This window comes from Thamnophis elegans, chromosome Z, assembly GCF_009769535.1.
Source record: "Thamnophis elegans isolate rThaEle1 chromosome Z, rThaEle1.pri, whole genome shotgun sequence".
In the NCBI taxonomy this organism is placed as follows: Eukaryota; Metazoa; Chordata; class Lepidosauria; order Squamata; family Colubridae; genus Thamnophis; species Thamnophis elegans.
Genome location: NC_045558.1, coordinates 132,605,041 through 132,664,057, shown reverse-complemented (window position 1 = coordinate 132,664,057; position 59,017 = coordinate 132,605,041). Strand labels below are relative to the sequence as shown.

At 43.6% G+C, this 59,017-nt stretch overlaps 2 protein-coding genes across 5 annotated transcripts; both read left to right on the top strand.

Moving 5' to 3' along the window:
• Window positions 1-6,558: 6,558 nt before the first annotated feature.
• ZNHIT1 (zinc finger HIT-type containing 1) lies at window positions 6,559-18,276 on the top strand. 4 transcript variants are annotated; one of them, XM_032237904.1, is made up of 6 exons: window positions 6,559-6,839; window positions 10,311-10,408; window positions 10,756-10,926; window positions 12,188-12,267; window positions 14,216-14,385; window positions 18,099-18,276. In XM_032237904.1, the coding sequence occupies exons 2-6, from the start codon at window positions 10,381-10,383 to the stop codon at window positions 18,118-18,120; spliced, it is 471 nt and encodes a 156-aa protein (XP_032093795.1). In that variant the 5' UTR covers window positions 6,559-6,839; window positions 10,311-10,380; the 3' UTR covers window positions 18,121-18,276. The 4 variants fall into 4 exon arrangements, with proteins under 4 accessions (XP_032093795.1, XP_032093794.1, XP_032093797.1 ...); XM_032237903.1 differs by having other exon boundaries at window positions 14,213-14,385; XM_032237906.1 differs by lacking the exon at window positions 10,311-10,408.
• A 12,167-nt stretch (window positions 18,277-30,443) lies between these two features.
• Window positions 30,444-47,253, top strand: LOC116521846 (alpha-2,8-sialyltransferase 8F-like). Its single transcript, XM_032236496.1, has 6 exons — window positions 30,444-30,460; window positions 35,004-35,129; window positions 38,057-38,201; window positions 40,453-40,565; window positions 43,205-43,291; window positions 46,791-47,253. The coding sequence occupies exons 1-6, from the start codon at window positions 30,444-30,446 to the stop codon at window positions 47,251-47,253; spliced, it is 951 nt and encodes a 316-aa protein (XP_032092387.1).
• The last annotated feature ends 11,764 nt before the right edge of the window (window positions 47,254-59,017 follow it).

Here is a 59,017-nt window from a genome sequence, read left to right as displayed (position 1 = left end):
GGTTGACATTCCCATATCGCTTCTTTTGACAGGAAGGCTGTCTTAATACATGGGCCTGATGGGCACTTGCCATGGGCCCCACGGGCATGGGGGCCCTGTAGGAAATTAGCACCCACCCCTCTCCTAGAAAAATGAAATATCCTGGGAACTATTGAAAAGGCCGAATATTATATTTCCCTGGATCACAAAAGGAAACACATGTTTTTAGGCAGGAAACAGACTCAGTCTTAATAGCCCCCACCTTTCTCAATGAGTCATTAGGGGCCCTAAGCTACTTTACATAACAAAGATAGGATTAGCCTTCTACGGAAACTCACCACATGGCATCTGGGAACTCAACCAAACTTGGACTCAAAACATAGCGTAGAGAGTTGTCCCTGCATGGCCCCATGGGAGTCTGATAACCAATCAGAATACATTTCTTACCCAAGAACAGGAAACGGAGAGGTGGGGTAAAACAGAGAGTATAAAGCTTGGAACTTTCAGCATCTCGCTCTCTTTTTCTTCATCACCCAACATCTGGAAGCATGTGATCCCCCTTCTCTGTTCAGGAGCTCAAGCCATGTGATCCTGTCCACCATTAAACCATCTTTCCAAGCAGCCTCCATGTTTCCAGTATCTTTTTCCCAGTGGTGGGTTTCAAAAATTGTTGGAACCTACTCTGTGGGTGTGGCTTCCTTTGTGGGAGTGGCTTGCCGGCCATGTGACCGGATATGAAATTATGAATTAGTACTTAGGTCGGTCCAAGTAGCTATTCAGAAGTTAGTGGTTAGAAGCAATCGTAAAGCAAGATATGGAATTAAAACCAGAAATATTTTGTTGGCTATTTGAAAGGGATTATAATATATATTTAATTTTGCACATGTTAGCAGCTGCTGGAATTGTGTTTGCACAACAGTGGAAAAACAGAGATATGTAAATGAAGAAATATTACAATGTGCAGGAATAAATAAATTGACAATTAAAATCAAGAAGGCTTTGAATACTTTTTCACGTGGGATTGGTTTTAGCAATTGCCAACTAACGGAAACAGAAATTAGAAATCCAAAAGTATGAAAGAAAACACCAATTATGTAAGAAAAGGTCCCTAAAATGTATAAGGAAATATTACTAGATCATTATTAATGCGTAGATAACTGCGGGACATTACACACCCACCAGTGGTGGGTTTCAAAATTTTTTGGAACCTCTTCTGTAGGTGTGGCCTGCTTTCCGGGTCCACTGGTGGAACCTCTTCTAACTGGTTCAGTAGATTTGACGAATCGGTTCTACCGAATAGGTGCGAACTGGTAGGAACCCACCTCTGCTTTTTCCCCACTTGGAACTGAACCCAGATGGATGTTTCTTCCAACAGCCTCATACTAATCGGCGTATGTTAACCCTTCAATGCACCTTGTATCATATAAATACAGCAACATATTTATTACATTTTACTGCACTTTTAATTACATTAATAAAAATTGCATTAATAAAAATTAACACTGATTTTTTTTTTGTAGAGGATGAGAGGAGCCAATGTTGGAAGTGCCAATAAAATAAATATATGTTTAATTTTATCGTCCATTTACATTTTTATTCCTGTGAATGGTTATCGTAGAGCCCCCAGTACGCTGCTTTGTCCATAATGCTATTAAGATGGCCCTGTCTAGGTGGCCTGTCCCTGGCTGAAAATCCAAATATTTACTGTGATTTGGGGAGGGGATGAGATAAGGGTTTGCAGGAAATTATTTGGTGATTGCTCTCCTTGCAAAACAATTTGTTATTTTTACTGTAATTGGCTGAGTTGGTAAATTATTTACACTAATTCAGTGCAAATTTGGGAATTTGATCTAGAGGGGGAAAGGCAAGTTTTAAAGAAATGCATTTGAAACTGAAACCCCCTGGTACTGTAGTCCGAGCAGAATGCGATGGAATGGAATAGAAAATAATAGAAAATAAAATAGAAAATAGAGAATGGGATGGGAAGGAATGGAACAGAACAACAGGGTTGTAAGGGACCTTTGAGGTCTTCTAGTCCAACCCCCTGTTTAAGCAGGAAACCCTACCTACACCATTTCAGACAAGTGGCTGTCCAATCTCTTAAAAATTGTCTTCCATTGAGGACCTGTATACTGCAAGAGTCAAAAAGAGGGCTGAGAAATATCTACAGACCCTTCACATCCTGAACATAAATTGTTTCAATTTCTATCCTCTGTTCTGTTCTGCTCTGTTCTGCTCTGCTGTATTCCCTATTGTATTCCATTCCATTTTATTCTATTCACTTTATTATTCTATTCTATTCTATTCCCTTTTTTCTTCTGCTCTATTCTATTCCCGTTCTTATTCTATTCTATTCTATTCGCATTCTTATTCTGTTCTATTCCCGTTCTTATTCTATTCTATTCCTGTTCTTCTTCTGTTCTGTTCTATTCTATTCCCGTTCTTCTTTTCTTTTCTATTTCTTTTTCTTCTGCTTTATTCTATTCTATTCTATTCCCGTTCTTGTTCTATTCTATTCCATTCTATTCTATTCCCGTTCTTCTTCTGTTCTATTCTATTCTTGTTCTTCTTCTATTCTATTCCATTCTATTCTATTCCCGTTCTTCTTCTGTTCTATTCTATTCCCATTCTTCTTCTATTCTATTCCATTCTATTCTATTCCCGTTCTTCTTCTGTTCCATTCTATTCCCGTTCTTCTTCTGTTCTATTCAATTCCCGTTCTTCTTCTGTTCTATTCTATTCTATTCCCGTTCTTCTGTTCTGTTCTGTTCTATTCTATTCCCCTTTTTCTTCTGCTCTATTCTATTCTATTCCTGTTCTTCTTCTATTCTATTCCATTCCATTCTATTCCCGTTCTTCTTCTGTTCTATTCTATTCTATTCCCGTTCTTCTGTTCTGTTCTGTTCTATTCTATTCCCCTTTTTCTTCTGCTCTATTCTATTCTATTCCTGTTCTTCTTCTATTCTATTCCATTCCATTCTATTCCCGTTCTTCTTCTGTTCTATTCTGTTCTATTCCCGTTCTTCTTCTGTTCTATTCTATTCCCGTTCTTCTTCTATTCTATTCCCGTTCTTCTTCTATTCTATTCCATTCTATTCTATTCCCGTTCTTCTTCTGTCCTATTCTATTCCCGTTCTTCTTCTGTCCTATTCTATTCCCATTCTTCTTTTCTGTTCTGTTCTATTCTTTTCCCCTTTTTCTTCTGCTCTATTCTATTCTATTCCATTCCCATTCTTTTTCTGTTCTATTCTATTCCATTCTATTCTATTCCCGTTCTTCTTCTGTTCTATTCTATTCTTGTTCTTCTTCTATTCTATTCCATTCTATTCTATTCCCGTTCTTCTTCTGTTCTATTCTATTCCCATTCTTCTTCTATTCTATTCCATTCTATTCTATTCCCGTTCTTCTTCTGTTCCATTCTATTCCCGTTCTTCTTCTGTTCTATTCAATTCCCGTTCTTCTTCTGTTCTATTCTATTCTATTCCCGTTCTTCTGTTCTGTTCTGTTCTATTCTATTCCCCTTTTTTCTTCTGCTCTATTCTATTCTATTCCTGTTCTTCTTCTATTCTATTCCATTCCATTCTATTCCCGTTCTTCTTCTGTTCTATTCTATTCTATTCCCGTTCTTCTGTTCTGTTCTGTTCTATTCTATTCCCCTTTTTCTTCTGCTCTATTCTATTCTATTCCTGTTCTTCTTCTATTCTATTCCATTCCATTCTATTCCCGTTCTTCTTCTGTTCTATTCTATTCTATTCCCGTTCTTCTTCTGTTCTATTCTATTCCCGTTCTTCTTCTATTCTATTCCCGTTCTTCTTCTATTCTATTCCATTCTATTCTATTCCCGTTCTTCTTCTGTCCTATTCTATTCCCGTTCTTCTTCTGTCCTATTCTATTCCCATTCTTCTTTTCTGTTCTGTTCTATTCTTTTCCCCTTTTTCTTCTGCTCTATTCTATTCTATTCCATTCCCATTCTTTTTCTGTTCTATTCTATTCCATTCTATTCTATTCCTGTTCTTATTCTGTTCTATTCTATTCCCATTCTTATTCTATTCTATTTTGTATTCTATTCTATTCCCATTCTTATTCTATTCTATTCTTATTCTGTTCTATTCTATTTACGTTCTTATTCTATTCTATTCCCATTCTTTTTCCGTTCTATTCTATTCCATTCTATTCTATTCTATTCTTATTCTGTTCTAATCTATTCTATTCCCGTTCTTATTCTATTCTATTCTATTCCCATTTTTATTCTATTCTATTTTCTATTCTAGTCTATTCCTGTTCTTCTTTTCTGTTCTGTTCTATTCTATTCCCCTTTTTCTTCTGCTCTATTCTATTCCCATTCTTCTTCTATTCTATTCCATTCTATTCTATTCCCGTTCTTCTTCTGTTCTATTCTATTTTATTCCTGTTCTTCTTCTATTCTATTCCATTCTATTCTATTCCCATTCTTCTTCTGTTCTATTCTATTCTATTCCCGTTCTTCTTCTATTCTATTCTATTCTATTCCTGTTCTTCTTCTGTTCTATTCTATTCCCGTTCTTCTTCTGTTCTATTCTATTCCCGTTCTTCTTTTCTGTTCTGTTCTATTCTATTCCCCTTTTTCTTCTGCTCTATTCTATTCTATTCCCGTTCTTTTTCTGTTCTATTCTATTCCATTCTATTCCTGTTCTTCTTCTTCTCTATTCTATTCCCATTCTTATTCTATTCTATTCCCATTCTTTTTCCGTTCTATTCTATTCCATTCCATTCTATTCTTATTCTTATTCTTAATCCGTTCTAGTCTATTCTATTCCCGTTCTTCTTCTATTCTATTCTATTCTATTCCTGTTCTTCTTCTGTTCTATTCTATTCCCGTTCTTCTTCTGTTCTATTCTATTCCCGTTCTTCTGTTCTGTTCTGTTCTATTCTATTCCCCTTTTTCTTCTGCTCTATTCTATTCTATTCCTGTTCTTCTTCTATTCTATTCCATTCCATTCTATTCCCGTTCTTCTTCTGTTCTATTCTATTCTATTCCCGTTCTTCTGTTCTGTTCTGTTCTATTCTATTCCCCTTTTTCTTCTGCTCTATTCTATTCTATTCCTGTTCTTCTTCTATTCTATTCCATTCCATTCTATTCCCGTTCTTCTTCTGTTCTATTCTATTCTATTCCCGTTCTTCTTCTGTTCTATTCTATTCCCGTTCTTCTTCTATTCTATTCCCGTTCTTCTTCTATTCTATTCCATTCTATTCTATTCCCGTTCTTCTTCTGTCCTATTCTATTCCCGTTCTTCTTCTGTCCTATTCTATTCCCATTCTTCTTTTCTGTTCTGTTCTATTCTTTTCCCCTTTTTCTTCTGCTCTATTCTATTCTATTCCATTCCCATTCTTTTTCTGTTCTATTCTATTCCATTCTATTCTATTCCTGTTCTTATTCTGTTCTATTCTATTCCCATTCTTATTCTATTCTATTTTGTATTCTATTCTATTCCCATTCTTATTCTATTCTATTCTTATTCTGTTCTATTCTATTTACGTTCTTATTCTATTCTATTCCCATTCTTTTTCCGTTCTATTCTATTCCATTCTATTCTATTCCCATTCTTATTCTGTTCTAATCTATTCTATTCCCGTTCTTATTCTATTCTATTCTATTCCCATTTTTATTCTATTCTATTTTCTATTCTAGTCTATTCCTGTTCTTCTTTTCTGTTCTGTTCTATTCTATTCCCCTTTTTCTTCTGCTCTATTCTATTCCCATTCTTCTTCTATTCTATTCCATTCTATTCTATTCCCGTTCTTCTTCTGTTCTATTCTATTTTATTCCTGTTCTTCTTCTATTCTATTCCATTCTATTCTATTCCCGTTCTTCTTCTGTTCTATTCTATTCTATTCCCGTTCTTCTTCTATTCTATTCTATTCTATTCCTGTTCTTCTTCTGTTCTATTCTATTCCCGTTCTTCTTCTGTTCTATTCTATTCCCGTTCTTCTTTTCTGTTCTGTTCTATTCTATTCCCCTTTTTCTTCTGCTCTATTCTATTCTATTCCCGTTCTTTTTCTGTTCTATTCTATTCCATTCTATTCCTGTTCTTCTTCTTCTCTATTCTATTCCCATTCTTATTCTATTCTATTCCCATTCTTTTTCCGTTCTATTCTATTCCATTCCATTCTATTCTTATTCTTATTCTTAATCCGTTCTAGTCTATTCTATTCCCGTTCTTATTCTATTCTATTCCCATTCTTATTCTATTTTCTATTCTATTCTATTCCTGTTCTTTTCTGTTCTGTTCTATTCTATTCCCCTTTTTTTCTGCTCTATTCTATTCTATTCCATTCCATTCCCATTCTTTTTCTGTTCTATTCTATTCCATTCTATTCCCGTTCTTATTCTATTCTATTTTCTATTCTATTCTATTCCCGTTCTTATTCTATTCTATTCCCGTTCTTATTCTATTCTATTCTAATCTATTCGACGCGGATTAGCCGTCATTTATTTCGAACTCGGCGGAGTGTAGGACCCAGGGGAGCCCAATCCCGCCTCTGCTTAAAACCAAACATTCTCAGCTAGGACCGACAGCGTGACGCGTCTCCGTAGGCGTGTCCAGGCAAGCAGAGGCGGAAGTCCCTATGCCTCCAAGTAACATGGCGTAAGTTTGCCGATCACAAGTAGACCGGGAGCCCTTAGATGGGCAGTGAATGTATACACTGCATCGAGAGCGCCCAAGCCTGATTAGGTTTCCTCCGTACCTCGTCACCTCTCGCTGTGCAAAGGTTTTCGCAGCTTGGAAAGCCGGAGTGGCGAGAAAGGAGGCGAATTGATCCCAGAAACATCAGGAAAAACTCCCACCTGGCTGGCAGAATGGTGGAAAAGAAAATTTCAGGTATTTTGGCATGGAGAAGGGGAAAGGGGAGGAGGGTGGCTTTGTTGTTAGGAGATGCAAAAGGTGACAGGGGCATTTTTTAAAATTTTGTTTAGCAAAGGAAAATAAAACTATCTAATCTTTGGTGCAGCACAGCAGCTTTACCTGTAAGAGAAAGAATAAGCTTGAAAATCACCTGTCCTGCCACAGGAGGGGGCGCTTGGACCACATATTCATAGATCAGGTTGATGTAAAAGGAGCATTCGTGGAATGAAAGAAGAATATTTGTAGCTTAGGGTTGAAATAAGGAGTCTTTGGTGCCCTCTGAGCTTGATGGTTTTTTTATTTATTTGTTTATTTATTTGTCAAGCATGTACAAGATGCACATTATACAGTATGTGGTACCTTGCTCAATAGTAGTAACTGTGAGAGGGATTTTGGAGTCCTAATTGGACAACCATTTAAATAGCAGCCAGCCATGTGCAGCAGCTGCCAAAAAAGCCAACACAGTTCTAGGCTGCATAAACAGAGGGATAGAATCAAAATCACGTGAAGGGTTAATACCACTTTATAAGGCCTTGGTAAGGCCACACTTGAAATACGGCATTCAGCTTTGGTCGCCACGATGTAGAAAAGATGTGGAGACTCCAGAAAGAGTGCAGAGAAGAGCAACAAAGAGGATAAGGGGACTGGAGACTAAAACATATGAAGAACGGTTGCAGGAACTGGGTATGTCTAGTTTAATGAAAAGAAGGACTAAGGGAGACATGATAGCAGTGTTCCAGTATCTCACAAAGAAGAAGGGAGTCAAGCTATTCTCCAAAGCACCTGGGGGTAAGACAAGAAGCAATGGGTGGAAACTAATCAAGGAAAGAAGCAACCTAGAACTGAGGAGAAATTTCCTGACAGTGAGGACAATTAATCAGTGGAACAGCTTGCCTCCAGAAGTTGTGAATGCCCCAACACTGGAAGTTTTTAAGAAGATGTTGGATAGCCATATGTCTGAAATGGTATAGGGTTTCTTGCCTAGGCAGGGGGTTGGACTAGAAGACCTCCAAGGTCCCTTCCAACTCTGCTATTGTATTGTATTGTATTGTATTGTAAGATAACAGATTATACATTATCTGTTATCTTACATGATTATGAATACAGGAAATGGATACGAATAAGTGGGGACAGTAGGACAGGGACGGTAGGCACTCTGGTGGGTTTATGCACGCCTCTTAAAGACCTCTTAGGAATGGGGTGACATCGACAGTAGACAATTGAAGGTTAAAGTTTGGGGGTTTGGGGATGAAACCCCAGAGTCAGATAAAGCATTCCAGGCGTCGACCACTCTGTGGCTGAAGTCGTATTTTCTGCAATCGAGTTTGGAGCGGGTTAACCTTAAATTTGTGGGTCTGTTGTGTGCTCTTACATTATTGCGGTTGAAGCTGAAGTAGTCATTGACAGGTAGGACTTTGTAGCAGGTAATTTTGTGTACTGGGGTTAGGTCCAACTGCATGTAGTGTAGGTCTCGGTCCGCGATGGCACCCAGAGCCCTCTCTGCAGGCATGCAAGCCGTCGCCCCAGCTTAGCACCACTGCGCATGCGCATGGGCCTCCCGCCAGCCAGCAGATTTTCGGCTCTCTGTCTTGCATGCGTGGGGGGGTGGGGCGAATGAATGTGCATATATGGGGGGGGGGGCACATGCTCAGGGGAGGCACGGGGGGTAACCCCCCAGCAGTCCGTTTTTGGTCCCAGGAGACTGCAAGGAGGCCTGCTAGGCTCAAACTGGGCCAGGGGGGGGATGGGCTGTGGCGTGCCACACCCGAGGCCCATTTTTGATTCCAGGAGGCTGCAGGGAGGCCTGTTAGGCCAAAAATGGGTTGTGGGGGTGGCTGTAATGTGCCCCCTCCACTGCAGCCTGTTTTGGGTTCCAGGAAGCTTCAGGGAGGCCTGTTAGGCCCAAACTGTGCCGAGGGTGGGTGGGCTGTGGCTCCCCCCCTCCCCGCGACCCATTTTTGATTCCAGGAGGCTTCAGGGAGGCCTGCTAGGCTCAAGCTGGGCTGTGGGGGTGGCTGTAATGTGCCCCCTCCACCGCAGCCTGTTTTTGATTCCAGGAGGCTGCAGGGAGGCCTGTTAGGTCCAAAACGTGGTGTGGGGTGTTGCGTGCGCATGTGTGTGAGGGCGGGGGAGGGAGACTTTTGCATTCATACGCAGGAGCGGTGCAGTGTTTGTGCGTGTCACGCACACATTGCATTATGGGTGTGAGCATGCACATGTGCGCTATTGCACACATGCGTGCTTTCGTCACGCAACAACCAAAAGGTTAGCCATCACTGTTCTGGGTTGTCCGAGCCCAAAATTTCAAGCCTGGTGGTGTAGGGTATTGCACCTTAAACTGAAATTAAAAATGCCACATTGTGGGATTGTTGAGAAGCGGAGAATGGATCTGTTTATTGGCCTTTTGGGGGGGTTGGGGGGGAATTTATGGATTGGGATAGAAATGGGAGTATTCATCCTTAATTTTGCTGCTAATTGTGAAAAACAGGCTGTCGGGTTTCCAAGTAATGCCCCCATAGAAATCAAGTTCGTCAAAGAACCGTTTTATTGGCTACATCCTATTGGCACAACTGGTGAAAGCCGACGCTAAAAGTCCCCGCGGCTTTCACCTAATAAAAGATAAAAAGTCCCCGCCCCCTGCTCCAGGTCACTGCTCACGCTGTCCAATCCAGTTCTCCTGACTGGTTGCTTGGTTACTTTCCCCTCCTCTGCCCAGCCACCTGTGAGATTTTTCCTTGGTTCCCATGAGAAAACTTTAGTGTTTTGGCTACAAACCCCCATCTAACTATTTCCTCCCCCCTCCCTCTGCTGTGTGGCAATGGTGAAGCCTCCAAGATGGCTCCAGCCAGGTTCACGTCAGGGTCGACACAGGCAGGCAGACTGATGCAGTTCAGCCATTTTGCTGCCAAATGTTGGGGCTCTAGGCATTTTATAGCTCCCGGGGCCAACATGAGATCAATCAGAAATTAGAAATAGTTGTGTTTCGGCAGGAGCCTTTGGAGCTGCCACCAGACTCCGACTGCGAGGGGTCTTATGAGTCGGCCCTGGAGTATGTGGAGGACCCTGGACAGGGTTCTGACTCCGAGCAGGGCGCAGAGAGACTGGTTGGCCACCAGGAGGCGCCTGAGCCTTGGACCAGTAGGGAGGAGACAAGAGAGAATGACACAGAAACCTCCTATGAGTTGTTCCGGGATTCACGCAGGTGAAGGGCGAAGAACAACTGAGTACTTACAGGAGGTGATTATGAGCAGCTGTTGCTCATTAAGATGCTCTTCTGATTATAAAAGAGACTCTTGTGCCACGCCCTTCTTGCAGAAGTCAACGTTCACAAATTGAGAGAAACCAACTTGGATAAGTGGTTTGCGGTGAGAAGCCTGTTTGCAGTGCTCCGTGAGTTTATAGGATTTTTTCCCAGAGCGATTATTTCTGTTTATTTTGGGCTTGCAGCCAACAAGAGTCTGGACTGATTAAAACATTCTTTCGTACATCTGTTTTGGCTTTCGTTCCTGGACGGAGAATGGGGGGTCAGAACAGAAATCAATGTAGTAAGTATATGGCCTGATTGGTTTGGCCCTCCACAACAGTCCCTATCTTTCATGTGACACCCCCTCCCCCCCCCCCCAAGAAAATGAATGGCTTACTCTTGGCTTAAGGCAGGGGCGTCCAAACTTGGGAATTTTAAGACTTGTTGGACTTCAACTCCCAGAATTCCCCAGCCAGCATGGGTGGGGCTTAAGGTAATGGGAGCATATGCTAATTAGGAGATTGGAAGTGTCCTTTGCCAGCTGGGAAGGCTGCCCCATGGACAGATGCCAGGTGTTCTCCTGGAAGGCAACGTGGTTGATTGACTCAAGCTTGGCTTCAACCTCTCACCATCTTTATTCTTTCTCAGCAAGGTCTCAGGACCCTGGGCAGAGGCGTATTTTGGACCGGGCCACCCGCCAGCGCCGTCTCAACCGCCAGTTAGAGGCCCTGGAGAATGACAACTTCCAGGATGACCCTCATGCCAATATGCCACAGCTGGTGAAGCGTTTGCCTCAGTTTGATGACGATGCCGAAACAGGTGAGATTTCCTGCTGGGCTTTCTTTGGATTTCACTTGCCCTTGATTTCAGTTTTCTTTGGTTTCATTTTCACTCGAGTTAACTTTCCCTTGATTTCACTCTCTTTTGATTTCATTCTCCACGATTCCACTTTCCTTCAATTTCACTGTCTGTGATTTAATTCTCATATGATTTCACTTTACCTATTTCTCTTCTGCAAATTTGAAGTGTGTACTGGCCACCTCCACGCCAGCACTGCCATTTTGTGACAGCTCCCACAAAATTCAACATTTGCCTAGGGTACCCCTATCCTAAATTCCCACCTTCATAATAATCCATACATACATACATACATACATACATACATACATACATACATACATACATGTTGTATTTGTGCTGATAAATAAATAAAGGGATACAATATATATGTTGTATTTGTGCTGATAAATAAACATCTGCCTAAGATGCAATACAGCACAGGTTCGATTCCCAGTAAGGGTATGGCTAGCTGATGAGAGCTAAATAGCTTGAAATAGATCTATACTAGTCTCCCTTTATTTATTTATCAGCACAAATACAACAAATGTAACAAAAAGGCAACAGTAAAAATATTGGGTTTCTGTCTGGATGGTCTCTTGTGACGAGCCGAAGGACAGAGAATGGAAGTAGTGATCTTCCTCCCACATTTGGGCATAACGGGGGTTGTAACGATAGATAGATAGATAGATAGATAGATAGATAGATAGATAGATAGATAGATAGATGATAGATAGATAGATAGATAGATAGATAGATAGATAGATAGATAGATAGATAGATAGATAGATATAAATGGCTCTGTTTGTGTATGTTCCAGCATAACTCTGGAATGCCTCAAGCAATTTAAACCAAACTTGGTACACAGATGACTTACTCTCTGGAAACAAATACTATGGTTGTAAGACACACCTAACATCCCTCGGATTGGGGGTGGTGGTGTTCTGTTAAGATGCAGCCTGTTGTGCCTAAAAAGGCTTCTACTGTACTGCCGTAACACGGCTTCTACTGTACAGCTCAGTGGAGTTGCCATGGTAATGGCTTCACAATACTCCACGGGGGCGCCCTCTGGTAAGGGGGGAAATCCAATGGTCAGGACATTTTCCCCCTATAAACCCCGGGTTATCAATGAGTCTTTCTTTATTGTTGTGTTCAATGCCAAAAAGTCTAATGAGGCTAAAAGGCATTTACCTCCATCTGTAATTTGTGTTTTTTCCCCTTCTTCTTTGTTCTTTGTATGCAGGGAAAAAGAAGAAGAAAACCCGCGGAGACCATTTCAAGCTGCGCTTCCGTAAAAATTTCCAGGCATTGCTAGAAGAACAGGTCTGTCTCTCCTTTTCTCTTTGTCTTAACAAAGGAATTGGGGCATCTCCGTTCTTAATTTTTCTTATTAATTATAATGATGCTCATTTTAGCATAGATCAGCGATGGCGAACCTTTTTTGGCTCGCGTGCCGTAAGGGGGGGGAGAGCAGGGGGTTGTGCGCGGGCGTGCCGCACCCATAAGAGCCAAGGTGGCGCAGTGGTTAAATGCAGCACTGCAGGCTACTTCAGCTGACTGCAGTTCTGCAGTTCGGCTGTTCAAATCTCACCGGCTCAGGGTTAACTCAACCTTCCATCCTTCCGAGGTGGGTAAAATGAGGACCCGGATTGTTGTTGGGGGCAATATGCTGACTCTGTAAACTGCTTAGAGAGGGCTGAAAGCCCTATGAAGCGGTATATAAGTCTAACTGCTATTGCTAGTCTAACTGCTATAATGCAACTTGCGACACCCACCCCCCCCAGTGTGCATGCGCACATGAGAGTCCCCCCCCCCCATTTTTTGCATGCTTTTTTCACCCTCCCCAGGCTCCAGAGGCTTTATAGGAGCCTGGGGAGGGCAAAAAACAGCCTCCCCTGCCCCTCCACAGGCCCTCCGGAGGCTTCAAGGACCTTCAGGAGGCTTCCCTGAAGCCTCCGGAGGACTAAAAAGGACCCTACATGCAAACTGGGATTTACTCGTAGAGTCCTTTTTAGTCCTCCGGAGGCTTCAAGGAAGCCGCCTAAAGGTCCCTGAAGCCTCCGGAGCCTTAAACCGACCCTGCAAGCAAACCAGAAGTCCGTTCCTGAACGTCTGGTTTGCCCATAGGGCCGTTTTTTTTGTGCTCCGGAGGGCCTCCGGGGGCTGGGGGGAGGCTCTATTCGCCTTCCCCAGGCTCCTATAAAGCTTCTGGAGACTGGGAAGGGCGAAAAATGGCTTTTACAAATGCTGAACTCAGGGCAATGCCTCGCCTGCCCTGACAAATGGCTCTGCTTGCCACCTGTGGCACGCGTGCCATAGGTTCGCCATCCCGGGTATAGATAGTGATTATACAAAGTTAAGTACCGTGTTTCCCCGAAAATAAAACATTTTCTTTTGACCCCCGAAATAAGCGCTTGGCCTTATTTTCGGGGAGGTTTTATTATTTTTGAGGTGCAGGGGGTCCCTTAACCTTGGCCCGCGGATCATCTGATCCAGAGAGGGCTGGAAGTTCTGTTTCTGTTTATGGCACATTCTTGCCAGACCTGGCATCTCTGAGCCTACCATTCTTCTTGTGGCCACCACTGAGAAGGGATGTGGTACTGTAGCTAGGATTTGCGGGAGCAGCTTCCGCGAGGATGGCAGGTGCATGTGGCGCACGTAGGGCATTTTTCCCCCTTGCCCAGGAAATGGTTTGGACCAGCTGTGCATGTGTTTAAATATTTCAGGGGAGGGCTTATTTTCAGGGGAGGGCTTATTTTAGCGTAGTGATGGTGAAGATATGGCATTCGTGCCACAGGTGGCATGCAGAGCTATTTGTCAGGGCACGCGAGGCGCTGCCCTGTCAGTTGGCCAGCGCGCATGCGCACACTGGCCAGCTGAGTTCACCCTTTTTTAAAGCCATTTTTCACCCTCCCCAGGCTCCAGAGGCTTTATAGGAGCCTGGGGAGGGTGAAAACAGTTTTTCCGCCCCGCCGGAGGCCCTCCGGAGGCTTCATGAGCTTCCCTGAAACCTCTGGAGTGCAAAAAAACGGCCCTATGGGCAAACCGGAAGTTCGGGAACAGACTTCCGGTTTGCTCAGAGGGTCGTTTTGACTGCTCCGGAGGCTTCAGGGAAGCCCCCTGAAGGTCCCTGAAGCCTTCAGAGCGCTCAAAACGATCCTCCGAGCAAAGCGGAAGTCACTTCACCTCCAAAACTCTTTTATTCTGTTCTCTATCCGTGGTGGTAACATTGCATCCAGCGAGTTTCTTGTCTCTCTTCGACTTCCAGCAGAACCTCAACACCAGCGAGGGCCCCAACTACCTGACCGCCTGCGCGCCCCCTTCCAATTTGCCGCAACGTCATTTCTGCACGGTGTGTGGCTTCCCTTCAAATTACACCTGTGTTTCTTGCGGCGCCCGCTACTGCTGTGTCAAATGTTTGGGAACACATCACGAAACCCGGTACGTGCATCCTCGCCTTCACCTCGTCATTCGGTGCGATTAGGCATTGTTTTCTCTTTTTTTCCTCTCTCTTTTTTTTTTACACAATTACATAGCCAGTATCCTTTTTTTTAAGAAATTTTTTTTTTATTTTATTACTTAAACAACACATGCCCACACCAGTGGGAAAAGAAAAAATCAAAAAGTCAAAACACAGAGAAGTCAAAAAGAACAAAAAACAAGGCAGGGAAAAAAAAAAAGGAAAAACAAAAGAAGAAAAAAGAAAAAAAAAGAAACACAGGTATATATTATAAAAACGTATATCAGCTGGTTACAACATGTTTTGGTGCATCTCTTCCATTAATTCATATTAATTCAAATAGCTTAACTCAAATGTTTACCATATTGACATCATTATACCTCCACTTTTAGTTGACTACAGTTATTTAAACATCCTTCATCCTTAACTATGCCAAAGATTTAATCCATAACCACATGCTGACATTTCATTTACTTATTTGTAAAATCCTCTATTAACATCAAATCCTCATATCCTGTTTTAGCTGAACATCCATAATATTTAACACCAAAAATTCCATCTTCCATGCATATAGTTTATTATCATTCTCCCTTCTTTATGTGATTATATCGTATATCGTAACATTTTACCCATATTAGTTAACATCTAACTGTATATAGTTTTATTTTATTTTTTAATAGTTATAATTATTGTGATTAATAACCTTTGTATATGGTCCAAAAATATTTCCAACCTTCCCTTCTCATATCCAATTATTATTTATCATATCAACTCCACATTATATACATTACTATCAATATCAATTATTATTCAGCTATGTCTATTAAAAATAAGAATAATTAGGTTTAGATAATTTTGAATTGTATTCTTCCATCTATCAGCCTGTGTCTCTCCAAGTTTTTTTTATTTTAATTGAACAAAAACACACACAAAAAAAGAATCACCCTTCATTACATCTTGTAGAAAGCGTGTCGATTGGTTACAGATAACTTTCGTGCGTTTCTTCCACAGTCATAGTTCATGTTAGATTATACACTTTAAATAAAAAAATCTTTGTATATCTTACTATCAATGTACCACAATTCTCATTTGACTACAATTATTTGAACATGCTTTTGCCTCAAATCATTCATACTTAAAGACACAACCACATAATGGCATTCATTAGCTATTTCAAAAAATCCTCCAATAACATTACCCCTTTATGACATATTCTAAGTAAAAGTCAATTAATAAAATTTCTAAACCTTCCTCCCCCCCAACTCGCTGTTTAGAGTTTATATCCAAGTTGCTTTTGCCAATACCAGAGCATGTATATATTATTAAACAATATCCATTGACATTTCCTTGTTGTTATTATAATTGGTTAAAAATCATTTACTATTTATATCCCACCTCCTCTTGTCAAACCCAAAAAACATTACACCTTTATGTTTTAATTACAACCACCTCGGTCCAATTATCTTCTGTACCTGCGTAGTTGTTCTCTACGCCGATCTGCCCGCCGTTGCTGGGCGTCCAGGACCAACTCCCTTGTCTCTTCCCCACTGCTCCAAGACCTGACGTCAGGAGCACACTCCTTTGGCTTTCACCGCTGCTCCATGCCTCAGGCGCCTCCTGGTGGCCAACCAGGCTCTCTGAGCCCTGCTCGGAGTCGGAACCCTGTCCAGGGTCCTCCACATCTTCCAGAGCCGACTCACAAGGCCCCTCGCTGTCGGAGTCTGTTTGCAGCTCCAACGGCTCCTGCTGGGCCACAACAGAGAGGAATTATATAGAGAGGTAGTCCTTTACAAGAGTTCATTTAGTGACTATTCAAAATTATAATGGCACTGAAAAAAAGTGATTTATGACTGTTTCTTTCATTTATGACCGTTGCAACATCCCCATAGTCACTTGATCAAGATTCAGACCCTTGGCAATTGTCTCACAGTTAGGACGGTCGCAGTTTCATGAAGTCATGTGCTCACTTTTTACGACTCCTGGCAAGCCAAGTCAATAGGGAATCCAGATTCATTTAACAACGGTGTTCCTACCTGAACAGCGGCAGTGATTCACTTAACAAACGAGGCAAGAAAAGTCGTCAAATTGGGCAAAACACGCTTAACCAATGTCTCATTTAGCAACCTAATTTTGGGGGGGGTCAATTGTGGTCATTAAGTGGAGGACTACCTGTGTTTCTGGATAAGCCCAGAAACCACCGGCAAGCCAAATACAGTTTTAAGCGTATATTTAGCACCTAAAATTCGTATCTTATTTGCAAGTCAAATAATGGGAATGTCTTGTAAACAGCAGAGCAACTGCACAACTGCTAGAACCGACTCGAAATGTATATTTGGGTTTGACTTTTGTGAGGTAGTGTGAAATGGACAAAGCAGTTGATAGGAAGATTGTGGAGTGGTGGCGTAGAGGTGGAGTTCTCACCTCACAATCAGGGGCTGTGAGTTCAATCCTAGATAGAGGCAGATATTTCTCTCTCTGGGCACACAGAGAATATATCTGATGAACAAAATTCCACATTGGCGACAGGGAAGGGCATCCGGCCAGTAAACACTCTGCCAGCGCCATTCAGTTGCCCAGTCCACCCCGCAGCAAGGGATTATGGGGGTCATTAAAAGATGATGAATTGATAGGAAGATAGTCTACCCTTGCTCCGTGGTATGCTTCTTTTAATCCAGATTAAATCTGCTGTCAAAATTCATAGTTAATTATTCTCCTGAAAGATCTAAAAGCAAGAATACTGCAAACATACATTTAAAAACATTTCCTAAAGCGGGAAGGCCCGGCACAGAAAGAGGACCAAGATGGGGTTTCTTAAATCTTGGTTTATGAATAAACCACAATTCATGGGAAGTCCAAAACAAAAGCGATTTGCGAATCAATTCTGACCTCGGATGCTTTCTCATTTTCCTGGTTCACACTCAGGATTAGGAAATGGGGAATAATCCTCTGTCATTGCAAAAAGCAAAATCCTCTGTCATTGCAAAAAGCAAAAGTTTTTTGCAACCGAAGGAAAAATAATATTGCCTGAACTTCCTTCCATAGTGGGCCACCTTCATTTTATTTCATTACTAGCTGATAACCTGGCATTGCCTGAATATTTATTTATAGGGGGGGAAATGTCCAGACCAAATATAATTTCTAATGTTGGATTTTTCCCCTTATTGGAGGGAGCCCCCTTCTGGAGTACTGTGAAGCTGTTACCACGGCAACTCCACTGCGCTGTACAGTAGAAGTACTGCCATTTTACCGCAGTACAGTAGAAGCCATTTTAAGGCACAACAGGCTGCATCTTAACAGAACACACATCCAGAGGAGTGTTAGGGGTGTCTTAGCTCCCACAGTATTTATTTCCAGAGAGTAAGTCAGTTTGGTTGAAATTGCTCAAGGCGTTCCAGAATTATGCTGGAACATACACACACACAGCTGTTTTTATATATAGAAGATTTCGCGTAGCGAAGTACAGAGGATTTAAAATTTGAAATCTGACTGCTTTGAGCATTTGGAATGTGAAATGTTTATAAAACTTTGAAAAAGTGTCTGTTTTGTGTTCAAGAACAGGCCTTCTGAATGAAAGCTGATTTGTTGGATTTTTTGCATTCCTGCTGCGTGGAAAGGTGGATTGACTGACTGATGGACGGACGGACAGCCTCATCTTTTAGGCACCCTACTCAAACTCTGTTCTCTCTTCTTTCAGGTGCTTGAAGTGGACAGTTTGAGTTACGCCATGAAGATTTCTAAGAATTCTTATCTTATAAAGAGGTCCATTCAAACAACCAGCTTGTCTCCCTCACGGGACAAATCTCCCTGCCGCGAAGAGGTGTCAACTGGACTGTAATTTGCGTTTGAGTAATAAAATGTTTTTGTGTTTTGTAGTCGGTGGCCTGCGTTCTTCCTTTCTAATCATACCGAGCTAAGGTGGTGCAGTGGTTAAATGCAGCACTGCAGGCTACTGCTAGATCAGCAGGTCAGCGGTTCAAATCTCACCGGCTCAGGGTTGACTCAGCCTTCCATCCTTCCGAGGTGGGTAAAATGAGGACCCAGATTGTTGGGGGCAATATGCTGACTCTCTGTAAACCGCTTAGAGAGGGCTGAAAGCCCTATGAAGCGGTATATAAGTCTACTGCTATTGCTATTGCTATTTTTTTCTGTAGCTTGGCTGCCTTTTTTATCTTTCCTTTTTCTGTGGGAAGCCTCCTTAAAGTCTCTATGCCAGAGGTGTCAAACTCAAGGCCCGGGGGCGGGATCCGAGCCACGGGATGCTTAGATCTGGAAACAGCGAAGGACTGGCCCGTCATGCCTCTGCCAATGAAAACAGAGCTCGGGAGAGCTCCGCATGGCCCTCTTCAGCACCGTTTTCACTAGCAGAGTGTTGCAGGAGGCCATTGCAGCTGACAATGGAGCTCGCGAGGACTGTGGGTGGCACTTCCAAGCTCCATTTTCACTGGCAGAGGGTTGCAGGAAGCCGTTCCCAACCGAAACAGACCCCGTTTTTGCTGACCATGTGCGCGGGCCACCACAGGCGCCCCCAACACGAATGACGTTGAGGTGGCATACCCACCCTGGCCACACACACACACACACACCAGCCCTGATGCATTCCTCAGTGAAATTGGGTTTGACACCCCTGCCCTGCGCCAAAGCCTCGTTTTTTTTTAAAAAATGAAGGGGAAAATAGTGTAACCTAAATTCCTAAAATGACAAATGGAGTATTAGCCTGCACGTAAGGGCAGATTCTTTTGTGCGTGCAAAGTAAAACATTGTTACTACCACAGGAACGCTTCAAATCAATGGAGACAACCTAAAGAAGGTGGACATTTTTTAGTATCTGGAACCCCATCTCCAAGGCAATGGTGACATCAATGGTAACTTGGAGGCAACGGAGCTGGCAGCAGATTCGGACAGTGAGGAGGTTGGGGAGGAACCTGGGCCAATCCTGGAGTCTGGGGAGGGCTCTGATGAGGGCTCTGTGTCAGAGGATGGGGCTAGGGCCATATGACAGTTATAAGCTGCCTTCGGAGTCAGACATCAGAGAGGCAGACGAACAGCTGGAGCCTGTTCCCAGTGTGTGCATGCGCAGAGTTGCCAGACGAAGGGAACAGCTAAGGAACAAGGGTTGACTTGGGAGTAAGGCCACAGGTGGACAGTAAATGGCCCTTCCCAGAGGGAATAAAAGAGGAGTGACAGGGGAGCCCCAAAACGCAATGAGTTTCCCCCAAACATGCACCCCCCTGCATGTGCCCTACCCCCGTGCATGCACTCGCGCTCCTGCAGGCAGTCCCCTATGCATACGTGGCAGAGGTCCAAAGACCAGCTGGCCAGCATAAGACACACAAATATACACAGTAAGAGCTGAACTGGAGCAATGGCTTGTGTGTGCACAGAGAGGGCGCTGTGTGCCACCTCTGGCACGCATGCCATCATGGATAGAGGTTCTCTTCCAGCTCTATTCTGATTGAAAACTGCTCGATCTCCTTAGAGCAGTGCTTCTCGACCTTGGCCCACCTGAAGATGTGTGGACTTCAACTCCCAGAATTCCCCAGCCAGCTCTGCCTTAGAGCCATCACCATGGTTCCGGAAGTACAACAGAATGGTGGGATTGTTCTCTAGAATGTTTCATTCATGAGTCATTGAGTTTTGAACATCCCTACCGAAGACTATGCACAGCTCCTTACCTCCCCATCACAAAGAGGCATTGCTTCTCCCTTATACATTCAGTTGGAGATGCTTTTATTCACCGACACACCCATACTTACTTGAATCGGATAATTATTTAGTTATTTTGGAGGTTCCTCGTTTCAGTAAGTTTGTTGATCCTTGCCCACTTTTTTTTCAGACTCTCTGACTTAAGGAACACAACCATGGCATCCGAGCACCCATGGCATCCTTCATCCCAATGAATTGGCCATTGGGACATTCTGTTGAGCTAGCCTTTTGTTGCTGCAATATGGAATTGTTATCCCTATTCCAAAGTACATCAACCTGGGTCTTGGCTTATGAGACCCATCTCCCATAAAAAAGGTGACACAAAATTTTATGTGTCAAATATATAAACTAAGACGGAGATGGGTCATCAAGAGTTGTGCTGCTTGTATCCAGACACAGCTTTAACTTGATATTCAATTGTGATGTCCCACCAGCTAACTGGGCATCACTATGGTCATGTAAATCCCATTTCAAACTAGCTGACTGGGTACCATCATTATGAGAATTATCTAGTAGTACTATCTGTATTTATTGTCTAGTACCTGGACATATTTAAATTACCTTTCTTGAAGGGCAGTTGCTAATTTTTGTGAGACATTTTGGTCCTTGGGGTTATCCTTTGGAGGTACTTATTAATTAGGCTCTGCATCACTCAATGGGTCAGGTTAGCAGAGTATCCAATGTTTCTTCATATAGCCTAAGGAGTAATGATGTTATTAATATGATGTTATTCATCAATGATCTGGATGAGGGAATAAATGGGGAACTCATCAAATTTGCAGATGACACCAAGCTGGCAGGAATAGCCCACACTCCAGAAGATAGGCTTAAGATACAGAAGGATCTTGACAAACTTGAACATTGGGCACTATCTAATAAAATGAAATTCAATGGTGAAAAGAGGAAGGTTCTACATTTAGGCATGAAAAATGAAATGCACAGGTACAGTATAGGTGGTACCTTGCTCAATTGTAGTAACTGTGCGAGGGATCTTGGAGTCCTAGTGGACAACCATGTAAATATGAGCCAGCCGTGTGCAGCAGCTGCCAAAAAAGCCAACACAGTTCTAGGCTACATAAACAGAGGAATAGAATCAAGATCACGTGAAGTGTTAATACCACTTTATAATCCCTTGGTAAGGCCACACTTGGAATACTGCATTCAGTTTTGGTCGCCACGATGTAGAAAAGATGTGGGGACTCTGGAAAGAGTGCAGAGAAGAGCAACAAAGATGATTAGGGGCCTGGAGACTAAAACATATGAAGAACAGTTGCAGGAACTGGGTATGCCTAGTTTGATGAAAAGAAGGACTAGGGGAGACACGATAGCAGTGTTCCAATATCTCAGGGGTTGCCACAAAGAAGAGGAAGTCAAACTATTCTCCAAGGCACCTGAGGGTAGAACAAGAAGCAATGGGTGGAAACCAATCAAGGAGAGAAGCAACTTAGAATTGAGGAGAAATTTCCTGACAATTAGAACAATTAATCAGTGGAACAGCTCGTCTCCAGAAGTTGGGAACGCCCCAACATTGGAAGTTTTTAAGAAGATGTTGGATAGCCATTTGTCTGAAACGGTATAGGGTTTCCTGCCTAGGCAGGGGGTTGGACTAGAAGGCCTCCAAGGTCCCTTCCAAATCTGCTATTGTATTATTGTATTAAGAATATCTCTGGTCTAAATTCTATTTCTTGCTATCACATTTTCTTTAACCACACTCAATATTTTAGTCCAATATTCTCTTGCCTCTGCAAGGGAAAGAATAAAAGCTACGAAATGAAGCAGCTTCCCCTCTCTCTACGCGAGATAAGCCACCAATCCTGACAACCTCACTTCCTGGGCCCAAAACCCACAAGCGCACTCACCTCCCAGGAAGCAACCTACATTTTGTAGGCCGAAGCCTAAGCAGCTACAACTGCAGAGGCCCGGAAGAAACACACGTAACTGTTACTCCTGACTTTGACTAGCTGGAGAAGCAGCAGTTTTTCCTACTGACCTTCCCTCTGATGCTTTGCAACTTACTCTTCCCTTGCTTAATCTTTCCTTTCCCCGGAGTTGACTCAAATTAGCCCATCTTTCTATTGTTTTAATACAGGGGCCAAGCCAAGTTTTGCAGGAAAGACAAGGTGAGCCAAAATTAATGGAGAAACAACCCCCCCTTCCCAATATATTGCAATAATGACAGTTGTGGTTGTGTTGGTTGTGTTGTTTTCTGCTCTGCTTCTCTATCATCCTAGGCCTGGAAAGGCACAACAGCTTCTACTGAAATGGAAGAAGCGAAAGAGCGTATAATTAAATATGCTTAAGATCTTTGGTTACGACATACAGGATCAATGCATTATTGATTAGGGTTATTATTTTTTTGCAAATTAAGGCAATGAACAATATCCGAGACACTTTCCTCCTATTTCCCCCCCCCACACACACACACAATAATAACAACAACCTTGCGAGGTGGTTTGTATCAAGACAGACTGGTTTCCAAAGTCACCCAGCTTCTTTCACGGCTAAGGCAGGATTTGAACTCGCAGCCGCCCACTTTCTTAGCCTGATGCCTCCCCCACTAGACCAATACGTGGCCGGAAAGACTGAAATTCGCCTTTGGGCTTTTAATTTAAAATTGAGATTTGACAAAATGGTGGTTTTCTTAGGCTACGACAACAGCAAAAGAAACTTTCCACCTTAGAATATATCGTGTGACCCGACAATTGCGCGACCGACAAAATAGCGCCCACAAAATAGCGCCAATTAAAATGCGGTGTCATAAGCGCGTTGACAAATTCGCGTCGATAAAATCACGACGACAAAAGCGCGATAATGACAACCGCACACCATTTAAAAGCAGTAGAAGTTTATTATGTCACCAAATAATTTAAAAATTCAGCAGTAAAAGTTTATTATGTCACTAAATAATTTAAAAACTCAGCAGTAAAAAATTATTATTAAAATTTTTTTATTATGTCAATAAATAATGTGAATTAATTTAGATGTCAATATTATGACATACGGCACGCAGATAATCCGTACGATCATACCCTGCATATGTAGACGATCCATATCGATATCCTTCATACAGCAGTTGTTGTTTTCCTTTCTGTGACTTAATAATATCCATGGCTTCAGTATAACTAAAACGTATTATTCAACTGGTGTGTGCTGACTGCATTATAACGTACGTTATAACGTACTTATACACGTTCCACCATGTTAAAGGCCCAGCACGCGATTCTGTTGGCGCGCATTTATCGGCGCGCTACTGTCGGAAACCGATTAGCGATTTTGACGGCGCATATTTGTTCGTCGCGGTTTTGTCGGCGTGGAAAAGTCTATCGCGCATTTGTCGGTGAACTTATATATAAATAAATATATATATGTTTTCTGAGGTTTTCGCGGGTGTTAGTATGTAGGTCTCTAGTTGTTCGGGTTTTCTCCCGCGTAGAATTGGAGATGTCTTGGCGACGTTTCGACGAAGTCACATTCGTCATCTTCAGGCTGCTGCTGACTACTTCAGGTTTGGTGAAGTACTCCTGGAAACACCAAACCTGAAGTAGTCAGCAGCAGCCTGAAGATGACGAATGTGACTTCGTCGAAACGTCGCCAAGACATCTCCAATTCTACGCGGGAGAAAACCCGAACAACTAGAGACCTATATATGTACTTCAAATCTAAGTTGGAAATGTGAAAAACACGAAGGGGTCATTTTTATCACCCCTTCCTGACCAAGGCCAGGGAAATTTGGGTTTCAAATCCACATTTGAAAAGAATGTAATAATTAATACAGTAGCAATAGCAATAGCAGTAGACTTATATACCGCTTCATAGGCCTTTCAGGCCTCTCTAAGCGGTTTACAGAGAGTCAGCATATTGCCCCCAACAATCTGGGTCCTCATTTTACCCACCTCGGAAGGATGGAAGGCTGAGTCAACCCTGAGCCGGTGAGATTTGAACCGCTGACCTGCTGATCTAGCAGTAGCCTGCAGTGCTGCATTTAACCACTGCGCCACCTTGGCCAAAATTGTGGAAACCTTTTGGGGGAAAGTGTATAGCGTTCTTGAGGTTTGATGGCTGATAACATCACTTTTTTGGGAGTACCATAAAATTATATATCAATGGAAAAATAATTTAATCAAGAATGTAATGCAATAACATTTATGAAGGATTTGCTATTAGAACAGCAGTTATAAAGAAGAAAAGTGAAACGCATAGAAAAAATGAGATATAAAAATAATCACCATAGAAAAAATGAGATATACAAAAATTATCACCATGTCAGGTAATCTTTAGCCTGAATTACGACCTTACAATGTCTTCCCATGGAGTGAACCAAGTCTTTTAGTTCTGCAGCTGTTATAATGTGAAACCAAGATTGAATGATTGCTTCTATTAACTAGGTTTTATTGCTGGCTATAAATGTCTAACATTTCATAGAATACAGATAATTGAACAAAGTTTGTTGCGTTACATTCTTGATTACATTATCTTTGATATATAATTTATGGTACTACTTTAAAAAAAGTAGTTTTATTAGCCATCAAACCTCAAAAATGCACTTTCCCCAAGAGGTTTCTACAATTTTGGCCTCTACTATATACAACTGAAATCAGACATTTTTCTGCTGGTACAGTTGGACAGACAACTGGAAAAGATAATTGGTTTTGTGCACAGCAACTGCAGTGAGATTTTAATTTATTTGTAAAATTTATAAGCCGCCCGTTTTACCGCGTGATAAGCTTACAACATCATATTATTGTACTTGTAATGTAAGATTATGGGGTGAATTAAAAATAGAAAGGCTCTGAAACATCCACAGGGAAGGAAAGGTTGTTGAAGACGACAAAATTTGTAGAACAGGCAAAAATTGACCTGTTTGGTTAAGGAAAAGACAGCAACTAATGTATATTTATTACTGAGTGGAAACCCTTTATGAACTTTTTGCTGAAAACCAGGAGGAAAAATGAACTTGTCATTGATGGGATTAATGCTTAGAAAGGGTAGAATATGGAAAAAAATGATCCATGTTCTAATCTTGCATAGAGGATAAAATATACAGGAAATACACTTAAAAAGGCTGTAAAGGAGATCAGAAGTCCCTTCCTTCCTTCCTTCCTTCCTTCCTTCCTTCCTTCCTTCCTTCCTCCTTTCTTTTCCCCCGCTCTTTCCTTCATTCTTCTTTTTCCTTCATTCCTTCCTCTTTCTCTCCCTCCCTCATTCTCTTTTCTTTTTTTCCCTTCACCAATTTACTTATCACTTTGGCTTCGCTTTACTTTTTATTAATTTATTTACTTGAGACTCTTTTTACTTTGCAAAAAATAATTAAAAAAATAAAATAGGGACTGGGAGCAGGACACAAGTTCAGGAAAAAGGGTAATGACACCCACCGAACCCCATCAAATTATGAGGTTCGGAGGAAGGATAATTAAGAGGGCCCCCAGATATATAAACAGTATGCATATTATTACATATGTTTTAATTATATTTAGATCTAACTATACTTGTTTTTCTGGTATGTGTGTATGTATTTTACTACATCTGGCCTTATGGCTGAAATAAACAATTTGACTTATTTTGATTTTAAGGTTTTGAAAGGAAACACTAACTGTTTATGTTTCTTGGTGTCTGGGACAAAACTTACAAAGAAAAACTAAAATAAAAATATTATTTAGGCCTACATCAGAAGTGGTATTCAGGAGGTTCTCTCCAGTTCAGGTGAAGGTAAGTGAATCCCCCCGCTGGAATCCCACCCTGTATGAAACTACTTTTCCAGCCTCAGAAAGACTGGTTTTTCAATCACTCTGTTTTTCTAACAAATCGTTATTTTCTAGAATGTATACGAGTGATAATACAGAATCACTGATCACATCATTTTCAAATTTCATCCAACAATGTATGACAGGTGTATGATTGGCATAGATTGACAGATAAAGTATGCTGATCTTACATCCGAAGGGGCCGAATCTAAACCATTAGCTAAAATGAGGAAATCAATTAATTAACAAAGTTCTAGTTGATGGACGAAGGAAAGAAAGAAAGAATAAACAAAGTCACAATTCCCAGAATTTGTTTTGCTGGGTTCATCTGTTCATTCATGAGATTTACAGCTCGCGTGGCCGCATTTGTGTGTTTGAGGCCACCACAATCCGATGATAGAAATTTCCTTCATTTATTCCAGAAATTAGTGTTTCTTTCCTGCAAAAAAAGACACTCCAAAGCGAATAATGGATTTGCTTAACGGCTACCATCTTTACTTTACAATTACTGCTTTTAGAATACAATACAATAGCAGAGTTGGAAGAATTGGAAGGGACCTTGGATGTCTTCTAGTCCAACCCCTTGCCTAGGCAGGAAACCCTATACCGTTACCGTCAGAAAAATGGCTATCCAACATCATCTTAAAGACTTGCAGTGTTGGGGCATTCACAACTTCTGGAGGCAACTTCTGTTCCACTGATTAATTGTTCTAACTGTCAGGAAATTTCTCCTCAGTTCTAAGTTGCTTCTCTCCTTGATTAGTTTCCACCCATTGCTTCTTGTTCTACCCTCAGGTGCCTTGGAGAATAGTTTGACTCCCTCTTCTTTGTGGCAACCCTAATTCGTAGAACCAGTCAGTACCAGGAACTGTTGCGTTATGTGAAGCCTTTACCTTGGCTGGGATGGTCTTAGAGATTGACAAGGAGAATGTATCAATAAGATGCTGTTGCTACCTATGCTCTTGCTTTGCTTGTTGAAACTGTATAAAAGCCAAATAAACTCTGCGTAAGGCAAATAGGCATTTTGGACACCACCTGCTGAGATGGGTTTCTGAGACCAACAGTTTCACCTTCTATCCTCAAAATGCCGTTGTAGAGCATTGCACCCCAGAACAACTAGACACGAGGACAGTCCCCCACCCACCCAATGCCATCACTCTGCTAAACAACCCTATTCCCACAATACTGTCAAATTATTTACTAGATTGTATTACTGTTATTCTTCTCATTCTTCCTATTACCTATCTCCTCCTACTTATGATGACGACCTTGTGACTTGTATCTTTAGGACAATGTTTCTCAACCTTGGTGACTTTAAGTCCTGTGGACTTCAACTATGCTGGCTGGGGGATTCTGGGAGTTGAAATCCACAGGACTTAAAGTCACCAAGGTTGAGAAACACTGCTTTAGGATTTATTTTTCTTTATTTATGTACTTTCCTAATATGATTTGATTGCTTATTTAGTATTCTATGACTATCATTAAGTGTTGCATCTTATGAGTCTTGATTAATGTATTTTTATGTAAACTTAGAGCTTATGCATCGAAGACAATTTCCAGTCACAATTGGTCAATAAAGAATTCTATTTGATTCCATTCCATTCCCTTTCTTATTCTGTTCTGTTCTACTCTACTCTACTCTACTCTACTCTACTCTACTCTACTCTACTCTACTCCCTATTCGATTCCATTCCATTCTATTCCCTTTCTTGTTTTGTTGTTCTGTTCTGTTCTACTCTACTCTATTCTACTCTACTCCGTATTCTATTCTATTCTATTCTATTCTATTCTTCTATTCCATTCCATTCCATTCCATTCTATTCTATTCTATTGTACTCTACTCCTCTCCACTCCACTCCACTCCATTCCATTCTATTCCCTTTCTTTATTCTATTCTATTCCATTCTAGCAGGTAAGATACTCTCTCAGTCCTTATTTTTGGTTAATTCATGTTTTCTGTGCAATTTTTGTGTCTCCAAAGAGCCTAATTTTCTGAGAGTGACTGCATTAGAAGAGTGAAAACTGGTCACCATTTCCTTCTATCATGTTCGCCAACCTATATGTGAGAAAGCAGAAATTAGCATTGGCCGTTCTCTTATTTCTCGGCAGCATTATTGTTGTACGCGAGCATCTCAAACAGTGAGTACTGTATATGAGTTTGCATTCCTTTGAGCAAACTGGATAGGAAGCCACCTTTTTTTTCCATCAGACATTTTTAGGGTTCACCGACAAATGCGCGCTCGACAAAACTGTGCCGACAAAACCGCGGGGAGAAAAGCGCAAGTTCGAAATCGCGCCAACGAATGAGCACAGAAGCGCTCCGACAACAGCGCGCCGACAGAAGCGCGCTCTAAACCTAACCCTAAAGGTAACCCTAAATGTAACCCTAAACCTAACCCCGAACCTAACCCTAAACCTAACCCTAACCCTTACCCTAACCCTTACTTTAACCATAATGGCGCTTCTGTCAGCGCTCTTTTGTCGGCGCGCCTTTGTGGGCGTGCTGTCGGCATTGCGGTTTTATCGGCGCGGTTTTGTCAGCGTGCTGTTGTCGGGCGCGCATTTGTCGGGTCATGCATTTTTAGTGTATGTACAATACAGATAGTCCTCGAACGGTTTATTTAGTGACCTTTCAAAGTTACAATGGGATTGAAAAATGTCACAAGGCTGTTTTCATACTTACGGCGATCGCAGGAGCCCCGTGGTCACGTGACCAAAATTCCGACGCTTGGCAACTGACTCATACTTACGACGGTTGCAGTGTCCCAGGATCACGCATTTCCCCCCTTTTGTGGCCTTTCGACAAGCAAAGTCAATGGGGAAGCCAGATTGAGTTAACGACAGTGTTACTAACTGAACAGTTGCAGCGTTTCGCTTAACAACTGGGGCAAGAAAGGCCGTGAAATGTGGCTAAATTCACTTAACAAATGTCTCACTTCCCAACAAGAAATCTTGGGCTCCATTCAGTGGTGGGTTTCAAAAATTGTTCTAACCTACTCTGTGGGTGTGGCCTCCTTTGTGGGAGTGGCTTGCCGCCCATGTGACCAGATATGAAGATGCCGACAACTCTTGTCAGAACCACTTTAAATTACTTCACACACAGCACTGGCATGCATAAGAATATAATGTAAACTTGTTTTTCAAAAGGCATCTTTGGTTTGCGTTAAAACAACTTCAACACACGCAATGTTCTGATTGCGCCACAAATGCAGTAGTCATCCTTACCTTTCAAAGAGGCACTGAATTTTATAAATATGAGCATGATAGTGTAGAATAATTATCCAAGGACCAGTGGTGGGTTTCAAAAATTTTTGGAACCTCTTCTGTAGGTGTGGCCTGCTTTCCGGGTACACTGGTGGAACCTCTTCTAACCGGTTCGGTAGATTTGACGAACCGGTTCTACCGAATAGGTGCGAACTGGTAGGAACCCACCTCTGGCTCCATTGTGGTCGTACGTGGAGGTCGCGCAATCCTCCTTTTACGTCAATGGGGAGGCCACATTGGCTTAACCACCGTGCGACTAAATTATCGGCTGCCAGATTCACTTGACAGCGGTGGCAAGAAAGGTGATAAAATTGGGGCAAGGCTCACTTACCAAATGTTTCGTTTAGCGGTGGAAATTTGGGACTCAGTGGTGGTCGTAAGTCCAAGGACTAGCTGTATTAATATAAGAGTTACGTTTCCATTAATTTGAGGTGTGGCATAAATATTGGATCCTTCATCCGATGATAATTTGAAGGGTTGTTCTCTGGGGCAAATTCTTCTCCATCTGGTTCAATCAGAAGGGCATCCACTTTCATAGGCTTCCTTATTTATCGATTAAATCCACTCTTAAAACTGCCCCTGAAGAGTGTTCGAAGACTGCAGTTGGTCCAGAATGCAGCCGCGCGAGCGATACTGGGTGTACCTAGATACACCCATGTTACACCCATCCTCCGCGAGCTGCACTGGCTCCCTATTGGTCTCCGAACGTGCTTCAAGGTGCTAGTCGTTACTTTTAAAGCCCTACATGGTTTAGGACCTGGCTACCTGAGAGACATGCCACATACCTCCTGCCACATACCTCCCAACGACCAATAAGATCTCACAGGTTGGGTCTCCTCCGGGTGTCATCAACCGGACAATGCCGGCTGACGGCCCCCCGGGGGAAGGCCTTCTCTGTAGCTGCGCCGGCCCTGTGGAACGATCTACCCATAGAGATCCGGACCCTTACCACTCTCCCGGCCTTCCATAAAGCCACTAAGACCTGGCTGTTTCGGCAGGCCTGGGGCTGTTGATCAATGTCCAGCCCCACTTAGACTGAATGGATGGTGTGTAATTTTAACAATTGTATTTTTTATTTTTAAATGTTTTTTTATCTGTCTGTAAGCCGCCCAGAGTCCCAAGGGAGTGGGCGGCATACAAATTTTATTAAATTGAAATTGAAATTGAAGTGCTTTTTTAAATGACAAGGGCAAGAGGGGAGGGGTGGATTCTTCAGTTCAATTCAATTCAACCCAGTTAACCCCCCCCCCTTTTCCTCTATCCTTTCTAGAAAAGAGCCACAGTTAAAAAAAAATAATACATGCCAGAAAGTGAATCAGATTTTAAAAACAATGGCTTTCTTAGGAAGGTAAGTTTGATGGGTGAAGATTTCCCAGCCTAGAGTTATTTGTTTTGCTTGCTTTATCATTTACTATTGGATAACCTGGCGTTGCCTTGGTATTTATAGACGTCAAAGTGTTTGTCTGACAGGGAGCCATTGAGAAGGGCCTTTCTTCCCCCTACTCCCATGCCCATCATCCCTGCTCTCTCCCTTCCCCATCCAATGCATTCCTCTTTTCCGCCCTGTCTACGATCCTGACACTTTGCCCCAAATCCGTCATGCGCTTCCCCATTGGTCCATGGGAGGGTGAACGTCACAACTGGCTTTCCAGAGGAAGCTGGAAAGGAACTGACATCACAAACAATTGCCGCTCTAGGACACTGCACTTACTCTCCTTAATGGCCCACGCATTCCAGAGTTATGCTGGAACACAAACACACAGGTGCAGACAAACATACCCCATGGGTGCCCCCCCCCCCCCCAAGTATTTGTTTCCAGAAGGTAAGTCATCTGTGTACCAAGTTTGGTTGAAATTGCTCGAAGCGCTCCAGGGTTATGCTGGAACGAACATACATACATACATACATACATACATACATACATACATACATACATACATACATCCTTTTTTATAGATGATAGATAGATAGATAGATAGATAGATAGATAGATAGATAGATAGATAGATAGACAGACAGAGAGACAGACAGACATAAATAGACAGATATAGCTAGAGAGATAGATAGATGATAGATATAGAGATAGATAGATAGATAGATAGATAGATAGATAGATAGATAGATAGATAGATAGATAGATAGATAGATAGGCAGGCAGGCAGGCAGGCAGGCAGGCAGACAGACAGACAGACAGACAGACATAAATAGACAGATATAGCTAGAGAGAAAAATAGATGATAGATAGATAGATAGATAGATAGATAGATAGATAGATAGATAGATAGATAGATAGATAGATATAGAGAGATATAGAGATAGACAGATACAGATAAATAGACAAACATAGATAAATAGACAGATATAGCCAGAGAGAGAGAGAGAGAGAGAGAGAGAAACAGACAGATAGACAAACAGACAGAGACAGACAGACATAGCTAGACAGATACAGATAAATAGACAAACATAGATAAATAGACAGATATAGCTAGAGATAGATAGATAGATAGATAGATAGATAGATAGATAGATAGACAGACAGATAGACAGACAGACAGACAGACATAGCTAGACATATACAGATAAATAGACATAGATAGACAGATATAGCTAGAGATAGATAGATAGATAGACAGACAGACAGAGACAGACAGACATAGCTAGACAGATACAGATAAATAGACAAACATAGATAAATAGACAGATATAGCTAGAGAGAGAGAGAGAGAGAGAGAGAGAGAGAGATCGATAGATCGATAGATAGACAGACAGAGAGAGACAGATAGGCATAGCTAGACACAGATAAATAGACAAACAGATAAATAGACAGATATAGCTAGAGTGATAGATGATAGATATAGCGATATAGAAAGATAGATAGATAGATGGATGGATGGATGGATGGATGGATGGATGGATGGACGGACGGATGGATAAGATAAAGGTGGTTTTTGAGCTCACCCATGACCATGACCACCAAGCCACGCCCACCCAGTCACATGACCACCAAGCCACGCCCACAAGAATTTTAATGATTCGGCATAGAATCTTAATTAAGAATCTTAATTTCATTTCTTTATATGAAATAGACTATTCATTGAACGGTATAAACTAAAGATGTTGATAGTCAAGAAGAAAGCCCTGGTAAATAATTGATCTCTTGAATGAAATGTTATATATATTTTTGTCAATAACGAACACTGGTAGAGAAGATGCAGTTTGTTCAACCTTGTGTTCTGAAATGGTTTGGTAAATGTTCAAGTTACAGTACTCAGTTAAGTCCAGTGTGTGTGGGGGGGGGATTCAGCCAGTTTGCACCACTTCAGGAGAAACGATTGTTAAGTAGTTCCAGGTTGCCTGTTGAGCTGTTTTTCTCCTGCAGAGGGCGAAAAACAACCCAACACACAAACCAGAACTCTGTTTCCAAACTTCCAGGTTTGTGCATTGGGTGGTTTTTCACTCTCAGGGAAGGGAAGCCTCTGGAAGACGAAAAATGGCCTAAAATCAATGCCCGAAAATCAAAGCCGAAAATCAGCTGACAGGACAACGCCTCGCGTGCCCTCAAAAATGGCTTTGCGTGCCACCTGTTCGCCATCACGGAGCTAGGTCCTCATTTTACCAACTTCGGAAGCAATAGCACTTAGACTTATATACCGCTTTACAATGCATTACAGCCCTCTCTAAGCAGTTTTGTTTGTCCCCAGCAATCTGGGTCCTCATTTTACCCACCTCGGAAGGATGGAAGGCTGAGTCAACCTTGAGCCTGATGAGATTCGAACTGCCAAATTGCAGGCAGCCAGCAGTCAGCAGAAGTAGCCGGTAGTCAGCAGAAGTAGCCTGCAATACTTCACTCTAACCACTGTGCCATCGTGGCTCTTAAAATGAACTGTGTAGAATAAATTGTACAGTCAAGAAGGGTGGAAAGCTGAGTCAGCCTTGAGCCGGTCAGGATTGAACTCCTGGCAGCGGGCAGAGTTAACCTGCTTTGCTGTATTCTAACCACTGCGCCCCCACGGCTCTTAAGACGAACCACGTAGAAAAAATTTTATGTTCTACACCAAATCTTGATAGGACAATATCAGTTCCTTCCCTTGACATACAGGTAGTCCTTGACTTACAACAGTTCATTTAATGACTGTCTGAAGTTACAATGGCAATGAAAAAGGAACTTGCTGCCATTTTTCACACTTATAACCATTGCAGCATCCCCATAGTCACGTAATTTACATTCAGATGCTCGACAGAGGATTCCTATTTATGACGGTAGCAATGTCCCTAAACCACGTGACCACTTTTGCAACATTCTGACAAGCAAAGTCAAGAGGGAATCCAGATTCACTTTACAGATGTGTTACAGCTTTAACAACGGCAGGGATTCACTTAACAAATGTGGCAAGAAAAGTTGTAAAGTGGGACAAAACACTTGACAGATTTATCCCTTAGCCACCTAAATGCTGGGTTCAGTTGTGGTCATAAGTCAAGGAGTATCTGTATTTTAACGCCGACATTTCCCTTCCTCATATTCCATGCAAGACTAAGAAACTTGAGGTAGATGACTAGATTGACATTTGAAGATCGGGATTGGGGACGCTAGATCCAGGGGTGAGATTCAGCCTGTTCGCACCGGTTCGGATGTTAGCTTTACATCTCGCAGAACCGGTTGTTTCAAGAACTGGCTGGCCCCACCCATCCCACCCCTCCCAGGAGTCTCCACGCAGCCACGCATCATGCTAGTTAAGTGCCAGGCTCGCACTCTGGGAGTGCGAAAAACGGGTTTCCCAGAAGTCCAGAAACGGGCCCTTTCCCGGCCTCCGGATGTCCTCTGGATCCCACAGGAGGCCGTTTCACCCTCCCAGAGGCTCGAGGAAAGTCTCTGGAGCCTGGGGAAGGCGAAAAATGGGCCTACCGGTCAGTGATGGGTTTCAAAAAATTTTCTACTTTGTGGGTGTGGTCTCCTTTGTGGGAGTGGCTTGCCAGACATGTGACCTGGTGGGACTGGCTTGCCGGACATGTGTTTTCTTTCTCTCCCTCTCTATCTCCTTCCTTTTGTCTCTCTGTCCCTTTTTCCTTTTTTTCTTTCATTTCTCTCTCACTTTTTCTTTCTTTTTTCTTTTTTCTATATTTCTTTCTTGCTTTCTCTCTCTTTCTCTCTCTGTGTGAGTCTGTGTGTGTGTGTGTGTGTGGTGGGTTTAAAAATTTTTTGGAACCTCTTCTGTAGGTGTGGCCTGCTTTCCGGGTCCACTGATGGAACCTCTTCTTATAAGAGCCGAGGTGGCGCAGTGGTTAAATGCAGCACTGCAGGCTACTTCAGCTGACTGCAGTTCTGCAGTTCAGCTGTTCAAATCTCACTGGCTCAGGGTTGATTCAGCCTTCCATCCTTCCGAGGTGGGTAAAATAAGGACCCGGATTGTTGTTGGGGGCAATATGCTGACTCTGTAAATCGCTTAGAGAGGGCTGAAAGCCCTATGAAGCGGTATATAAGTCTAACTGCTATTGCTATTCTAACCGGTTCGGTAGATTTGATGAACCGGTTCTACCGAACTGGTGCGAACTGGTAGGAACTCACCTCTGCTACCAGTAGTACCGGAAGTCCAAAAATGGACCTGTTTCCGGCCTCCTGAGCACCTCCTGAGCGCCTCCAGAGCCCGGGGGAGGCCATTTTCAAGCCCTGGAGGCTGGAGGAAAGCCCCACCATGGTGCAGGAGGCTTTGTAGGCCATGGCCACCATGGCCACGCTCACCCAGAAACTGGACGGAGAACCTTTTGGTAGCATTTTTCAATCTCACCTCTGGCTGGATCCCAAATGTATTGCCGTTCTGGCAAGTCTGGGAAGGGATGTTCTGTTCGAAAATTCCCGGGAGAAAAACGTTTTCTTCTTTCTGTTTTGATAATAGTGCTGAAGTTCAGGAACCATTAATTAAGCCTGGAAAACTGTCCAAGGAGAAGGTGATAAGGGGGCAGCTGAAGCTTATACAGGAGTGTCCTTGGAAACCCAATGCGACAGCAGTTAGACAATATAGGTAATAATTTGAATTTGAATTTGAATTTGAATTTCCTTTATTTGTATGCCGCCCTTTTCCCTGGGGGGACTCAGGGCGGCTCACAATTCAAAAAGGGAGGGGGGGAAAGACAAACAGTATTCCAATATGGAAACAATACAACATATTAAAAGAGAGCACAACAGTCACACAATTCGGGTGGGGTTGGAATCTTAACCCCAGGCCAGCTGGGACAGCCAGATCTTCAAAGCGGTGCGGAAGGATTGGAGGGTGGTGAGGGTCCGAATCTCCACGGGGAGTTCGTTCCAGAGGGTCGGAGCAGCCACCGAGAAGGCTCTCCTCCGGGTAGTTGCCAGTTTGCACTGGCTAGTAGATGGAATTCGGAGGAGGCCTAATCGATGCGATTGTATCGGTCTAGTGGAGGTAATTGGCAGTAGGCGGTCTCTCAAATACCCAGGCCCACTACCATGAAGGGCTTTATAGGTGATAAGTAGCACCTTGAAGCGCACCCGGAGATCGACAGGCAGCCAGTACAGCTCGCGGAGGATAGGTGTAACGTGGGTGAAACGAGGTGCACCCACAATCGCTCGCGCGGCCGCATTCTGGACTAGCTGAAGTCGCCGAATGCTCTTCAAGGGCAGCCCCATGTAGAGCACATTGCAGTATTCCAGCCTAGAGGTCACAAGGGCACGAGTGACTGTTGTGAGGGCCTCCCGGTTCAGGTAGGGACGCAACTGGTGTACCAGGCGAACCTGGGCAAATGCCCCCCTGGTCACAGCTGACAAATGATGTTCGAAGGTCATCTGTGGGTCCAGGAGGACTCCCAAGTTGCGAACCCTGTCTGAGGGGCGTATAATGTGACCCTCCAGCCTGAGAGATGGAACACTTGGCCAATTCGCGGGAGGGAAACACAGCAGCCACTCAGTCTTTTCTGGATTGAGCACAAGCTTGTTGACCCCCATCCAGTCTTTAACAGCCTCCAGACCCTGGCTCATCACATCCATCGCTTCGTTGAGTTGGCACGGTGCGGACAGATACAACTGGGTATCGTCCGCATATTGGTGGTATTTTATCCCGTGCCGTCGAATGATCTCACCCAGCGGTTTCATGTAGATGTTGAAAAGTAAGGGGGACAGGACCGAACCCTGCGGCACCCCATACGTTAGGGGCCTAGGGGTCGATCTCTGCTCCCCAACTAACACCGACTGCGACCTGTCCGAGAGGTAGGAGGAGAACCACTGTAGAACAGCGCCTCCCACCCCCACCTCCCGCAGTCGTCGCAGAAGGATACCATGGTCGATGGTATCGAAAGCCGCTGAGAGGTCAAGGAGCACCAGGATGGAGGCGTGGCCTCCATCCCTGGCTCTCCAAAGATCATCGGTCAACGCGACCAAAGTGGTTTCTGTGCTGCAGCCAGGTCTGAAGCCTGACTGGAAAGGATAGAGATAATAATGCTAATGGTTCACCCATATCACCAGCTCGAAAAGATATCGGATTGCCTGCCTGTCAAACCTGACACACACTTAAGACTCTAAAATAGGAAATGATGCTTGGCTCCATTTCCTGAGAAAGGTATATTTTTTATTAGAGATCAAATGTATTGCAGTAATGCATAGCCAGAACTGAGATTCGCACGCCCACATTCCTGTGTTGTACCACTCCTCTCTCCTCAACTGTCTTTCATTTCTCAAAGTAACCAATTAAAATCTTGCTGGCTGTTTTCCTTACATTCAGTTCACGAGTAGGTTCTTGACGGCATTACTACCGGTTCGGTGCCCAAAAAAATTTGCGTGTGCTTCACTCGTGTGCACACCAGACGTACGCTCCGCACGTGTGTGCCTTTGCACTTAAAAAAGATCTGTGAATTCGCACACCATTAAAAAGGGGGGGGGGAATTACATTTTTTTTCAATGAAGATTGTTCTGCCCATGTGCAGAACAGAAAATAAAGATGGCGGTACCCAGCATAGAACCAGTACGGTCACGTGTCTGATCGAGTTACTATCTGTTCGGTTGAACCAGTCTGTACCGGTAGGAACCCATCTCTGGGTCAGTTCAAGCGTATTCTGGTATGCTGCTTCGTCCTTCTTCCAGCTGGGCGACCTTGAAGCAGCTTCTGGAGAAGGCACAGCACCTACTTTCGGTTTCCCAAGCATTTCCCCTTTTGTCCCGCTTCTCCATAGTTCATGGCAGACTGCCAGCACATATCAGCAAAGCACAAGAAGCTTGAGGTGACAACCAGACTGCCCTTCAATTACTTTAAGCATAGGGCAGGTTTATTACATGTAGCCCTAATAGCCATTCGCTTAACGACTGTTTGAAGTTATAACAGCACTCAAATGGTGACTTATGACTGGTCCTGGTATATACAACTGTGACAGTGTTCCCATGGCCACGTGATAAAAAAAAATTGCCTTGCTTAACAATGGAAATTTTGGTCCCCGTTGTGGTCAGAAGTCGAGGACTAGCTGTGTTAAGAGAATGGTGACAGCAATAGCATTAGCACTTAGATTTAGCCTGTTTTCCCCCAAAAGAAGACCTCTCCGGATAACAAGCCAGTCGGGCTTTTGAGCGCATGTGCTAAAATAAGTCCTCCCTGAAAATATTGCAACACAGCAGCAGCCATGAGGTGACCACGCTCACCGCCTCCTGCACCTCAAAAATAATAAGACCTCCCCGAAAATAAGGTCAAGCACTTATTTTGGGGGTCAAAAGAAAATAAGACCCTGTCTTGTTTTTGGGGAAACACGGTATATACCGCTTCACAGTGCTTTACAGCTCTCTGTAAGCGGTCTATAGGGTTAGATATTGCCCCCAACAGGAGACCGTACACTATATTTGACAGATGGCAGTCCAGTCTCTTCTTGAAAGCCTCCAATGATGAAGCTTCCACACAATGCCCCTGGATGTTCCCTTTGTAAGTTAACCCCCGCTGATGCCTTCTTTCAGGAAAGAGCTAGGTCAGTGTTGCAATGCTTCTGAACGGCTGGTGGTAACCAAGGAAAACACGCCGCTGGGATCCATCATCAATTTAGATGGTGACATATATTCCAATATAACTGTGGATGCCGAGCTGAGAAGTGTTCTATTGAAGGTAAGAGAAGATGCGTTCTTCGGGTTTTGGTGGAAAAGAAACCAATGGGGGCAGGCAGAGTTTACAGAATACAGGCAGTCCTCGACTTACAACAGTTCATTTAGTGACTGTTGCAACAAAGTGACGACGGCGCTGGGGGAAAAAAATCTGTGGCGATTGACTTAACAACTATGGCAAGATCGGAAAATGGGACAACATTGCCCAAAATGATTTCCGTTGGCACCAAAAAGTTTGGTCTCAATTGGGATTGTAAGTTGAGGACTACCTATAATAAGAGTTGGAAGGGACCTTGGAGGTCTTCTAGTTCATCCCCCCTGCTCAAGCAGGAGACCCTATACCAGGCGTGTCAAACTTGATTTCATTGAGAGCTGTATCAGGGTTGTGTTTGACCTCAGAGGACTGGGAGTGGCCGTGGCCAAGGTGGGGGTGGCCAGCTCGATTTTTTTCCGGCTGTTCTGTGACGGTCTCCTGCAGCCCTCTGTCAGCGAACCCCTCCCCTTCTGAGCTCCATTTTTGACTGTGATGGCCTCATGCAGCCCTCTGCCAGCGAAAAGGGAGCTTTGTTTCATGGGCTGGTCCTTTGCTATTTCCAGGGCAGCCCCATGGGCCAGATCTAAGCATCCTGTGGGCCAGATCCAGTTCACGGGCCTTGAGTTTGACACCTGTGACCAGAGATGGTATTCATCAGGTTCTGATCAGTTCAGAGAACCGGTAGCGGAAATTTTGAGTAGTTCGGAGAACCGATAAATACCACCTCTGGCTGGCCCTGGGCCCCCCCCCATCTATTCTCTGCTTCACGAGTCTCAGCTGATTGGAAGAAATGGGGATTTTGCAGTAACCTTCCCCTGGAGTGGGGAGGGAATGGAGATTTTACAGTATCCTTCCCCTGCCACACCCACCAAGCCACACCCACCTTCAGGCAATGCCTTCCAAGCCACGCCCACAGAACCAGCAGTAAAAATGTTTGAACCACACCACTGCCTGTGCCCTGTACCATTCTGGACAAATAGCTGTTCAAACTCTTCTTTAAAAACTCCGGTGTTGGCGTACCCGCAACTTCTGGAGGCAACCCGACCCCCTAATGAATTGTTTAAGGAATTTCTTCTTAGTTCTAGGTTGGTTCTCTCCTCAATTAGTTTCCATCCAAACTCTTTTTGTTTTGCAACTTGAGGAATTACACTTTCCTAGATATGATTTGACCGTGTGTCTTTTTTCTTGTTATCCGAGAGACCTTACAAAGTCCTCGAGTTGCAACCATTTGTTTCGTGACCATTTGAAGTTAACAAAAGCACTGAAAAAAGTGACTTATGACCATTTCTCACATTTAGTTTAGTTTACTTTACTTTATTGTCATTGCACACTATAGAACAAAATTAAATGCCATCTTCAGTGTACATTATAACTATAAAAATAAAAACACAAGCACACATCCTTCACGTGCTATATACCATATTTTTCGGAGTATAAGACACACGTTTTCCCCCATAAAAGAGGGTGAAAATTTGGCTGTGTCATATACACCGAATGTAGTCCTGCTTACCAGCCAGCCCTTTGGCCTCTGCCTTTCAGCAAATTGCCTCCTTGCAGCAAACAGCAAACAGCTTGTTTCAGTTTCAGCTTCAGCACAGCTTGATTAGCACAAGCAGCTGATTGTTGGTTGGATTGGCCTCCCAACCACTAGCTGTTTCAGGCTGCAGGGATTGCCATTGTCTATTGCCACCTCCATGCGCCCAGTTTAGGCCTCTGTGTGCCCCATTTTCCACCCATTCCAATCCCTGTCGCCCGGAACGGGTGGAAAATGGGGTGTGTGGAGGCTGAAAATGAGGCGTACAGAGGCTGAAAACGGGATGCGGATGCCTTCTGCGCATCCATGCGTCAGGCACTGGTCCCAGCTGTTCCTCTTCCTCATCAGCCACCTCCAGACCTGAGGGCTGTTGACTCTCCATCTGAGGGAAGACGGACAACCCAGGCTTCGCCTCGGTGTCTCTCTGACAGCTCCATTCCATCTTCCCCCTGGGAGCTCTCAGGTTGCCCTGATGCTGACCTATCATAAAGTCCCTTCCCTTTGGATAAAGGTAACAAAATAAATCGTTTGAAGTGAATCCTTGCTAAAGGCCCCTGATTTGCCGTCGAGTCTATTTGAAGGATGAATTAAAAGTCCAGTTCGTGTAAACATTTTTTTGCATTCAGCTGTTTCTACGTGCATTTTCAATCTCTTTTTTTTCATCTTCCTTCCCGATGGCCCCTCTAGAGATTTCCTTTGGCAGATACCCGGTATAGCAAATGTGCTGTCGTTGGCAACGGTGGTATCCTGCATGGTAGCAATTGTGGACAACTAATCGACCAGGCTAATTTTGTCATAAGGTAGCTGTTTCTTCTTCCTTCTTCTTCTTCTTTTTTTTAAATTATCTTTATTGGTTATACATTATTTTTAATAAGACGTACAAATACAGCTTTAAACATACAAACCCTCCCCTCCTCCCCCCCGTGACAGCCCAACATTTTTTTCTTCCTCATTGTTTAGTCTCTAAGCAGCATCTTCTCATTACAAAGTTCAGGGATCTATTACAACACCCATGTTCACTTTTAGTTCCCATTGTTAACAGCTGCTATTTAACTTTCCCAGTTTTAAGTCCCTGCTGTTCTCTTTGTCGCCCACATATACCATAGGTTCAGTGGTGGGTTTCAAAAAAATTTGGAACCTCTTCTGTAGGTGTGGCCTGCTTTCCGGGTCCACTGGTGGAACCTCTTGTAACCGGTTCGGTAGATTTGACGAACCGGTTCTACCGAACTGGTGCGAACCAATAGGAACCCACCTCTGCATAGATTCCAGCTAAGATAATACTCCGTTTCTCCTTTGTCCCTCAGCCAACCTGTCGTTCTGTCCATTTCTCCACACTCATATATCTTTTTTAATTATGGCATCTTCCGATGGTATGGTAGTAGATTTCCAAAATTGTGGCATAGGTTATTCTTGTGGCCACAATTATATGTAGGCTCAAATGCCATATAGATTTACTCATGTTTTCTGGTTTTATGCTTAGTAAAAAAGTCTCGGGTTTCCGTTCCATACTTGCCCCGGTAACATCTTTTAGCCAGTTTTGAATCTTTCTCCAGTATTTTGTGGCCTCAATACAGGACCACCAAATATGGTAGAATTGTGCCATCCTTTCTTCCACATTTCCAACACAGTGGGGATAACCCAGGAAACAATTTGACTAACCTCGTTGGGGGAACCTGTTTCTTCTTTTTGAGGGGGGAGCTTGGGTTAAAGGGATGGGGGTCCTAAGGAACCCTGGAAATCTTTATAGTCTTGGTTTATTGAAGTAACATTTTTTTCATTTTCCTATCTTCTCCTTCATCTTTCTTTTCTCCTGCTTCCCCTTCTCTTTCTCTCTCCCTGTCCCTCCCCTCTTCCATTTCCTTTTGTTTTTCTTCTCTCGTTTTCTTTTTCTTCTTCCCTGTGTCGTTTTCCTTCCCCAGCCCATCTCCCTCCTCTCTCTTTTCCTTCTTCTTTCCCTTTCTCCTTCTCCTCCATTCCACTTACCCCTTTCTCTCCCTCCTGCTGCCACTATGCTTCCTCATTTCTTTTTTCTTTTTCTTCGTCTGCATCCCTCTTTCCTTGCCCAGCCCCTTTTCCTCCTCCCTCTTTTCCCCTTTTCTTTCTTCTTCTGTCTCCTTCCCTCTCTCTTCCCCTTTACCTTCTTTCCCTTCTCCTTTCCTCCCTCTCCTCCTCTAGCTTCCCCTTCCCTTTCTCCTTCTATTTCTCTCCCCTCCATTTTCCTTCCCTCCCCTTTCCCCTCCTTCCTCTTCCCCTCCCCTTCCTTCTCTTCTATTCCCTTCCCCTTCTCCTTCTATTTCTTTTCTCCTCCCTCTTCTTCCTTTCCCCTCCTCCTCCTCTTTTCCCTTCCCTTTCTCCTTCACCTTCTCCTTCTTTTCCTTCTTCTGCCCTTCCCCTCCTTTTATTCCTTGTCCTTCCCTTTCTCTTTCTTTTTCGCTTCCTCCCCTCCCTCTTCCCCTCCCCTTCCTCCTCCTCTTTTCCCCTCCTCCTCTTCCTTCCTTTCTCTATTAAACCTAATTTCTAGTATTTTTGCAATTAAAACCATCGCTTATTTGGGAATCTTATGGGTATAAAACTCCTCCTCAGTCAGGGTCGCTGCTGGGGATTCACAGGGATTCGGGAGAACCTCTAGCTAGGCTTCTGTGCACTTCAGAGAACCCCGAAATCCCACTCCTGGCTGGCCCCACCCACCCTGCTACTTCCCTCCCAGGAGTCGCTAGGCGACCCATTTTGGATGCAGGCAAGGGCAGGGCACGCACAAAGGCTCGAAAAACGGTCCTACCAAAAGCTCAGAGCGCTTCTATGCTCTCTATATCTATCTATCTATCTATCTATCTATCTATCTATCTATCTATCTATCTATCTATCTATCATCTATCTATCTTCTATCTATCCTGTCTGTCTGTCTGTCTGTCTATCTATCTATCTATGCTATCTATGTCCTATCTATCTATTTATCTATCTATCTATCTATCTATCTATCTATCTATCTATCTATCTATCTATCATCTATCTATCTATCTATCTATCTATCTCCTATCTATGCTATCCATCCATCCATCCATCCATCCATCCATCCATCCATCCATCCATCCATCCATACCAACCAACCAACCAACCAACCAACCAACCAACCAACCAACCAACCAACCAACCAACCAACCAACCAACCTATTCATTTTTGACTGTTGTAGTGTCCTGGGGTCATGCGATCCCCTTTTGACTTTGACAACCAAAGTCAAGCCGGATTCACTTAATTCAACACCCGCAGTGATTCGCTTAACAAAATGGGGGCAAGAAAAGTTGTAAAACTTTACAAATTTCTCATTTGGCAACATAAACTCTGGGCTCAGCTGCGGTCGTAAGTCGAGGACTACCTGTAATGCGTTTGCTTGAGTTTAACCATCTCTGCGCCTCTTTTCCGTTTGCTCCCCCCACCCAGATTTAACCTGCCTCCGTTGAGTAGAACTAAAGATGTGGGAAGCAAGACGCACTTAGTGACCATCAACCCCAGTATTTTAAGTAAGAGGTAAGGAAGATGATGCAACTACAAAAAAATAATCCACTACAGTCTATGAGCAAAGAAGGCGACCGCTCTAAACCTCTAAGAAACATACCGGCCGTCGGGGTTTTTTCATACGCTCCGATCCCTTTTGCAAAATGGCATTTTGCTGTTGTAGAAAGGTAGCAGCACCCACCTCTCCCCTAGGAGAACGAAATATTCTAGGACAGTGATGGCGAACATTTTCGGCACCAAGTGCCGAAACCGTAAAGTATGTGCACAATGGAGCGCCAGAAACCCGAAGACCAGCTGACTGATGCGCATGCGCGTTCCGGCCACTGGTCTTTGGGTCTCCAGCTGCCCAGTACGCCAACACTGCAGGTTTTTAGGAAGATGTTGGATAACAAAATGAAATTCAATGGTGAAAAGAGTGAGGTTCTACATTTAGGCAAGAAAAATGAAATGCACAGGTACAGTATAGGCGGTACCTTGCTCAATATTAGTAACTGTGAGAGGGATCTTGGAGTCCTAATTGGACAACCATTTAAATAAGAGCCAGCCGTGTGCAGCAGCTGCCAAAAAAGCCAACACAGTTCTGGGCTGCATCAACAGAGGGATAGAATCAAGATCACGTGAAGTGTTAATACCACTTTATAATGCCTTGGTAAGGCCACACTTGGAATACTGCATTCAGTTTTGGTCACCACGATGTAGAAAAGATGTGGAGACTCTAGAAAGAGTGCAGAGAAGAGCAATGAAGAGGATTAGGGGACTGGAAGCTAAACATATGAGGAACGGCTGCAGGAACTGGGTATGTCTAGTTTAATAGAAAGAAGGACTAGGGGAGACATGATAGCAGTCTTCCAATATCTCAGGGGTTACCACAAAGAAGAGGGAGTCAAGCTATTCTCCAAAGCACCTGAGGGCAGGACAAGAAGCAATGGGTGGAAACTAATCAAGGAGAGAAGCAACTTAGAACTGAGGAGAAATTTCCTGACAGTGAGAACAATTAATCAGTGGAACAGCTTGTCTCCAGAAATTGTGAATGCCCCAACACTGGAAGTCTTTAAGAAGATGTTGGATAGCCATTTGTCTGGAACGGTATAGTGTTTCCTGCCCAGGCAGGGGGTTGGACTAGAAGACCTCCAAGGTCCCTTCCAACCTTTTTATTCTATTCTATTCTGGCATGCGTGCACCGGAAACCACAAGAACAGCTAGCAACGCCACCAGGGGTGGGTTTCAAATTTTTTTAGTACTGGTTTGTTGGGTGTGGCTAGATGGGGGCATGTGACAGTGGGTGTGGCCAACATCACTCACGCACACTTAGCCACATGACCCACTCACCAAGCCATGCCCACCAAAACGGTGGTGAAACGTTTTGACCGGGGTGGGGATGGGGGCCCTCCAGCTTCGTCAGAGCTAAGGGAGCGCTTAGAAACTACCCAGTAAGAAGAACGGGGTCATTTTTCCCTTCTCCCAGCCCTGCTGAAGCCTGCAGAGTGCTTCTGGAGGCTGGGAGAAATGCCTCCGTTTTTGGGAAAAACGGCCCATCTTTGGACTGGCATGCGCTACCATTAAAAAAGGGAAGGAAATTACATTTTTTCAATGAAGATTGTTCTGCCCATGTACAGAACAGGAAATAAAGATGGTGGTGCCCAGGATAGAACCAGTATTAATGTGTCCGGCCAAGTTATCTATATCTATTCGGCCGAACCGGTCCAAACCGGTAGAAGAGGGCTCTGTGTGCCATCACTGGCACATGTTCCATTGGTTTGCCATCACGGTTCTAGGAAATATTAAAAATGTAGAATATTATATTTCCCTGGATGAGAAAAGGAGAAACACCTTTTTAAAGACAAAGAGGAGCTCCCTACAACTCCCTGCCTCTAGCAGATATTTGGTGCCCACTGAGCCGGACTAGGCCAGCCTATCTACAAGAGAAAAGTCCTCCAGCTCCAGGGTGATGGGATTAAGACATGGCCCTCCAGGACATTATAGGATTGTCTAGCAGCTGGGCTTGGTGTATTACAAAATTACCTGGGGTCATTGCATCACCCAGCAAGCTTCAACCAAGCTTGACTCAGAAAACCTACAAGGTTAGCAGTGACCCCTACAACAACCAATAGAATACATTCCTTGCACAGGAACCGGAAGCTCACGGTATAAGGAAGCCTTCTTTGTACCTTCTTTAACCTTCCTGTTCCTGTGTAAGAACATGTCCTTTAATATTCTATTGGCTGTTGTCGGATTCCCATGGGGTCATGGCTGGCTCTATAGGCAAAAGAGGAAATGCAAATCCTAGGTGTTTGCCTGATCTAATTTGATCAATCTCTTGTTTATTGCTTATCTGAGTTTCTGTCGTGACTCAGTCTTTCTATTCCAGTTAGGGTTCCCCCCCCCCCCCAAAAGTCTCAAAATGCTTAGACACAGCTTTTACACTCAGTTCTGGGCAAATAGTTCTAATTATTTCTTGGGGTTCAATTTAAGACAAAGAAAAAAATCCTCTCCCCCAGTTCCACCATGGCTCACCTTTTTTCTGTCTAGCACCAGTCTTAGCTATTATTCATTGGTTTGTCCCAGCTTTGCAGCAGCCATCTTTAGACTTCTTCTTACTGTGGCTGAGGGGAAGGAAAAACCCCAGGCCAGACAGGAGAGCTGCGACTCTTCCCAATCTCACAGGGTGCATCCCTTTGCTTCACTACCCCTTCAGGGTGGTTTAGGCTCCCACTGGAGGCAACGAACAGGAAGAATTCAGCACAGGGAACATGGAGACTAGGGGTGAAATGCTACCGTTTCGGACTGGTTCGCCCGAACCAGTAGTAAAAAAGGCTACCGGTTTGCCCGAACCGATAGTCAAAAAATGCTACCACTTCAGGCGAACTGGTATTTCCAACTATCAGCTGTGATGCGCGATTTATATTAGCTAGAATTATCGGATTTCCAGCTTTCTAGCTAATTAGATCGTGGACTTCCCTCCTCCCCCTCGCTGTTCTACTTAGCTTTGCAGACTCAGAAGGCTTCAAAATGTTCATTTTTTAGCGCTGCGCGAGTACACTGCATACACACAATAGCACGCTCGGTAGCAGACTTCAGAGGATTTCACCGCTGGTGGAGACCCATTCCTCTGTGACTGTATTGCCAAGACGTTAAACCTTCTCTCCATGACCCAGTCTTTCTGAATGGATTACCAAATCTGCATTTCTAAAAGCTGGCCTCCTCAGTTTCTGCTTGTGGGGCAGGGAAACTGGGGCTGGTTCCTGCCTTTTAAGAGCATGTTTCTCCATTTCTCCTTTAGGGAAATAAAATATTCTGCCTTTTTAATATTTCCCAAAATATTTCATTCTTCTAGGAGGGGACGGAGTGTGTGTGCTTCCCTACAGCTAAAAAAAAAATAAAAAAAAATCAAAATGGGCACCAACCCCCGCCAATCTGTTTTGTTCACACATGCTTCGGATGGTCGAGGGTGTGGTTTTCCTTTTGGGATTTTCTCTCTCTCTCCTATTTTTTCTTTCTTTTTCTTTTGAAGATTCAAAGATTTGTTGGGCCATGAGACGGATTTTATCAACGCTCTTTGGGCCTACCCAAACGCCCTTTTCCTCATCCCGGCGATATCCTTTAATTATCATCTTAAAGTCGGCTACCGTGCTATACGCATCATGAAGGATGTCGGCCTGGCCCATAAGGCATTCTTTATCCACCCACACTACCTGTCTGCCCTCGATAAGTATTGGAAACTGAAAAGGATGAGGGAACTACGCCTATCCACTGGCTTTATGTTCACCAGTTTTGCGCTGGAGTTCTGTGACGACATCACTCTCTATGGCTTCTGGCCTTTTTTTTATGACCTAAATGGGAAACCAATCAGTCATCACTACTATGACAACGTGTTGCCGCTTCCTTTTGTTCACAACATGTCTGAAGAGTTCTCCCATTATCTCAAGATGTCTTCCCAAGGTGTCTTGCACCTACACCTTGGCAAATGCCAGTGAGATTTTTTTTGATTTTATTTAGCATTTATAGGCCGCCCTTTTCCCTGAGGGGACTCAGGGCGGCTTACAATTTGGATTTGGATTCCCTAACCCAGGAATAAATCAGCCAAAGAAAGAACAGTCGGTTTGCGACTGTTCCCACCAAAGCATGAACCCGACAACCGTAAATTTGAGGAAAACAAGCCTCCACAGGACTTTGCACACATTCTCTTCTAGCATAACAACATCTCTAATGGACAGAAACAGCAGACTTCTTCTCACAACCTGGGCAATAAGGGATGAAATAAGGGAATGTGCAATTGTTATGTTTGTGAAAAATAAACATAGGCTTTTATCAAGCAACTGGCTAAAGCAAAGTCTTTTCTTTTTTTTCAAAAATTCTTCATTGGGAAATTAAGAGGAAATGTCAGATAATAGGAAGGTAGGTGGTTGATGGTCGCAAGCCAATGATTTGTTGGAGTATCCTGAGTCCCCAACATGGTGGCCCTTGAAAAGTATCCGGAAGCTTCAGCCGGTCCAAAAGGAAGCAGCCCGTGCAGTTCTGTGAAAGGGCCAGATTTGCAGATAAGATCAGATGGGCTGGTCAGGGAAGGAATGGGAAGGGAAGAGAGAGAAGGGAAGCAGTGGTGGTTTCAAAAATTTTAGAGCCTCTTCTGTAGGTGTGGCCTGCTTTGTGGGAGTGGCTTGCCGGCCATGTGGTCAGGTGGGAGTGGCTTGCCATCCATGTGAGCGAGTGGGAGTGGCTTAGCAGTCATGTGAGTGGGTGGGTGTGGCCAACTTGTAAAATGTGGTGAACCTCACTTAACCATGCTCTTGCTTAGCAACCAAAATGTTGGCTCAGAAACTCTGGCATTTGAATCATGCAAGTCTTAAAGCTGTCAAGTTACAAGACCCTTGCACCCCTAACCCTTTAGAAAAAAAAACCCAGGAGTGTTCGAACTTGAGAGCTTATGACTTGTGGACTTCAACTCCCAGAATTCCTCCTCTCGCTCTTCATCTTGATAATGAGTGGACGGGTGGGGGAGAGGGAGCTGGAACCGGTTCTAAACGGCCCTGTAGATTTGTGGAACCTCTTCTATAGAAGAGGTTAGAACTGGCAGGAACTCATCCCTGAAGGGAAGGGAGAGAAGAAGAGGAGAAAGAAAAGGGAAGGGAAGAGAAGAGAAAGAGAAGGGAAAGGAAACAAGAAGATAACTTTTATTGTCGCTTTTTCTGTTTTCTGTGAACAGACTGGCACACATTAAAAATGAATTGTGATGCCTGCTCTCAAAAGAATTTCATCCATCCATCTCTCTCTCTCTCTCCATCCATCCATCCATCCATCCATCCATCCATCCATCCATCCATCCATCTATCTCCTATCTAAGCTATCTATCATTATCTCTCTCTCTCTCTCTCTCTCTCTATCTATCTATCTATCTCCTATCTATGCTATCTATCATCTATCTATCATATCTGTCTGTCTGTCCTCTCTCTCTCTCTCTCTCTCTCTCTGTATCTATCATCTATCTATCTATCTATCTCTATCTATCTATCCATATCTATCTATCTATCTATCTATCTATCTATCTATCCATATCTATCTATCTATCTATCTATCTATCTATCTATCCATATCTATCTATCTATCTATCTATCTATCTATCTATCTATCTATCTATCTATCTATCTATCTATCCATCCATATCTATCTATCTATCTATCTATCTATCTATCTATCTCCTATCTATGCTATCTATCATCTATCTATCATATCTGTCTGTCTGTCCTCTCTCTCTGTCTCTCTCTCTGTATCTATCTATCTATCTATCCATCCATATCTATCTATCTATCTATCTATCTATCTATCTATCTATCTATCTATCTATCTATCTATCTATCCATCCATATCTATCTATCTATCTATCTATCATCTATCTATCTATCTATCTATCTATCTATCTATCTATCATCTATCATGTATGTATCATCTAGATAGATAGCCATGAGGGAGGAATCCCCCTCTCTGAAATGTGCCCGGAAGGGTTTCAGGTGCTTCACCAACCACGACACCAGAGAAAGGGGTGGGGGAGTGGCAATTATTATCCGAGGATCATTAGCTCCTCGCAGGAGCCCTGCTCCAGAGATTGTGGGATGTGAGTCCCTTCTTTTGAAGCTGGACCTAGGGGTTCAAGTGGGCTTGTTGTTGACGTACCTACCTCCTAGCTGCGTCACAACAGCTCTGCCTGCGCTCCTGGAGTCAGTACCCGGGTTGGCGATTGAGTTCCCCAGACTGCTAGTACTGGGGGACTTTAACCTGCCGTCCTTAGGCGAACGCTCTGATGGGACCCAGGAGTTCATGGCTTCCATGACAGCCATGGACTTGACCCAAGTAATTCAGGGTCCGACTCATAGAGCAGGACACACGCTTGACCTAGTGTTTCTCTCGGAGCAGTGGAGACGTGATCTTGAGCTAAGGGAAGTAGACATCTCACCCTTGTCATGGTTGGGTCACTTCCTGTTGAGGCTTGATTTTCGGAAGCTACTGCCCCACCCCAGGGAGGTGGAACCGATTAAGTGGTTCTGCCCCAGACACCTGATGGACCCGTTGGGATTTCAGAAGGAGCTTGGGGAGATACCTGACTCTCTTGCCCACAATTCGTCAGAGTCCCTGGTTGCCGCTTGGAATACAGGGGCGACTGGGGCCCTAGATCGGATTGCGCCTTTGCGGCTTCTCCACGGCAGTGGATCCAGGAGGGCTCCTTGGTTCACTGAGGAACTCCGGGAGATGAAGCGCCAAAAGAGACGCCTAGAGCGACGCTGGAGGGCTAGCAACTCTGAATTCGACCGAACACTACTAAGAGACTTTATTAGGACTTATTTAGTGGTGATACGGGTGGCAAAATGTGCACATTTTTCCACTCATTGCGTCCGCAGAATCTCGCCCAGCCGCCCTGTTTAGGATAACCTGTTCCCTCCTGAAAGGGGGGGAAACGTGGGATGCCTTACAGGGTCGATCTGAGGAGTTTGTTCAGTTTCTGTCGGACAAAATCACTCAGATTCGGACAGACCTGGACTCTGTTTGGACAGAACCAGCAGAGTTGCCAAGGGAGGATCTTGTTCAGACTTTCTGGAATGAGTTCCAGCTTGTCACTCCTCATGAAGTGGACAAGGCCATGGGAGTGATGAGTGCCTCCACCTGTTTACTGGATCTGTGTCCCTCCTGGCTGGTTTCGACCAGCAGGGAGGTAACACGAGGCTGGCTCCAGAGAATTACGAACACCTCCTTGCGGAGGGATCTTTTCCACAACCTCTGAAGGAGGCGGTGGTGAGACCTCTCCTCAAGAAGCCTTCTCTGGACCCAGCTATTTTTAAAAACTATTGTCCAGTCTCCAACCTCCCTTTTTTAGAGAAGGTTGTTGAGAAGGTGGTGGCCCTCCAATGCCAATGGACCTTGGATGAAGCAGATTATCTAGAACCTTTTCAGTCTGGTTTCAGACCTGGTTACTCCACTGAAACCGCTTTGGTCGCACTGACTGATGATCTCTGGCGGGCCAGGGGCAGAGGGCATTCCTCTGTCCTTGTGCTCCTTGACCTCTCAGCGGCCATCGATACCATCGACCATGGTATCCTTCTGTGACGGCTGGAGGAGGTGGGAGTGGGAGGCACCATTTTATGGTGGTTCTCCTCCTACCTCTCCGACAGGTCGCAGTCGGTGTTGGTCGGAGGACAGAGGTCAACTCCTAGGCCCCTCAATTATGGGGTGCCGCAGGGGTCGGTCCTGTCCCCCCTCCTATTTAACATCTACATGAAGCCACTGGGTGAGATCATTCGCCGGCACGGGATTAAATATCCCCAGTACGCGGACAACACTCAGTTGTATCTGTCCGCCCTGTGTCAACTCAGTGTAGCAGTGGAAGTGATGTGCCAGTGCCTGGAAGCTGTTAGGGTCTGGAGGCGAGCGAACAAACTCGCATTCAATCCTGACAAGACCGAATGGCTGTGGATGCTGCCCCCTAAGGACAATCCATCTAGTCCGTTCTTAAGCCGGGGAGGAGAAAATTTGCTCCCCTCAGAGAGGGTCCGCAACTTGGGGGTCCTCCTGGACCCGCAGCTGACTTTGGAACATCACCTGTCAGCTGTGACCAGGGGGGCCTGTGCCCAGGTTCGCCTGGTGTACCAGTTGCGGCCCTATTTGGACCGGGAGGCACTTCAGACAGTCACTCATGTCCTCGTCATCTCAAGACTGGATTACTGTAATGTGCTCTACTTGGGGCTGCTCCTGAAAAGTGTTCGGAGACTACAATTAGTCCAGAATGCAGCCGCGTGAGCGATATTGGGTGTACCAAAGTATACCCATACTATACCTATCCTCCGCGAGCTGCACTGGCTTCCCATTGGTCTTCGAGCACAATTCAAGGTGCTGGTTATCACCTTTAAAGCCCTACATGGCCTAGGACCTGGATACCTACGAGACCGTCTTCTGCCACATACCTTCCGCAAAGCTATTAAAACCTGGCTTTTCCGGCAGGCCTAGGGCCGTTGACCTCTTGATTGAGGTCTGGCCCCTCTCTGATTGGGTGTATGTTGTGCTTTTTCTTAACTTTGTTGTGTCTCATTGTTTTAATTTTTTAAAATAATTTTTCATTTCTGTAAGCCGCCCGGAGTCCTTCAGGATTGGGCGGCCTAGAAATTCAATAAATGAAATGAAATATCTATCTTTATTTTTCAATCTATCTCTATATCTATCTATCTATCTATCTATCTATCTATCTATCTATCTATCTATCTATCTATCTATCTATCTCCTATCTATGCTATCTATCTATCATCTATTTCCTATCTATGCTATCTATAACTCTATCTATCTATCTATCTATCTATCTATCTATCTATCTATCTATCTTCTATCTATCTATCTATCTATCTATCTATCTATCTATCTATCTATGTCTATCTATCTATATATATCTCTCTCTACATCTTTGTCTCTCTATCTATCATCTATCTATCTTTATTTTCCTATCTATATCTATCTATCTATCTATCTATCTATCTATCTATCTATCATCTATCTATCTCTGTCTCTCTATATCTATCTGTATCTATCTATCTATCTGTATCTATCTATCTATCTATCTATCTATCTATCTATCTATCTATATCTATCTATGTCTATCTCTGTCTGTCTGTCTGTCTGTCTGTCTGTCTGTCTGTCTGTCTATCTATCTATCTATCTATCTATCTATCTACCTACCTACCTACCTACCTACCTACCCACCCACCTACCTACCTATCTATCTATCATCTTATATCTATATCTCTGTCTATCTCTATATCTCTTTATATCTATCTATCTATCTATCTATCTATCTATCTATCTATCTATCTATCTATCTATCTATCTATCTATCTATCTACCTACCTACCTACCTACCTATCTACCTACCTACCTACCTACTTACCTCTCTTTATCTCTGTCTCTCTCTATTTATATCTATCTATCTATCTCTATCTATCTATCTATCTATCTATCTATCTATCTATCTATCTATCTATCTATCTATCTATCTATCTATCATCTAATTTATATAATCTATCATCTAAAGCTATATATGCATGCATACATAGATACATACATACCCACACAGGTAGTCCTCAACATACAGCAGTTCATTTAGGGACTGTTCAAAGTTACAACGGCACTGAAAAACGTGACTTGTGACAGCTTTTCACAATTACGACCTTTACAGTCTTAAAATTCGGATGCTTGGAAACTGACTCATATTTATGACCATTGCTGTGTCCCAGATCATGGGATCACCTTTTGCGACCTTCTGACAAGCAAAGTCAATGGGGAAGCCAGATTCCCTCAACAAGCAACTTACTAAGTTATCAATTGCAGTGATTCCCTTGACTGTTGTGGCAAGGAAGGTCTTAAAAGGGGTCAAAATTCACTTAAAAAGTGCCTCACTTAATGATTTCTGGGCTCAATTGTGGTCATAGGTCGAGGTCTTTTTGGCTGGGGAATTCTGGGTACTGAAGGCCACAAATCAGGTAGTTGGGAAAACTGGTCTGGGACCCAAATGGGTTGAATTGTTGACATGATTATGGGCAGAAGAATGAGGATGTGACTTTGAAGTACAGCAGTCACATTTTGGGGTTCTTAGATGTTCCCACATAGAAAGGACATTGCAACATGCTTACATGTTGTATGCCCGATCTATGTCCCAAATTTCTGTTGCTAAAGGAAGGCAGTTGTTAAGTGAGCTTTGCCCCCTTTTGTAATCTTTCCTTGCCACGGTTGTTAAATGAATCACTGAAGTCGTTAGTATCATGTTTGCTAAGCAAATCTGGCTTCCCCGTGGATTTTGCTCGTCAGAAGGTTGCAAAAGGTCGCAAAATGACACCACAATGTTCATAAATATGAACCAGTCGCCAAGCCTCCAAATTTTGTTCACTTGATCATGGGGATCATGTGGTCATAAGTGAGAAAAATGAGTCAGAAGTCACTTTCTGCAATGCTGTTGTAACTTAAAACGGCCATTAAACAAAGAGTTGTATGTGGAGGGCTACCAGTATTCTGTTCAAAACAGAGAAAGGGCTCTGAAAACCAGTTCACAGATGGAAAGTATATTGAGGCCAGTCAGTGGTGCGTTTCAAACTTTTTTGGGAACCTACTCTGGGTGTGGCCTCCTTTGTGGGAGTGGCTTCCAGCCATGTGACCTGGTGGAACTGGCTTGCCGGCCATGTGACCTGGTGGGAGTGGCTTCCAGCCATGTGACCTGGTGGAACTGGCTTGCCGGCCATATGACCTGGTGGGAATGGCTTGCCGGCCATGTGTTCTCTCTCTCTCTCTCTCTCTCTCTCTCTCTCTCTCTCTCCCCTCTCTTTCCTTCCTTTTGTCTCTCTGTCCCTTTTTTCTTTTTTTCTTTCATATCTCTCTCACTCTTTTTCTCTTTTTTATTTATTTATTTCTTCCTTTCTTTCTCTTTCTCTCTCTCTCTCTCTGTGTCAGTCTCTCTCTCTCTCTCTCTCTCTCTCTCTCTCTGTGTGTGTGTGTGTGTGTCAGTCAGTGGTGGGTTTCAAAAAATTTTGGAACCTTTTTTGTAGGTGTGGCCTGCTTTCCGGGTCCACTGGTGGAACCTCGTCTAACCGGTTCGGTAGATTTGACGAACCGGTTCTACCGAATAGGTGCGAACTGGTAGGAACCCACCTCTGAGGCCAGTGGATAAAGCTCAAAATTTTGAAGATGTGTCTAGACCACACCTAGAATCCTGTATCCAGTTTTGGTTACCACACTATAAAAAAAGATGTTGAGACTCTAGAAAGAGTGCAGAGAAGAGTAACCAGGATGATTAGGGGATTGGAGACTAAAACATTTGAAGAACGGTTGCAGTTATGGCTAGTCTAGTGAAGAGAAGGACCAGGGGAGACATGGTAGCAGTCTTCCAATATTTGAGGGGTTGTCAAGGCGATGGTTTTCCCAGTTGCAATGGATGGCTGTGAAAGTTGGACCATAAGAAAGAGAGCCAAAGAATTGAGGCCTTTGAACTCTGGTGCTGGAGAAGACTCCTGCCAGTCCCTTGGGCTGCAAGGTGATCAAACTGGTCAGTCCTGTAGGAGATCAACCCTGATTTCTCTTTAGAAGGCCAGATCTTGAAGATGAAACTCGAATTCTTAGGCCCCCTAATGAGAAGGAAGGACCCACTGGAGAAGAACCTAATGCTGGGAACGATGGAGGGCAAAAGAAGAAGGGGACAACAGAGAATGAGGTGGTTGGATGGAGTCATTGAAGCAGTAAGCGTGAGCTTAAATGGACTCCACAGAGGATGGTAGAGGACAGGAAGGCCTGGAGGAACATTGTCCATGTGTTTGCGATGGGCCGGCACGACTTCGCAACTAACAACAACAGCAAAGAGCGGAGGGGGGGGGGGGGGAGCCAAGCTATTTTCCAAAGCACCCAGAGGGCAGACAAGGAACAATGTATGGAAACTGATCAAGGAGAGATTCAACCTGGAAATAAGAATAAATTTCCTGGCAGAGCAATCAACCAATGGAACATCTTCCCTTTAGAAGTTGTTTGAAGTTTGAAGTTTAATAACATTTGTATGCTGCCCAATCCCGTGGGACTCCGGGCGGCTAACAATACAGTAAATCAAAAAAAAAAAAAAAAAAAAAGAGGAAAGAAAAGATAGATTTAAAAAACCCATCATGCACTCCATTCTGGGTGGGGCTGGCCCATATTTTGGGGTCAACAGCTGTGGGAGCTTCATCACTGGAAGCTTTCAAGAAGAGTCTGGACTGCCATCAGAAATGGTGTAGGGTCTCCTGCTTGGTTGGGGGTGGTGGCTTAGATGACCTACAATAGCAATAGCAATAGCAGTAGACTTATATACCGCTTCATAGGCCTTTTCAGGCCTCTCTAAGCGGTTTACAGAGAGTCAGCATATTGCCCCCAACAATCTGGGTCCTCATTTTACCCACCTCGGAAGGATGGAAGGCTGAGTCAACCCTGAGCCAGTGAGATTTGAACCGCTGACCTGCTGATCTAGCAGTAGCCTGCAGTGCTGCATTTAACCACTGCGCCACCTTGGCTCTACAAGGTCCCTTCCAACTCTGTTAAGGCCTGCAGCGATTTCTTTAAGAATCTTTGGCCTGCCACACATTCTCTTCTAGCTTCATCTGTAGTATGCATATTCATTAGGGGGGGGGGGAATAGCAAGGGGTAGAGTGTGTTGTTTTCAAAATAAAAAATTCCTTTCTAGACGCTCAAGGTTATTCTTTGTCTCCGCACCTTTGCACCTGACCGCAACCAGCTGAGAGGAGATGGAAGAAGATTGGACCATCTGATGGGTTTGTGGGTGTGGGGACAAGATCATGAACTTTTAACTGGGTGGAATCCCAGGAAGTTTTAGAATTTGGATTCCATAGGATGATGCCAACATGTCTGTTTTATTAAATTGGAACTTTAAGGATAGCTCTGCCTTGGACTCTTGATTTAATTCTGCATGATATTTGGAACGCTGACAGCTGCCTTGATGGATGTTGACCTTCACAAAATGTCTCTTGATCAAAAGACAATTTTTTTTCTTAAATTCTTCGTGCCTTCCACAATGGGTTCTTCACATTCCATTTTTTTTCCCTGAGTCGATCAGTACTTTCCAAACAAAGTTGACACTATCCATTATTTTGTTTTTACTTTTCGAAAAAGTTTCTCCGAGATCTCTACGGGCAGAGGGAGCACCCTGGGAAATCAAGAGGATGCTAAATTACCCTTTTCTTTGGCGGCGAACTAATTTCACCTGCGCCAGCTTTGCCCCTCCGAGGTCCTGGCGGCTAATTGGTATTATCAAGGCAATTATGCAACGCGCACTGATATTTTGGGGCCTGGGAGGAGCGCAGAAGTTAAATCTCAAGTCGGCAAAGTTACTTTGGAGTTACAGCACACCCCCAGGGTATTCGAGTTGGGGGCTCCGAGATGCCTGTTCGGTTAATGATATGCTTCTGTAAAGAAACAGATTGTAACCAACTCTCTAGGGCTTACTATCTCTAAAGTTTATCCAACTTTAGAGCAAAAAGAAACGGAAGTGTTTTTCTCACTTACTTTTACAGAGAGGCAGGCCACAGTTGTATATTTGTATACATCTTTCTACTAAAAAAAAGAAGACGAATAAAAAAATAGCTGCAGTATTTTTATATCTTTACCGGGGCTTGACAAACAGATAGCAGCTTGCTGTTATTTATTTATGTTTTTTTTAAAAAAGACAATATAAGAAGCACACAAATCCAGAACCACACTGTGGCTAAGGAATATCTGTTCAGGATTCATTCAGTTAAACCATCCGGTGTTTCTTTGCAGCAAAATGGGTGGCAAGCAAATTTAATAATAAAATAATTTAAAAAAAAAACAAAACCACAGGGGTAGTTTGAAGGCGAAGTTACACATTGCCAACTTGTGTTAAAAAAAAAAAACACCACACCACTACAGCAAACAAACACTTCTTTCAAGAGCTTTTCTTTTTTATTCAGGAAGTAGTTGATAACCTGGCGTTGCCCCGGTATTTACAGTATTTATAAGGGGGAAATGGCTGGACCAAATGTAATTTTGAATGTTGGGTTTTCCCCCTTACCAGAGGGAGCTCCCTTGTACTGTGAAGCCATTACCATGGCAACTCCACTGCGCTGTACAGTAGAAATCATTTTACGGGGGGACAGTAGAAGCCATTTTAGGGCACAAAAGGCTGCATATTAACAAAACACACACCTCGAGGGTTGTTTGGAGTATCTTACCTCACAGTATTTGTTTCCAGAGGGCAAGTCATCTGTGTACCAAGTTTGGTTGAAATTGCTCAAGGCGTTCCAGAGTTATGCTGGAACACACACACACACACACACACACACACACACACACACACACACACACACAGAGCTTTTAGAAAAATAATTGTTTTGCAGTTGTGGAGAAGTACTAGAAGCATCCCCAAACCCTGCCTTTTCTCCTTGTCCCCCACTTGTCCTTGTCTATAAGGAAGATATTGTTCTTCAGGCCAAACCATGTTAATACCTGCTTCAAATCTATGATTGTCATGTTTTCCTATCTTGGCTCACTGCAATCCCAATGTCAAAGAACTAGGATTAAACACTGATGGAGGGGGGGGGACTTACATTTTCTAATAGCATTTAAATCTTGAGAGTCACTCTCTTGCTAATAGCAATGGCAATAGTATAGACCAATGGTGGGTTTCAAAAAACTTTACTACCTATTCTGTGGGTGTGGTTTGGAGGTTATGTGACTGGGTGGGCATGGCCAACTTGATGTCATTCACCAGGAGATGTCATGGATTGGGTAAAATGTGGTGAAGCTCACTTAACAACACTCTTGCTTAGCAATCAAAATTTTGGGCTCAATTGTAGTCATAAGTCAAGGACTATCCTGCCTTCTTCTGCATTGCAGCCTTGTCCTAGTAAACTCCTTCTCCTTTCTGGCGATTTTCCTCTCTGTTAGAGGCACCGAAATAATCCAGACAATGTAAGGTGGACTTGATGACCTCTGAATAGCCTTCTAGCCCTAAATTGCTGTGCTCTTTTCGTTTCTTCTTTCTTCCTTCCTTCCTTCCTTCCTTCCTTTCTCCCTTCTGTCTGTGGGAAGCAACCAACCCCCCCAAAATAAAATATTACTTCCAGAAAGGCTCATTTTACATGCCTACCATATAGATAATGAAATAATGATTCTATAGAAAGTTTGGCTCCATTCGCAAGCAGGGAATGATCCAAACCCTTTTAGAAACACAAAGCCCATATTGCACAAACCCCAAAATTCAAAAACATAGAACCATATAAAAATCCTATCTTTTATCCAGTTTGTTCAATTGACCCAGAAACAAACTGCTGAATGTCACTTTGCAAACTTCCTTTTTCAATTTAAAGCAGGTTTCAATTTAGAAGTTTGCAGCATTAAGACTTGTGGACTCCAACTCTCAGAATTCCACAGCCAGGCACGTTCAGTTCTGATTTAAAGCAACAGCATTTTTTCCCTACTTTGCTGAATCCCAGTTGACTTCCAGTTTGCTCGGAGGGTCGTTTTGACTGCTTCGGAGGCTTCAGGGAAGCTTCTCTGAATCCTCCAGAGGGCTTCCGGGAGGGCGGGGGAGGCTGTTTTCACTCTCCCCAGGCTCCTATAAAGCCTCTGGAGCCTGGGGAGGGCGAAAAAAGTATGCAAAAATGGGGGGCCGTGCCTGTAGTGCGTGCATGTGCACTGGGGGGTCGCGCATTGCATTATGGG

Bases quoted from the DNA above. Each gene is read 5' to 3' on its own strand.
- ZNHIT1 (XM_032237903.1), top strand. From the start codon at position 10,381: ATGGGGGGTCAGAACAGAAATCAATGTA. The intron at 10,409-10,755 runs GTAAGTATATGG...ATTCTTTCTCAG, and splicing joins TCAGAACAGAAATCAATGTA to CAAGGTCTCAGGACCCTGGG. The intron at 12,268-14,212 runs GTCTGTCTCTCC...TTCGACTTCCAG, and splicing joins AGGCATTGCTAGAAGAACAG to CAGAACCTCAACACCAGCGA.
- LOC116521846 (XM_032236496.1), top strand. The intron at 35,130-38,056 runs GTAATAATTTGA...GCCTTCTTTCAG, and splicing joins ACAGCAGTTAGACAATATAG to GAAAGAGCTAGGTCAGTGTT. The intron at 43,292-46,790 runs GTAAGGAAGATG...TTTCTTTTGAAG, and splicing joins CCCAGTATTTTAAGTAAGAG to ATTCAAAGATTTGTTGGGCC.